Here is a 71,117-nt window from a genome sequence, read left to right on the forward strand (position 1 = left end):
GTTCAAAATGCACCATTCAAAGCCACATCATCATTTTTCAATCCTTTCTGACTTCATTTGTTATTTTTCATGCATTTACTAATTATTTTGAGCTATAAGACCCTAAAATTGAAAAGCATTTCAAATGAACTCTGAAAAGGTTGAAAGTTGGCATGATATCATCATTTCATCCACATAGCATGTGCAAGAAAGTTGAGAGGGTTACGGCAAAAACTGGATGCACTTCGTGTACAAAACGGACAATCTCTTTCAAAGTATCAGGATTTCATCCGGAAACTCGTCTGTTACAAAGGGATTTCATTTTTAAAAATTATTTGAACTCCTGGCTTTTTGTGTGTTCAAAATGCACCATTCAAAGCTACATCATCATTTTTCAATCCTTTCTGACTTCATTTGTTATTTTTCATGCATTTACTAATTATTTTGAGCTATAAGACCCTAAAATTGAAAAGCATTTCAAATGAACTCTAAAAAGGTTGAAAGTTGGCATGATATCATCATTTCATGCACATAGCATGTGCAAGAAAGTTGAGAGGGTTACGGCAAAAACTGGATGCACTTCGTGTACAAAACGGACAATCTCTTTCAAAGTATCAGGATTTCATCCGGAAACTCGTCTGTTACAAAGGGATTTCATTTTTTAAAACTTATTTGAACTCCTGACTTTTTGTGTGTTCAAAATGCACCATTCAAAGCCACATCATCATTTTTCAATCCTTCCTGACTTCATTTGTTATTTTTCATGCATTTACTAATTATTTTGAGCTATAAGACCCTAAAATTGAAAAGCATTTCAAATGAACTCTGAAAAGGTTGAAAGTTGGCATGATATCATCATTTCATCCACATAGCATGTGCAAGAAAGTTGAGAGGGTTACGGCAAAAACTGGATGCACTTCGTGTACAAAACGGACAATCTCTTTCAAAGTATCAGGATTTCATCCGGAAACTCGTCTGTTACAAAGGGATTTCATTTTTAAAAATTATTTGAACTCCTGGCTTTTTGTGTGTTCAAAATGCACCATTCAAAGCTACATCATCATTTTTCAATCCTTTCTGACTTCATTTGTTATTTTTCATGCATTTACTAATTATTTTGAGCTATAAGACCCTAAAATTGAAAAGCATTTCAAATGAACTCTGAAAAGGTTGAAAGTTGGCATGATATCATCATTTCATGCACATAGCATGTGCAAGAAAGTTGAGAGGGTTACGGCAAAAACTGGATGCACTTCGTGTACAAAACGGACAATCTCTTTCAAAGTATCAGGATTTCATCCGGAAACTCGTCTGTTACAAAGGGATTTCATTTTTTAAAACTTATTTGAACTCCTGACTTTTTGTGTGTTCAAAATGCACCATTCAAAGCCACATCATCATTTTTCAATCCTTCCTGACTTCATTTGTTATTTTTCATGCATTTACTAATTATTTTGAGCTATAAGACCCTAAAATTGAAAAGCATTTCAAATGAACTCTGAAAAGGTTGAAAGTTGGCATGATATCATCATTTCATCCACATAGCATGTGCAAGAAAGCTGAGAGGGTTACGGCAAAAACTGGATGCACTTCGTGTACAAAACGGACAATCTCTTTCAAAGTATCAGGATTTCATCCGGAAACTCGTCTGTTACAAAGGGATTTCATTTTTTAAAACTTATTTGAACTCCTGACTTTTTGTGTGTTCAAAATGCACCATTCAAAGCCACATCATCATTTTTCAATCCTTCCTGGCTTCATTTGTTATTTTTCATGCATTTACTAATTATTTTGAGCTATAAGACCCTAAAATTGAAAAGCATTTCAAATGAACTCTGAAAAGGTTGAAAGTTGGCATGATATCATCATTTCATCCACATAGCATGTGCAAGAAAGTTGAGAGGGTTACGACAAAAACTGGATGCACTTCGTGTACAAAACGGACAATCTCTTTCAAAGTATCAGGATTTCATCCGGAAACTCGTCTGTTACAAAGGGATTTCATTTTTTAAAACTTATTTGAACTCCTGACTTTTTGTGTGTTCAAAATGCACCATTCAAAGCCACATCATCATTTTTCAATCCTTCCTGACTTCATTTGTTATTTTTCATGCATTTACTAATTATTTTGAGCTATAAGACCCTAAAATTGAAAAGCATTTCAAATGAACTCTGAAAAGGTTGAAAGTTGGCATGATATCATCATTTCATCCACATAGCATGTGCAAGAAAGTTGAGAGGGTTACGGCAAAAACTGGATGCACTTCGTGTACAAAACGGACAATCTCTTTCAAAGTATCAGGATTTCATCCGGAAACTCGTCTGTTACAAAGGGATTTCAGTTTTAAAACTTATTTGAACTCCTGACTTTTTGTGTGTTCAAAATGCACCATTCAAAGCCACATCATCATTTTTCAATCCTTCCTGACTTCATTTGTTATTTTTCATGCATTTACTAATTATTTTGAGCTATAAGACCCTAAAATTGAAAAGCATTTCAAATGAACTCTGAAAAGGTTGAAAGTTGGCATGATATCATCATTTCATCCACATAGCATGTGCAAGAAAGTTGAGAGGGTTACGGCAAAAACTGGATGCACTTCGTGTACAAAACAGACAATCTCTTTCAAAGTATCAGGATTTCATCCGGAAACTCGTCTGTTACAAAGGGATTTCATTTTTTAAAACTTATTTGAACTCCTGACTTTTTGTGTGTTCAAAACGCACCATTCAAAGCCACATCATCATTTTTCAATCCTTTCTGACTTCATTTGTTATTTTTCATGCATTTACTAATTATTTTGAGCTATAAGACCCTAAAATTGAAAAGCATTTCAAATGAACTCTGAAAAGGTTGAAAGTTGGCATGATATCATCATTTCATCCACATAGCATGTGCAAGAAAGTTGAGAGGGTTATGGCAAAAATTGGATGCACTTCGTGTACAAAACGGACAATCTCTTTCAAAGTATCAGGATTTCATCCGGAAACTCGTCTGTTACAAAGGGATTTCATTTTTAAAACTTACTTGAACTCCTGACATTTTGTGTGTTCAAAATGCACCATTCAAAGCCACATCATCATTTTTCAATCCTTCCTGACTTCATTTGTTATTTTTCATGCATTTACTAATTATTTTGAGCTATAAGACCCTAAAATTGAAAAGCATTTCAAATGAACTCTGAAAAGGTTGAAAGTTGGCATGATATCATCATTTCATCCACATAGCATGTGCAAGAAAGTTGAGAGGGTTACGGCAAAAACTGGATGCACTTCGTGTACAAAACGGACAATCTCTTTCAAAGTATCAGGATTTCATCCGGAAACTCGTCTGTTACAAAGTGATTTCATTTTTTAAAACTTATTTGAACTCCTGACTTTTTGTGTGTTCAAAATGCACCATTCAAAGCCACATCATCATTTTTCAATCCTTTCTGACTTCATTTGTTATTTTTCATGCATTTACTAATTATTTTGAGCTATAAGACCCTAAAATTGAAAAGCATTTCAAATGAACTATGAAAAGGTTGAAAGTTGGCATGATATCATCATTTCATCCACATAGCATGTGCAAGAAAGTTGAGAGTGTTACGGCAAAAACTGGATGCACTTCGTGTACAAAACGGACAATCTCTTTCAAAGTATCAGGATTTCATCCGGAAACTCGTCTGTTACAAAGGGATTTCATTTTGTAAAACTTATTTGAACTCCTGACTTTTTGTGTGTTCAAAATGCACCATTCAAAGCCACATCATCATTTTTCAATCCTTTCTGACTTCATTTGTTATTTTTCATGCATTTACTAATTATTTTGAGCTATAAGACCCTAAAATTGAAAAGCATTTCAAATGAACTCTGAAAAGGTTGAAAGTTGGCATGATATCATCATTTCATCCACATAGCATGTGCAAGAAAGTTGAGAGGGTTACGGCAAAAACTGGATGCACTTCGTGTACAAAACGGACAATCTCTTTCAAAGTATCAGGATTTCATCCGGAAACTCGTCTGTTACAAAGGGATTTCATTTTTTAAAAATTATTTGAACTCCTGGCTTTTTGTGTGTTCAAAATGCACCATTCAAAGCCACATCATCATTTTTCAATCCTTTCTGACTTCATTTGTTATTTTTCATGCATTTACTAATTATTTTGAGCTATAAGACCCTAAAATTGAAAAGCATTTCAAATGAACTCTGAAAAGGTTGAAAGTTGGCATGATATCATCATTTCATGCACATAGCATGTGCAAGAAAGTTGAGAGGGTTACGGCAAAAACTGGATGCACTTCGTGTACAAAACGGACAATCTCTTTCAAAGTATCAGGATTTCATGCGGAAACTCGTCTGTTACAAAGGGATTTCATTTTTTAAAACTTATTTGAACTCCTGACTTTTTGTGTGTTCAAAATGCACCATTCAAAGCCACATCATCATTTTTCAATCCTTTCTGACTTCATTTGTTATTTTTCATGCATTTACTAATTATTTTGAGCTATAAGACCCTAAAATTGAAAAGCATTTCAAATGAACTCTGAAAAGGTTGAAAGTTGGCATGATATCATCATTTCATCCACATAGCATGTGCAAGAAAGTTGAGAGGGTTACGGCAAAAACTGGATGCACTTCGTGTACAAAACGGACAATCTCTTTCAAAGTATCACGATTTCATCCGGAAACTCGTCTGTTACAAAGGGATTTTATTTTTTAAAACTTATTTGAACTCCTGACTTTTTGTGTGTTCAAAATGCACCATTCAAAGCCACATCATCATTTTTCAATCCTTCCTAACTTCATTTGTTATTTTTCATGCATTTACTAATTATTTTGAGCTATAAGACCCTAAAATTGAAAAGCATTTCAAATGAACTCTGAAAAGGTTGAAAGTTGGCATGATATCATCATTTCATCCACATAGCATGTGCAAGAAAGTTGAGAGGGTTACGGCAAAAACTGGATGCACTTCGTGTACAAAACGGACAATCTCTTTCAAAGTATCAGGATTTCATCCGGAAACTCGTCTGTTACAAAGGGATTTCATTTTTTAAAACTTATTTGAACTCCTGACTTTTTGTGTGTTCAAAATGCACCATTCAAAGCCACATCATCATTTTTCAATCCTTCCTGACATCATTTGTTATTTTTCATGCATTTACTAATTATTTTGAGCTATAAGACCCTAAAATTGAAAAGCATTTCAAATGAACTCTGAAAAGGTTGAAAGTTGGCATGATATCATCATTTCATCCACATAGCATGTGCAAGAAAGTTGAGAGGGTTACGGCAAAAACTGGATGCACTTCGTGTACAAAACGGACAATCTCTTTCAAAGTATCAGGATTTCATCCGGAAACTCGTCTGTTACAAAGGGATTTCATTTTTTAAAACTTATTTGAACTCCTGACTTTTTGTGTGTTCAAAATGCACCATTCAAAGCCACATCATCATTTTTCAATCCTTCCTGACTTCATTTGTTATTTTTCATGCATTTACTAATTATTTTGAGCTATAAGACCCTAAAATTGAAAAGCATTTCAAATGAACTCTGAAAAGGTTGAAAGTTGGCATGATATCATCATTTCATCCACATAGCATGTGCAAGAAAGCTGAGAGGGTTACGGCAAAAACTGGATGCACTTCGTGTACAAAACGGACAATCTCTTTCAAAGTATCAGGATTTCATCCGGAAACTCGTCTGTTACAAAGGGATTTCATTTTTTAAAAATTATTTGAACTCCTGGCTTTTTGTGTGTTCAAAATGCACCATTCAAAGCCACATCATCATTTTTCAATCCTTTCTGACTTCATTTGTTATTTTTCATGCATTTACTAATTATTTTGAGCTATAAGACCCTAAAATTGAAAAGCATTTCAAATGAACTCTGAAAAGGTTGAAAGTTGGCATGATATCATCATTTCATGCACATAGCATGTGCAAGAAAGTTGAGAGGGTTACGGCAAAAACTGGATGCACTTCGTGTACAAAACGGACATTCTCTTTCTAAGTATCAGGATTTCATCCGGAAACTCGTCTGTTACAAAGGGATTTCATTTCTTAAAACTTATTTGAACTCCTGACTTTTTGTGTGTTCAAAATGCACCATTCAAAGCCACATCATCATTTTTCAATCCTTCCTGACTTCATTTGTTATTTTTCATGCATTTACTAATTATTTTGAGCTATAAGACCCTAAAATTGAAAAGCATTTCAAATAAACTCTGAAAAGGTTGAAAGTTGGCATGATATCATCATTTCATCCACATAGCATGTGCAAGAAAGTTGAGAGGGTTACGGCAAAAACTGGATGCACTTCGTGTACAAAACGGACAATCTCTTTCAAAGTATCAGGATTTCATCCGGAAACTCGTCTGTTACAAAGGGATTTCATTTTTTAAAACTTATTTGAACTCCTGGCTTTTTGTGTGTTCAAAATGCACCATTCAAAGCCACATCATCATTTTTCAATCCTTCCTGACTTCATTTGTTATTTTTCATGCATTTACTAATTATTTTGAGCTATAAGACCCTAAAATTGAAAAGCATTTCAAATGAACTCTGAAAAGGTTGAAAGTTGGCATGATATCATCATTTCATCCACATAGCATGTGCAAGAAAGTTGAGAGGGTTACGGCAAAAACTGGATGCACTTCGTGTACAAAACGGACAATCTCTTTCAAAGTATCAGGATTTCATCCGGAAACTCGTCTGTTACAAAGGGATTTCATTTTTTAAAACTTATTTGAACTCCTGACTTTTTGTGTGTTCAAAATGCACCATTCAAAGCCACATCATCATTTTTCAATCCTTTCTGACTTCATTTGTTATTTTTCATGCATTTACTAATTATTTTGAGCTATAAGACCCTAAAATTGAAAAGCATTTCAAATGAACTCTGAAAAGGTTGAAAGTTGGCATGATATCATCATTTCATCCACATAGCATGTGCAAGAAAGTTGAGAGGGTTACGGCAAAAACTGGATGCACTTCGTGTACAAAACGGACAATCTCTTTCAAAGTATCAGGATTTCATCCGGAAACTCGTCTGTTACAAAGGGATTTCATTTTGTAAAACTTATTTGAACTCCTGACTTTTTGTGTGTTCAAAATGCACCATTCAAAGCCACATCATCATTTTTCAATCCTTTCTGACTTCATTTGTTATTTTTCATGCATTTACTAATTATTTTGAGCTATAAGACCCTAAAATTGAAAAGCATTTCAAATGAACTCTGAAAAGGTTGAAAGTTGGCATGATATCATCATTTCATCCACATAGCATGTGCAAGAAAGTTGAGAGGGTTACGGCAAAAACTGGATGCACTTCGTGTACAAAACGGACAATCTCTTTCAAAGTATCAGGATTTCATCCGGAAACTCGTCTGTTACAAAGGGATTTCATTTTTTAAAAATTATTTGAACTCCTGGCTTTTTGTGTGTTCAAAATGCACCATTCAAAGCCACATCATCATTTTTCAATCCTTTCTGACTTCATTTGTTATTTTTCATGCATTTACTAATTATTTTGAGCTATAAGACCCTAAAATTGAAAAGCATTTCAAATGAACTCTGAAAAGGTTGAAAGTTGGCATGATATCATCATTTCATGCACATAGCATGTGCAAGAAAGTTGAGAGGGTTACGGCAAAAACTGGATGCACTTCGTGTACAAAACGGACAATCTCTTTCAAAGTATCAGGATTTCATGCGGAAACTCGTCTGTTACAAAGGGATTTCATTTTTTAAAACTTATTTGAACTCCTGACTTTTTGTGTGTTCAAAATGCACCATTCAAAGCCACATCATCATTTTTCAATCCTTTCTGACTTCATTTGTTATTTTTCATGCATTTACTAATTATTTTGAGCTATAAGACCCTAAAATTGAAAAGCATTTCAAATGAACTCTGAAAAGGTTGAAAGTTGGCATGATATCATCATTTCATCCACATAGCATGTGCAAGAAAGTTGAGAGGGTTACGGCAAAAACTGGATGCACTTCGTGTACAAAACGGACAATCTCTTTCAAAGTATCACGATTTCATCCGGAAACTCGTCTGTTACAAAGGGATTTTATTTTTTAAAACTTATTTGAACTCCTGACTTTTTGTGTGTTCAAAATGCACCATTCAAAGCCACATCATCATTTTTCAATCCTTCCTAACTTCATTTGTTATTTTTCATGCATTTACTAATTATTTTGAGCTATAAGACCCTAAAATTGAAAAGCATTTCAAATGAACTCTGAAAAGGTTGAAAGTTGGCATGATATCATCATTTCATCCACATAGCATGTGCAAGAAAGTTGAGAGGGTTACGGCAAAGACTGGATGCACTTCGTGTACAAAACGGACAATCTCTTTCAAAGTATCAGGATTTCATCCGGAAACTCGTCTGTTACAAAGGGATTTCATTTTTTAAAACTTATTTGAACTCCTGACTTTTTGTGTGTTCAAAATGCACCATTCAAAGCCACATCATCATTTTTCAATCCTTCCTGACATCATTTGTTATTTTTCATGCATTTACTAATTATTTTGAGCTATAAGACCCTAAAATTGAAAAGCATTTCAAATGAACTCTGAAAAGGTTGAAAGTTGGCATGATATCATCATTTCATCCACATAGCATGTGCAAGAAAGTTGAGAGGGTTACGGCAAAAACTGGATGCACTTCGTGTACAAAACGGACAATCTCTTTCAAAGTATCAGGATTTCATCCGGAAACTCGTCTGTTACAAAGGGATTTCATTTTTTAAAACTTATTTGAACTCCTGACTTTTTGTGTGTTCAAAATGCACCATTCAAAGCCACATCATCATTTTTCAATCCTTCCTGACTTCATTTGTTATTTTTCATGCATTTACTAATTATTTTGAGCTATAAGACCCTAAAATTGAAAAGCATTTCAAATGAACTCTGAAAAGGTTGAAAGTTGGCATGATATCATCATTTCATCCACATAGCATGTGCAAGAAAGCTGAGAGGGTTACGGCAAAAACTGGATGCACTTCGTGTACAAAACGGACAATCTCTTTCAAAGTATCAGGATTTCATCCGGAAACTCGTCTGTTACAAAGGGATTTCATTTTTTAAAAATTATTTGAACTCCTGGCTTTTTGTGTGTTCAAAATGCACCATTCAAAGCCACATCATCATTTTTCAATCCTTTCTGACTTCATTTGTTATTTTTCATGCATTTACTAATTATTTTGAGCTATAAGACCCTAAAATTGAAAAGCATTTCAAATGAACTCTGAAAAGGTTGAAAGTTGGCATGATATCATCATTTCATGCACATAGCATGTGCAAGAAAGTTGAGAGGGTTACGGCAAAAACTGGATGCACTTCGTGTACAAAACGGACATTCTCTTTCAAAGTATCAGGATTTCATCCGGAAACTCGTCTGTTACAAAGGGATTTCATTTCTTAAAACTTATTTGAACTCCTGACTTTTTGTGTGTTCAAAATGCACCATTCAAAGCCACATCATCATTTTTCAATCCTTCCTGACTTCATTTGTTATTTTTCATGCATTTACTAATTATTTTGAGCTATAAGACCCTAAAATTGAAAAGCATTTCAAATAAACTCTGAAAAGGTTGAAAGTTGGCATGATATCATCATTTCATCCACATAGCATGTGCAAGAAAGTTGAGAGGGTTACGGCAAAAACTGGATGCACTTCGTGTACAAAACGGACAATCTCTTTCAAAGTATCAGGATTTCATCCGGAAACTCGTCTGTTACAAAGGGATTTCATTTTTTAAAACTTATTTGAACTCCTGACTTTTTGTGTGTTCAAAATGCACCATTCAAAGCCACATCATCATTTTTCAATCCTTCCTGACATCATTTGTTATTTTTCATGCATTTACTAATTATTTTGAGCTATAAGACCCTAAAATTGAAAAGCATTTCAAATGAACTCTGAAAAGGTTGAAAGTTGGCATGATATCATCATTTCATCCACATAGCATCTGCAAGAAAGTTGAGAGGGTTACGGCAAAAACTGGATGCACTTCGTGTACAAAACGGACAATCTCTTTCAAAGTATCAGGATTTCATCCGGAAACTCGTCTGTTACAAAGGGATTTCATTTTTTAAAACTTATTTGAACTCCTGACTTTTTGTGTGTTCAAAATGCACCATTCAAAGCCACATCATCATTTTTCAATCCTTCCTGACTTCATTTGTTATTTTTCATGCATTTACTAATTATTTTGAGCTATAAGACCCTAAAATTGAAAAGCATTTCAAATGAACTCTGAAAAGGTTGAAAGTTGGCATGATATCATCATTTCATCCACATAGCATGTGCAAGAAAGTTGAGAGGGTTACGGCAAAAACTGGATGCACTTCGTGTACAAAACGGACAATCTCTTTCAAAGTATCAGGATTTCTTCCGGAAACTCGTCTGTTACAAAGGGATTTCATTTTTTAAAACTTATTTGAACTCCTGACTTTTTGTGTGTTCAAAATGCACCATTCAAAGCCACATCATCATTTTTCAATCCTTTCTGACTTCATTTGTTATTTTTCATGCATTTACTAATTATTTTGAGCTATAAGACCCTAAAATTGAAAAGCATTTCAAATGAACTCTGAAAAGGTTGAAAGTTGGCATGATATCATCATTTCATCCACATAGCATGTGCAAGAAAGTTGAGAGGGTTACGGCAAAAACTGGATGCACTTCGTGTACAAAACGGACAATCTCTTTCAAAGTATCAGGATTTCATCCGGAAACTCGTCTGTTACAAAGGGATTTCATTTTTTAAAACTTATTTGAACTCCTGACTTTTTGTGTGTTCAAAATGCACCATTCAAAGCCACATCATCATTTTTCAATCCTTTCTGACTTCATTTGTTATTTTTCATGCATTTACTAATTATTTTGAGCTATAAGACCCTAAAATTGAAAAGCATTTCAAATGAACTCTGAAAAGGTTGAAAGTTGGCATGATATCATCATTTCATCCACATAGCATGTGCAAGAAAGTTGAGAGGGTTACGAAAAAACTGGATGCACTTCGTGTACAAAACGGACAATCTCTTTCAAAGTATCAGGATTTCATCCGGAAACTCGTCTGTTACAAAGGGATTTCATTTTTTAAAACTTATTTGAACTCCTGACTTTTTGTGTGTTCAAAATGCACCATTCAAAGCCACATCATCATTTTTCAATCCTTCCTGACTTCATTTGTTATTTTTCATGCATTTACTAATTATTTTGAGCTATAAGACCCTAAAATTGAAAAGCATTTCAAATGAACTCTGAAAAGGTTGAAAGTTGGCATGATATCATCATTTCATCCACATAGCATGTGCAAGAAAGTTGAGAGGGTTACGAAAAAACTGGATGCACTTCGTGTACAAAACGGACAATCTCTTTCAAAGTATCAGGATTTCATCCGGAAACTCGTCTGTTACAAAGGGATTTCATTTTTTAAAACTTATTTGAAATCCTGACTTTTTGTGTGTTCAAAATGCACCATTCAAAGCCACATCATCATTTTTCAATCCTTTCTGACTTCATTTGTTATTTTTCATGCATTTACTAATTATTTTGAGCTATAAGACCCTAAAATTGAAAAGCATTTCAAATGAACTCTGAAAAGGTTGAAAGTTGGCATGATATCATCATTTCATCCACATAGCATGTGCAAGAAAGTTGAGAGGGTTACGGCAAAAACTGGATGCACTTCGTGTACAAAACGGACAATCTCTTTCAAAGTATCAGGATTTCATCCGGAAACTCGTCTGTTACAAAGGGATTTCATTTTTTAAAACTTATTTGAACTCCTGACTTTTTGTGTGTTCAAAATGCACCATTCAAAGCCACATCATCATTTTTCAATCCTTCCTGACTTCATTTGTTATTTTTCATGCATTTACTAATTATTTTGAGCTATAAGACCCTAAAATTGAAAAGCATTTCAAATGAACTCTGAAAAGGTTGAAAGTTGGCATGATATCATCATTTCATCCACATAGCATGTGCAAGAAAGTTGAGAGGGTTACGGCAAAAACTGGATGCACTTCGTGTACAAAACGGACAATCTCTTTCAAAGTATCACGATTTCATCCGGAAACTCGTCTGTTACAAAGGGATTTCATTTTTTAAAACTTATTTGAACTCCTGACTTTTTGTGTGTTCAAAATGCACCATTCAAAGCCACATCATCATTTTTCAATCCTTCCTGACTTCATTTGTTATTTTTCATGCATTTACTAATTATTTTGAGCTATAAGACCCTAAAATTGAAAAGCATTTCAAATGAACTCTGAAAAGGTTGAAAGTTGGCATGATATCATCATTTCATCCACATAGCATGTGCAAGAAAGTTGAGAGGGTTACGGCAAAAACTGGATGCACTTCGTGTACAAAACGGACAATCTCTTTCAAAGTATCAGGATTTCATCCGGAAACTCGTCTGTTACAAAGGGATTTCATTTTTTAAAACTTATTTGAACTCCTGACTTTTTGTGTGTTCAAAATGCACCATTCAAAGCCACATCATCATTTTTCAATCCTTTCTGACTTCATTTGTTATTTTTCATGCATTTACTAATTATTTTGAGCTATAAGACCCTAAAATTGAAAAGCATTTCAAATGAACTCTGAAAAGGTTGAAAGTTGGCATGATATCATCATTTCATCCACATAGCATGTGCAAGAAAGTTGAGAGGGTTACGGCAAAAATTGGATGCACTTCGTGTACAAAACGGACAATCTCTTTCAAAGTATCAGGATTTCATCCGGAAACTCGTCTGTTACAAAGGGATTTCATTTTTTAAAACTTATTTGAACTCCTGACTTTTTGTGTGTTCAAAATGCACCATTCAAAGCCACATCATCATTTTTCAATCCTTTCTGACTTCATTTGTTATTTTCATGCATTTACTAATTATTTTGAGCTATAAGACCCTAAAATTGAAAAGCATTTCAAATGAACTCTGAAAAGGTTTTGTTTCTACTTACAACTAAAAACTTATTTATTTTATTTCTAATTACTTATGTATTTTACTTTAATTATTTTATTTTTATTTATTTTACTGCTGGTATTTTTTTTATTTTACTGCTGCTATTTTTACTTAATTTATTAAGGTTTATTTATTGTAGTTACTATAGTTTATTTTATTTTATTTTATTAAGGTTTATTTATTTTATTAAGGTTTATTTATTTTATAAATATAAAAAAATGAACATAGATGCACTTATAGAGAAAATTCAACCTAAATTCATAATAAATTTCTATGAAATTTACTATGAATTTAGGTCAAATTTCCTGTATAAGGGCATCTATTTTCACTTTAAGAGAAGCTCAACAAGGCATAGAGGGACGGGCTTATAAACTGGTGTGAGCGCCCTTCGGTTGGCGAGGTGGGACTAAACACTGGCCGCAACTAGGACCAGCCCTTTAGTCCCGGTTTGTGGTATGAACCGGGACTAAAGGGTGGTGGGCCAGGAGCGTGGCCCATTGGTCCCGGTTTGTACCACCAACCGGGACCAAAGGGTCCATACGAACCGGAACCAATGCCCACGAGGCCCCGGCCGGCCCCCTGGGCTCACGAACCGGGACCAATGCTCACATTAGTCCCGGTTCGTGACTGAACCGGGGCTAATGTGAAAACTATCCTGTGACCTAAGCCCTGTTTTCTACTAGTGATCCAGAACTTGTTCTGCAAATGCTGAGGCTCAACTGTGCTTGAACTGACATGAAGCGTGAAACGCGAGGTGTATGTATATCGACCTGACCGTTTCATTGTTGGAACCTGGCCGTCGTGCCGTCCACTGCTGTTCTCATACTATGAGTCAACAACTTGATCAACCTAGCATACAATACCGTTGCCCCATTGGCATTTGGCAAGCTCAAGCACCTTGAACAAATGGCAAGACCTTCACAGCTATTCGCATGGCACGTAATAGTGGTGGCGGACTCTCAGAATACCGTAGCTGGGTGTAATTACCAAGCGCACGTAATTAATGATAAACCCAAGGGATAAATCAGTTGCAAACCGCACGTACGTACGGACACGGTATATGATTCCATTGCACGGTCGGAGTCGGACACGGAGACCGAATCCCGTACGTGTGGTGATCGATGGTGTCCGTCACCAATTCGTATCGACTGAGTAGAGTACTTCGCGCAGCTTTGCCTATATATTCATAACCTACCTACCTACCTAGCTGCAAAACAAGGCCAGACGTTCGCTGGAAGATCAGAAAGCTAGCTTGTGTTTTCTCCATCGTCCAGCCGAGAGGAGGCTATGAAGATCCGGCATGTGCTCACCCGATCCATCACCTTCCTCGGTAAGTACATATATATGCCTCTTTTTCTTTGTTCTTCAGCGTTGATAATGTGTCTATCTGTTCTTCTCTTTTTGGAGAATTCTTAACTAAATTTGGAATGCAGTTATGGTCCTTGTGTTGTTGGTGTTGGTGCCCGAGGGAATGATGCTAGTGACGGGTGTCAAGTCACCGGCGATGGCGGTTTTGTCGGAAAGTATGGAGCCTGCAATTAAAAAGGTACGTGATACAATTTATTTAGTTTAAATGTGTGCTTCAGTTTGTCGCCCCCTTTGATTTCGACCGATATATTGATAGATGCATGCATGGGATATGTGCTTATTTTGCAGGGCGATATGGTGTTTGTGCACAACATGAGCAATGAACCTTTCCGCGAAGGAGAGGTCGTTCTTTTCAAAGTTGATGGCTTTGAACATCCAATTGTCCATCGTGTGATCAAGGTAACGGCAAGCCCGGCCTCTAGTATCTCTTGCTACACACCAATCAAATCATTAAAAGTTCATATGTTATATTTTGTTTGCCTTGAAAATGATATTCTCAAATTATTCTAGGTTTACGAGCATCGAGACACTCGAGAAATCCGAATACTCACCAAAGGAGACAACAATTCAGTGGATGACCGATTTCTCTATGCGAGCGGGCAGCTTTGGCTTCAACCGCATGACATTATTGGACGGGTTGCAGGGTACGTGGCGGGTTGTTATCTCTTATCATGCGTCTACTATCGAATTTGGACGTGTATTAATATGGCTTTATATATACCTTTCTCTACCGTTTCAATTCATTAATGTCTTTGCATGGTTAATTTTTGTGTTTTGTCCAATGCTAACAGCTATCTGCCATATGCTGGATGGCCTAGTGTCTTCATCAGTGAAGCTTATAAGGTACGCAAGCACACATTATATTCTGGTTAATTTCTGTATATACATTGTTTATTTAATTAAATACCCACACAAGGTCTCTCTTTTTCTTCTTATGAAAGATGTTGCTGAATGGTGGAAGCACTACAACTCCAGAAGTACTATGGGTAACAATGTAACCACGGCAGATTTATGTGGGTTGCCTCCATAGTGTCTTGTTCGAGGTTAAAGTATGCATCAAGCGAATGAAGAGTATGTAAAAGACACATCATTATCATAGTCTCCGCAACAGAGTTAATCGAGCTCCATCCGTCTTGTTGAAGTCATTTCTATAGCACGGGCGACATGATTCCTTTTTTGAGAACATGCAAAAGTCTTACATTTATTTGCACGGTCGACATGACTCTAACACCTTCTTTGAAAGGTAGATTTTGGTGAAACATGTAGTTAGATGTATTCTTCTTCTTCTTCTTTGATAAAGAGTGGATTTATTGACTAAAAATGAAGTATCAGGTGGATACAAACACAATGAGCACACATTCGGCCTCTGCATTGGCAACGACGAGTTTGATTAGCCATTAAAGGGTCAGCACATGCTGGCAGAGAGCAGATGACAACTACGGGACGTTGGATCTAAGGTACGAGTTGGAGGCGCCAAGGTGAGGCACACACGTCCTCGCCTCCGCCGTCCGCCGTGGAGCTTAGCCCGGAAGCCTCCTTCGACGGCGCGAGGAAGGGAATAGCGGTGGTGAAGGCCTTTAGGGGCAGCGGCCTCTTCGCCTATGACTGTGAGCGATCCGGGAGGTAGTTGGAGTCGCGTATCATGTGGCAAGATGCCGATTCGGTATTCACATGTAGAGGAGAGAGAAGCAATTGTTTGCTATGTGCTATGGACTCGGTCTTATACGATTATTAGCTTAAGGCCCACTTCTTTTTAATGTATATAAAACTTGCCAAGGTTGATTTTAGAAGCCTTAAGACAAATCTTATGTCCACTTTAAAAATGTCTATATCAAATCAATATTGTGTACGAGAGGTAAGAATATATAATAGATCCGTGAGCTTGTGGATGCCAAGGTGAATTTAATGAAATAGGAGAATCTCACTATTGAACAACCATCGATAGAAAAACAACATTTGGATCCAAATAGAGCTACAGAAATAATGATAACTTTAGAAGAAGAAAAGAATCGAAAAGTAAATATTTAGTGAGAAGGTTGCCATGCTTAAAATCCGAACGTCGGATTTATCATTCCCATATTTATACGGTGAAACAAACTTATTTACTCATCAGACCAGGTGACATCCTGCAAACCGATGATCTGGTCGAGGCCTAGGGCGTCCCACACTGCCGGCGAGGCGTCCACGACGTTGTAGGCGCATGGCTCTTCGTAGTTGTGCTCGGCGTCGCAACCGTGGACGGAGTCGCACTCGTCCACCACCTTGGCGTGCATGGAGCTGCCGCCCTTCGCCGTGATCTTGATGCTGCGGCCGCAGCGGGACATGCCGCTGAACCAGCCGGTGGAGAGCGCGACGACCATCTCCGAGTCGTCGTGGTACGCGCCGTCGCACTCGGATGGGAGGCCGCCGTCCTTGCCCTTGCCGAAGCCGTTGACCGTGAGGACGGCCCAGGTGGCGGAGGAGACGGGCGGCGAGCAGAGGAACTGCAGGTACTGCTTGCCGTCGACGCAGCAGTCCGGGCTGTTGCTCGTCTCGCAGTGCCTGGACCTGCCCGGGAGGTACCCGCTGGGCTGGCAGCCGACGACGTCGTGCGGCCGAACCAGGCATGACGCGGTGTGGGAGGCCGAGAGCGTGGCGACGAGGACGATGGCCATGGCTATGGTGGGTCGAGCTCTCGCATTCGCCATCTTATTGGCACCTAACTAAAAGAACGCTTCAGCGGATCAGCATATATGAGAGGGCCCGAAGGCCGCAACGCCGGAAGAGTGCCTGGAGAGCTCCGCGGGCATAAGCAGTGACTCGATCACAACGGAGGCATAAATCGATACACCGAAGGAAGAAGAAGAGCATGGGGAGCTTAGAAACCTCCGCTGATCGTCGACCCCAATCCCGCCAACCAGGAGAAGGCACAAGTGACGTAGCGTTTCACAATCACAACAGCCCAAATGACACTTCACACAAGTCGTGTGATAATTTCCCCCCTCTAGTCTATGGTACCAGTACTCAAATATGTAAAATAGGGTCTAGCATATTGTACATGTACATGTATTAGTATACGTATGTAATTGTATTATGATCATCTATATAAAGAGACGTAAGACTGGATGTTAGTCACCCACGCAAAACCCTAAACCTACCTCTTCAACTTGGTATCAGCCAGGTCGGGCCGCCGCCGCACGTCCCTCGCGCCGCTGCCCGATCCCATCTTCCGCGTCCCCGCCGCTGCTTGCTAGCTAGCTTCCGCATAGCCGCCGCTGCTTGCTAGCTAGCTACGCACATCCATTTGCTTGCTAGCTAGTCACAGGGCCGCCGCGCGCACACTACACGCCGCCCGATCCATCCGCCGCCGCGAGTTTCTTCTCCGCTGCTGCGCGCTGTCCTCCTCCGCGCCGCCGCGATGTCGTCCGCCGCCCTTTCGCTCTCCAACAGCGTCGGCACCATCACCTCGCCCGCGGCTGCCACCGTTCCCGCCGCCCTCGCCGTTCCGACGATCTGCGTTTGCCTTGGCCGCCACAACTTCATGCTGTGGGGAGGCATCGCCGGCACCGTCTTAGCCGGCGCCAACCTCCATGGCTACCTAGACGGCACCACGGGGGCACCCGACAAGACCATCACCGTCGGGACTGGCGACGCCGCGACGACCGCCGCTAATCCGGCATACCATCATTGGTGGACTCAGGATCAGAAGGTCAAGGGCCTCCTTCTTACCTCCATGGAGGAGGACATCGCCTGTCAGCTCATCAGCTGCGAGACGGTGCAGGCAGTATGGACGGCCGTCGGTGCCATGTACGGCGCGCAGAGTCGCGCCAACGTCCGTCACATCCGGCGTCAACTCCAGACGCTGCGGAAGGAGGAGATGTTCGCGGCTGAGTACATGCACAAGATGAAGGCCCTCGCTGTTGGGGAACGTAGTAATTTCAAAAAAATTCCTACGCACACGCAAGATCATGGTGATGCATAGCAACGAGAGGGGAGAGTGTTGTCCACGTACCCTCGTAGACCGAAAGCGGAAGCGTTAACACAACGCGGTTGATGTAGTCGTACGTCTTCACGATCCGACCGATCAAGTACCAAACGCACGGCACCTCCGAGTTCAGCACACGTTCAGCTCGATGACGTCCCTCGAACTCCGATCCAGCCGAGTGTTGAGGGAGAGTTTCGTCAGCACGACGGTGTGGTGACGATGATGATGTTCTACCAACGCAGGGCTTCACCTAAGCTCCGCTACGATATTATCGAGGTGTAATATGGCGGAGGGGGGCACCGCACACGGCTAAAATATCGTATATCAATTGTGTGTCGAGAGGTGCCCCCCTGCCCCCGTATATAAAGGTGCAAGGGGGAGGCCGCCGGCCTAGGAGGTGTGGCGCGCCAGGAGGAGTCCTACTCCTACCGGGAGTAGGACTCCCCCCTTTCCATGTTGGACTAGGAGTGGAAGAGGGGAAGAGGTGGAGGGGAGGAAGGAAGGGGGGCGCCGCCCCCCTCTCCTTGTCCTATTCGGACTGGGGGGAAGGGGGGCGCGGCCCTGCCCTAGCCTCCTCTCCTCTCTTCCACCTAGGCCCACTAAGGCCCATTAAGTTACCGGGGGGGGGGGGGGGGGGTTTCCGGTAACCTCCTGGTACTCCGGAAAAACCCCGATTTCACCCGGAACACTTCCGATGTCCAAACATAGGCTTCCAATATATCAATCTTTACGTCTCGACCATTTCGAGACTCCTCGTCATGTTCGTGATCACATCCGGGACTCCGAACAACCTTCGGTACATCAAAACATATAAACTCATTATATAACTGTCCTCGTAACTTTAAGCGTGCGGACCCTACGGGTTCGAGAACTATGTGGACATGACCGAGACACCTCTCTGGTCAATAACCAATAGCGGAACCTGGATGCTCATATTGGTTCCCACATATTCTACGAAGATCTTTATCGGTTAGACCGCACAACAACATACGTTGTTCCCTTTGTCATCGGTATGTTACTTGCCCGAGATTCGATCGTCGGTATCTCGATACCTAGTTCAATCTCGTTACCGGCAAGTCTCTTTACTCGTTTCGTAATACATCATCCCGCAACTAACTCATTAGTTACAATGCTTGCAAGGCTTATAGTGATGTGCATTATCGAGTGGGCCCAGAGATACCTCTCCGACAATCGGAGTGACAAATCCTAATCTCGAAATACGCCAACCCAACAAGTACCTTTGGAGACACCTGTAGAGCACCTTTATAATCACCCAGTTACGTTGTGACGTTTGGTAGCACACAAAGTGTTCCTCCGGTAAACGGGAGTTGCATAATCTCATAGTCATAGGAACATGTATAAGTCATGAAGAAAGCAATAGCAACATACTAAACGATCGAGTGCTAAGCTAACGGAATGGGTCAAGTCAATCACGTCATTCTCCTAATGAGGAGATCCCGTTAATCAAATGACAACTCATGTCTATGGCTAGCAAACATAAGCATCTTTGATTAACGAGCTAGTCAAGTAGAGGCATACTAGTGACACTCTGTTTGTCTATGTATTCACACATGTATTGTGTTTCCGGTTAATACAATTCTAGCATGAATAATAAACATTTATCATGATATAAGGAAATAAATAATACTTTATTATTGCCTCTAGGGCATATTTCCTTCAGTCTCCCACTTGCACTAGTGTCAATAATCTAGATTACACAGTAATGATTCTTACACCCATGGAGTCTTGGTGCTGATCATGTTTTGCTCGTGGAAGAGGCTTAGTCAACGGGTCTGCTACATTCAGATCCGTATGTATCTTGCAAATTTCTATGTCTCCCACCTGGACTAAATCCCGGATGGAATTGAAGCGTCTTTTGATGTGCTTGGTTCTCTTGTGAAATCTGGATTCCTTTGCTAAGGCAATTGCACCAGTATTGTCACAAAAGATTTTCATTGGTCCCGATGCACTAGGTATGACACCTAGATCGGATATGAACTCCTTCATCCAGACTCCTTCATTTGCTGCTTCCGAAGCAGCTATGTACTCCGCTTCACACGTAGATCCCGCCACGACACTTTGCTTAGAACTGCACCAACTGACAGCTCCACCGTTCAATGTAAATACGTATCCAATTTGCGATTTAGAATCGTCCGGATCAGTGTCAAAGCTTGCATCAACGTAACCACTTACGATGAGCTCTTTGTCACCTCCATAAACGAGAAACATATCCTTAGTCCTTTTCAGGTATTTCAGGATGTTCTTGACCGCTGTCCAGTGATCCACTCCTGGATTACTTTGGTACCTCCCTGCTAAACTTATAGCAAGGCATACATCAGGTCTGGTACACAGCATTGCATACATGATAGAGCCTATGGCTGAAGCATAGGGAACATCTTTCATCTTCTCTCTATCTTCTGCAGTGGTCGGGCATTGAGTCTTACTCAATCTCACACCTTGTAGTACAGGCAAGACCCCTTTCTTTGCTTGATACATTTTGAACTTCTTCAAAACTTTGTCAAGGTATGTGCTTTGTGAAAGTCCAATTAAGCGTCTTGATCTATCTCTATAGATCTTAATGCCTAATATATATGCAGCTTCACCGAGGTCTTTCATTGAAAAACTCTTATTCAAGTATCCCTTTATGATATCCAGAAATTCTATATCATTTCCAATCAGCAATATGTGATCCACATATAATATCAGAAATGCTACTGAGCTCCCACTCACTTTCTTGTAAATACAGGCTTCTCCAAAAGTCTGTATAAAACCAAATGCTTTGATCACACTATCAAAGCGTTTATTCCAACTCCGAGAGGCTTGCACCAGTCCATAAATGGATCGCTGGATCTTGCACACTTTGTTAGCACCCTTTGGATCGACAAAACCTTCCGGTTGCATCATATACAACTCTTCTTCCAGAAATCCATTCAGGAATGCAGTTTTGACATCCATTTGCCAAATTTCATAATCATAAAATACGGCAATTGCTAACATGATTCGGACAGACTTAAGCATCGCTACGGGTGAGAAGGTCTCATCGTAGTCAATCCCTTGAACTTGTCGAAAACCTTTTGCAACAAGTCGAGCTTTATAGACAGTAACATTACCGTCAGCGTCAGTCTTCTTCTTAAAGATCCATTTATTTTCAGTGGCTTGCCGACCATCGGGCAAGTCAACCAAAGTCCATACTTGTTCTCATACATGGATCCCATCTCGGATTTCATGGCCTCAGCCATTTTGCGGAATCTGGGCTCACCATTGCTTCTTCATAGTTCGTAGGTTCGTCATGGTCTAGTAACATAACCTCCAGAACAGGATTACCGTACCACTCTGGTGCGGATCTTAATCTGGTTGACCTACGAGGTTCAGTAATAACTTCTGAAGTTTCATGATCATTATCATTAACTTCCCCACTATTTGGTGTAGGTGTCGCAGAAACTGGTTTATGTGATGATCTACTTTCCAATAAGGGAGCAGGTACAGTTACCTCATCAAGTTCTACTTTCCTCCCACTCACTTATTTTGAGAGAAACTCCTTCTCTAGAAAGGATCCATTCTTAGCAACGAATGTCTTGCCTTCGGATCTGTGATAGAAGGTGTACCCAACAGTCTCCTTTGGGTATCCTATGAAGACACATTTCTCTGATTTAGGTTCGAGCTTATCAGGTTGAAGTTTCTTCACATAAGCATCGCAACCCAAAACTTTAAGATATGACAACTTTGGTTTCTTGCCAAACCATAATTCATAAGGTGTCGTTTCAACGGATTTTGATGGTGCCCTATTTAGAGTGAATGCAACCGTCTCTAAAGCATAACCCCAAAACGATAGCGGTAAATCAGTAAGAGACATCATAGATTGCACCATATCTAGTAAAGTACGATTATGACGTTCGGACACACCATTACGCTGTGGTGTTCCGGGTGGCGTGAGTTGCGAAACTATTCCGCATTGTTTCAAATGAAGACCAAACTCATAACTCAAATATTCTCCTCCACGATTAGATCGTAGAAATTTTATTTTCTTGTTACGATGATTTTCAACTTCATTCTGAAATTCTTTGAACTTTTTAAACGTTTCAGACTTATGTTTCATTAAGTAGATATACCCATATATGCTCAAATCATCTGTAAAGGTGAGAAAATAACGATATCCGCCACGAGCCTCAATATTCATCGGACCACATACATCTGTATGTTTGACTTCCAATAAATCTGTTGCTCTCTCCATAGTTCCGGAGAACGGTGTTTTAGTCATCTTGCCCATGAGGCACGGTTCGCAAGTACCAAGTGATTCATAATCAAGTGATTCCAAAAGTCCATCAGTATGGAGTTTCTTCATGCGCTTTACACCGATATGACCTAAACGGCAGTGCCACAAATAAGTTGCACTGTCATTATCAACTCTGCATCTTTTGGCTTCGACATTATGAATATGTGTGTCACTACTATCGAGATTCATTAAAAATAGACCACTCTTCAAGGGTGCATGACCATAAAAGATATTATTCATATAAATATAACAACCATTATTCTCTGATTTAAATGAATAACCGTCTCGCATTAAACAAGATCCAGATATAATGTTCATGCTCAACGCTGGCACCAAATAACAATTATTCAGGTCTAAAACTAATCCCGAAGGTAGATGTAGAGGTAGCGTGCCGACCGCGATCACATCGACTTTGGAACCATTTCCACGCGCATCGTCACCTCGTCCTTAGCCAATCTTCGCTTAATCCGTAGCCCCTGTTTCGAATTGCAAATATTAGCAACAGAACCAGTATCAAATACCCAGGTGCTACTGCGAGCATTAGTAAGGTACACATCAATAACATGTATATCACATATACCTTTGTTAACCTTGCCATCCTTCTTATCCGCCCAATACTTGGGGCAGTTCCGCTTCCAGTGAACAGTCTGCTTGTAGTAGAAGCACTCAGTTTCAGGCTTAGGTCCAGACTTGGGTTTCTTCTCCTGAACAGCAACTTGCTTGCTGTTCTTCTTGAAGTTCCCCTTCTTCTTCCCTTTGCCCTTTTTCTTGAAACTAGTGGTCTTACTGACCATCAACACTTGATGCTCCTTTTTGATTTCTACCTCCGCTGCCTTTAGCATTGCGAAGAGCTCGGGAATTGTCTTATTCATCCCTTGCATGTTATAGTTCATCACGAATCTCTTGTAGCTTGGTGGCAGTGATTGAAGAATTTTGTCAATGACGCTATCATCCGGAAGATTAACTCCCAGTTGAATCAAGTGATTATTATACCCAGACATTTTGAGTATATGCTCACTGACAGAACTATTCTCTTCCATCTTGCAGCTGTAGAACTTATTGGAGACTTCATATCTCTCAATCCGGGCATTTGCTTGAAATATTAACTTCAACTCCTGGAACATCTCATATGCTCCATGACGTTCATAACGTCGTTGAAGACCCGGTTCTAAGCCGTAAAGCATGGCACACTGAACTATCGAGTAGTCATCAGCTTTGCTCTGCCAGACGTTCATAACTTCTGGTGTTGCTCTTGCAGGAGGCCTGGCACCTAGCGGTGCTTCCAGGACGTAATTCTTCTGTGCAGCAATGAGGATAATCCTCAAGTTATGGACCCAGTCCGTGTAATTGCTACCATCATCTTTCAACTTTGCTTTCTCAAGGAACGCATTAAAATTCAACGGAACAACAGCACGGGCCATTTATCTACAATTAACATAGACAAGCAAGATACTATCAGGTACTAAGTTCATGATAAATTTAAGTTCAATTAATCATATTACTTAAGAACTCCCACTTAGATAGACATCCCTCTAATCATCTAAGTGATTACGTGATCCAAATCAACTAAACCATGTCCGATCATCACGTGAGATGGAGTAGTTTCAATGGTGAACATCACTATGTTGATCATATCTACTATATGATTCACGCTCGACCTTTCGGTCTCCGTGTTCCGAGGCCATATCTGCATATGCTAGGCTCGTCAAGTTTAACCTGAGTATTCCGCGTGTGCAACTGTTTTGCACCCGTTGTATTTGAACGTAGAGCCTATCACACCCGATCATCACGTGGTGTCTCAGCACGAAGAACTTTCGCAACGGTGCATACTCAGGGAGAACACTTTTATCTCGAAATTTTAGTGAGAGATCATCTTATAATGCTACCGTCAATCAAAGCAAGATAAGATGCATAAAAGATTAACATCACATGCAATCAATATAAGTGATATGATATGGCCATCATCATCTTGTGCTTGTGATCTCCATCTCCGAAGCACCGTCATGATCACCATCGTCACCGGCGCGACACCTTGATCTCCATCGTAGTATCGTTGTCGTCTCGCCAACTTATTGCTTTTACGACTATCGCTACCGCTTAGTGATAAAGTAAAACAATTACATGACGATTGCATTGCATACAATAAAGCGACAACCATATGGCTCCTGCCAGTTGCCGATAACTCGGTTACAAAACATGATCATCTCATACAATAAAATATAGCATCATGTCTTGACCATATCACATCACAACATGCCCTGCAAAAACAAGTTAGACGTCCTCTACTTTGTTGTTGCAAGTTTTACGTGGCTGCTACGGGCTTAACAAGAACCGTTCTTACCTACGCATCAAAACCACAACGATAGTTTGTCAAGTTGGTGCTGTTTTAACCTTCGCAAGGACCGAGCATAGCCACACTCGGTTCAACTAAAGTGAGAGAGACAGACACCCACCAGTCACCTTTAAGCAACGAGTGCTCGCAACGGTGAAACCAGTCTCGCGTAAGCGTACGCGTAATGTCGGTCCGGGCCGCTTCATCTCACAATACCGCCGAACCACAATATGACATGCTGGTAAGCAGTATGACTTATATCGCCCACAACTCACTTGTGTTCTACTCGTGCATAGCATCAACGCATAAAACCAGGCTTGGATGCCACTGTTGGGGAACGTAGTAATTTCAACAAATTTCCTACGCACACGCAAGATCATGGTGATGCATAGCAACGAGAGGGGAGAGTGTTGTCCACGTACCTTCGTAGACCGAAAGCGGAAGCGTTAACACAACGCGGTTGATGTAGTCGTACGTGTTCACGATCCGACCGATCAAGTACCAAACACACAGCACCTCCGAGTTTAGCACACTACGCGCCGCCCGATCCATCCGCCGCCGCGAGTTTCTTCTCCGCCGCCGCGCGCTGTCCTCCTCCGCGCCGCCGCGATGTCGTCCGCCGCCCTTTCGCTCTCCAACAGCGTCGGCACCATCACCTCGCCTGCGGCTGCCACCGTTCCCGCCGCCCTCGCCGTTCCGGCGATCTGCGTTAGCCTTGGCCGCCACAACTTCATGCTGTGGGGAGGCATCGCTGGCACCGTCTTAGCCGTCGCCAACCTCCATGGCTACCTAGACGGCACCACGGGGGCACCCGACAAGACCATCACCGTCGGGACTGGCGACGCCGCGACGACCGCCGCTAATCCGGCATACCATCATTGGTGGACTCAGGATCAGAAGGTCAAGGGCCTCCTTCTTACCTCCATGGAGGAGGACATCGCCTGTCAGCTCATCAGCTGCGAGACGGTGCAGGCAGTATGGACGGCCGTCGGTGCCATGTACGGCACCCAGAGTCGCGCCAACGTCCGTCACATCCGGCGTCAACTCCAGACGCTGCGGAAGGAGGAGATGTTCGCGGCTGAGTACATGCACAAGATGAAGGCCCTCGCTGTTGGGGAACGTAGTAAGTTCAAAAAATTTCCTACGCACACGCAAGATCATGGTGATGCATAGCAACGAGAGGGGAGAGTGTTGTCCACGTACCCTCGTAGACCGAAAGCGGAAGCGTTAACACGACGCGGTTGATGTAGTCATACGTCTTCACGATCCGACCGATCAAGTACCGAACGCACGACACCTCCGAGTTCAGCACACGTTTAGCCGAGTGTTGAGGGAGAGTTTCATCAGCACGACGGCGTGGTGACGATGATGATGTTCTACCAACGCAGGGCTTCACCTAAGCTCCGCTACGATATTATCGAGGTGTAATATGGTGGAGGGGGGCACCGCACACGGCTAAAATATCGTATATCAATTGTGTGTCGAGAGGTGCCCCCCTGCCCCCGTATATAAAGGTGCAAGGGGGAGGCCGCGCCGCCTAGGAGGTGTGGCGCGCCAGGAGGAGTCCTACTCCTACCGGGAGTAGGACTCCCCCCTTTCCATGTTGGACTAGGAGTGGAAGAGGGGAAGATGTGGAGGGGAGGAAGGAAGGGGGGGCGACGTCCCCCTCTCCTTGTCCTATTCGGACTGGGGGGAAGGGGGGCGCGGCCCTGCCCTAGCCTCCTCTCCTCTCTTCCACCTAGGCCCACTAAGGCCCATTAAGTTACCGGGGGGGGGGGGGGTTCCGGTAACCTCCCGGTACTTCGGAAAAATCCCGATTTCACCCGGAACACTTCCGATGTCCAAACATAAGCTTCCAATATATCAATCTTTACGTCTCGACCATTTCGAGACTCCTCGTCATGTCCGTGATCACATCTGGGACACTGAACAACCTTCGGTACATCAAAACATATAAACTCATAATATAATTGTCATCGTAACTTTAAGCGTGCGGACCCTACGGGTTCGAGAACTATGTAGACATGACCGAGACACCTCTCCGGTCAATAATCAATAGCGGAACCTGGATGCTCATATTGGTTCCCACATATTCTACGAAGATCTTTATCGGTCAGACCGCACAACAACATACGTTGTTCCCTTTGTCATCGGTATGTTACTTGCCCGAGATTCGATCGTCGGTATCTCGATACCTAGTTCAATCTCGTTACTGGCAAGTCTCTTTACTCGTTTCGTAATACATCATCCCGCAACTAACTCATTAGTTACAATGCTTGCAAGGCTTATAGTGATGTGCATTACCGAGTGGGCCCAGAGATACCTCTCCGACAATCGGAGTGACAAATCCTAATCTCGAAATACGCCAACCCAACAAGTACCTTTGGAGACACCTGTAGAGCACCTTTATAATCACCCAGTTACGTTGTGACATTTGGTAGCACACAAAGTGTTCCTCCGGTAAACGGGAGTTGCATAATCTCATAGTCATAGAACATGTATAAGTCATGAAGAAAGCAATATCAACATACTAAACGATCGAGTGCTAAGCTAACGGAATGGGTCAAGTCAATCACATCTTAGCACTCGATCGTTTAGTATGTTGATATTGCTTTCTTCATGACTTATACATGTTCCTATGACTATGAGATTATGCAACTCCCGAATACCAGAGGAACACTTTGTATGCCCGACCACTGCAGGAGATAGAGAGAAAATGAAAGTTGTTCCATATGCTTCAGCCATAGGCTTTATCATGTATGCAATGCTGTGTACCAGACCTGATGTGTGCCTTGTTATTAGTTTAGCAGGGAGGTACCAAAGTAATCTAGGAGTGGATCACTGGACAGTGGTCAAGAACATCCTGAAATACCTGAAAAGGACTAAGGACATGTTTCTCGTTTATGGAGGTGACAAAGAGCTCGTCGTAAATGGTTACGTCGATGCAAGCTTTGACACTGATCCGGATGACTCTAAGTCACAAACCGGATACGTATTTATATTGAACGATGGAGCTGTCAGTTGGTGCAGTTCTAAGCAAAGCGTCGTGGCGGGATCTAAGTGTGAAGCGGAGTACATAGCTGCTTCGGAAGCAGCAAATGAAGGAGTCTGGATGAAGGAGTTCATATCCGATCTAGGTGTCATACCTAGTGCATCGGGTCCAATGAAAATCTTTTGTGACAATACTGGTGCAATTGCCTTGGCAAAGGAATCCAGATTTCGCAAGAGAACCAAGCACATCAAGAGATGCTTCAATTCCATCCATGATCAAGTCAAGGAGGGAGACATAGAGATTTGCAACATACGTACAGATCTGAATGTTGCAGACCCGTTGACTAAGCCTCTCTCACGAGCAAAACATGATCAGCACCAACACTACAAAAAAATACACTTCCGTGATGATACGTGTTTGTCATAGTAGGTCGCGTTTTTTGTCATGCATGTACATCCATGACAAATTTATGACAGAATCAAGATAGTCATACCTGTGCTGTCGTAGAAGTGTTTCATGACATTACCAAAATTATCATCACGGAAGTGTCCACTTCCATGACGATAAATCGCGCGTCACATAAGTGCTTTCATCAAGGGTGACCGACACATGGCATCCACCGTAACGGAAAGCCGTTAAGCTATCGGGTCCGGTTTTTGATCCGATAACCCGTTAACAACCACGACCAATGGGGATTTTCCACGTGTAAAATCATCATTGGCTGGAGGAAACACGTGTCGGCTCACCTTTGGGACAGATGTCATCCACTCATTGGACCCAAAGCGCCTATGATACGTCGACACGTGGCACGGCCCAACAGAGGCCCATTCCTGTGAAAAGGCCGGCCCGTTTGACTTGGTCAAAAGGTGGCGGGCCGGCCCACGACAAGCCTGTTAACGGCCTGTTCGCATATAGCCCATTTACAGCCCGCTAACCCAGGGCCCGTTTACGGCCTAACCGAATTAGGCCCAGTAGCGTCATCTGGGCCGTCCAATATAATTCCAGCCCGTTTTAACTTCCGGCCCATGTATGGCCCATGACGTCTTTCGGCCCATATGAGGCCCTTATTACTCTCGGCCCATTAACGGCCCGTGGTAAACTGGCCCGTAATGAACAGTGTATCACTTTATACCCATTAACGGCCCATGGTGAAACTGGCCCGTAATGAACAGTGTATCACTTTATACCCATTAACGGCCCATTATTCCGTTGGGCCGTTTCCAGCCCATGTTATCTTTTGGCCTTCTCAGGGCCCATTTATTCTTGGGCTCATTTCCAACATTCGGTTACTTACGGCCCATTACTGTCATTTTATGTTTGTCGGCCAAATTTAGCCCGTGCTTACAGTCGGCCCGTTTGTGGCCCGGGAGGGGACGGGAGGCGGCGGGGAGGCCCGGGCAGGAGGGGAGGGGAGGTGCTGGCCCGGGCAGGAGGGAGGCGGCGGTGGCCTCCGGGCAGGAGGGAAGGGGAGGCGGCGGGGGTGCGGGTTGGGCGCGGGTCGGGCAGGTGCCCGGGCAGGAGGGAGGCGGGGAGAGGAGGTGGCCCGGGTGCGGTGATGATTTAACACAATCACCAGCAATTGTTTTTTTATCATTGAAATTCAGCTTTGGTTACTCAATTTACAAAACTGGATTTTTTGTTATGTTTCAGCATTGAATACTGCCTCTCAAGAGCCACATGATGAGCATGGGCATCACTGTCACCATGATCATGACGACAAACATGGTTAGCATAGTATGATGAACAATGCATAAATGTGGTTACCATCAAATTATGAAGCATTGAAACTCATGTAAAATAGTTTCATGTCTCAATATAGAAGCACTTCTCTTTCTGTTATCACGTGGATACCCGGATGGTCATTGAAAAAGGAAAATATCTATCCATTCTCAAATACATTTTATTTTGTAACCTACTCTTCTTTGTGGCAGCATAAAGTTATACTTAATGACAACCTACTGTTTGTGAAAAATTGCTTATGCCCATGTAGATTATGTGTTACAATAATTACCTTGTACAAAGGGCGCCCATGGCATGATTTTGCCAAACACATGACTAAATCTTTCTGCATGGCTCTGGATTTATGAGTTCAGGGATCTCTATTGTTGATAGAGGGAGCCTGGAAACATAGGAAAAACTTCATAGTTACTTGGAATCAAAATCCTGAATTAAGAAATGTACTTTGCCAATCTGCTTGGAGCCTTGGATGCTGTTCAGAAAGGAGAGATGGGACAGTTTTGATGTTTCACTGAAATGCAGTACTTAATATGCTATATCTTAGTCATGGTAATGCTGTCATAATAAGAAGTGAACTCAATGTTTTTTCTTCTTGTAGACCATCATGAGCATGATCACACCCATGACCCTGGTGTTTCCTCTGTTAAGCATTGTTTGCGAAGGGGAGATGGATCTCTAAAAGTAAAAGGTCAGACTTAAAATTGTCTCACATGCATTTATATATTTTCTAAAGATAGCTAAGATGAATTTCTAGGTTTTTTTATGGCCCTGCATATGATGGGGTTGTGTACATCGGGGTAAACATCTCACAATTGATTCTCCTAATGAACGTAGTGCTGACACTGACATATGCCAGATGAAGGGACTGCTCCCTATCAATGGAATGCCTAAACGCTTTGCCTTTCAGGTTTGTGCTACTCTAACCTATAGTTTATACCGGTGAAAACAATGTCGTAATTTCTTTTAGTGACATGTTAAAAGGGATACAGTGGGTCCAAACAGTCATATAAATTTATTTGTTGGTAGGAAAGACATCTCTCGTCTATAAAGAAAGCAGCCTAGCTATCTTTCCTTTCATTTTCTTATTATTCGCCATTTCAATCTTGGGTCTCCATGCCCAAGCACAAGCTGTTACCTGAATAATCAATTTATTTTTACTTCTAATCTAGATCAAGGATTATGCTCTTGATTCTAGAGTGCCGCCGGACAATTGCTTGGCCTGTTTGAAGATTCGTTGTACATATAAGCTTATGCAAGTTTTTCTTTCAGATTTGCACAAATGGGAGAACAAAATTCTACGTGTTCTGCTGCCCTCTCGTTATGGACTGCTTCCATGTTATCCATCTACAAGGAGTGTGTATGACACTTTACATGGATCTCCCAACAGATCGAATGTGCCGGGCTTCCAGGATTGCCTACTGAAGGAATAAGCCAGAGACACCAAGTTCCTCCGTTTCCCCGTTTCTTCTTTTTGGCGGCCGGGGTGGATCTCCAGCTCCATGATTTTGAGCTTTGCTGCTGCATCCAGAACTTGTTCTGCAAATGCTGAGGCTCAACTGTACTTGAACTGACATGAAGCGTGAAACGCGAGGTGTATGTATATCGACCTGACCGTTTCATTGTTTGAACCTGGCCGTCGAGCCGTCCACTGCTGTTCTCATACTATGAGTCAACAACTTGATCAACCTGGCATACAATACCGTCGCCCCATTGGCATTTGGCAAGCTCAAGCACCTTGAACAAATGGCAAGACCTTCACAGCTATTCACATGGCACGTAATAGTGGTGGCGGACTCTCAGAATACCGTAGCTGGGTGTAATTACCAAGCGCACATAATTAATGATAAACCCAAGGGATAAATCAGTTGCAAACCGCACGTACGTACGGACACGGTATATGATTCCATTGCATGGTCGGAGTCGGACACGGAGACCGAATCCCGTACGTGTGGTGATCGATGGTGTCCGTCACCGATTCGTATCGACTGAGTAGAGTACTCCGCGCAGATAACCTACCTACCTACCTAGCTGCAAAACAAGGCCAGACGTTCGCTGGAAGATCAGAAAGCTAGCTTGTGTTTTCTCCATCGTCCAGCCAAGAGGAGGCTATGAAGATCCGGCATGTGCTCACCCGATCCATCACCTCCCTCGGTAAGTACATATATATATGCCTCTTTTTTCTGTGTTCTTCAGCATTGATAATGTGTCTATCTGTTCTTCTCTTTTTGGAGAATTCTTAACTAAATTTGGAATGCAGTTATGGTCCTTGTGTTGTTGGTGTTGGTGCCCGAGGGAATGATGCTAGTGACGGGTGTCAAGTCACCGGCGATGGCGGTTTTGTCGGAAAGTATGGAGCCTGCAATTAAAAAGGTACGGGATACAATTTATTTAGTTTAAATGTGTGCTTCAGTTTGTCGCCCCCTTTGATTTCGACCGATATATTAATAGATGCATGCATGGGATATGTGCTTATTTTGCAGGGCGATATGGTGTTTGTGCACAACATGAGCAATGAACCTTTCCGCGAAGGAGAGGTCGTTCTTTTCAAAGTTGATGGCTTTGAACATCCAATTGTCCATCGTGTGATCAAGGTAACGGCAAGCCCGGCCTCTAGTATCTCTTGCTACACACCAATCAAATCATTAAAAGTTCATATGTTATATTTTGTTTGCCTTGAAAATGATCTTCTCAAATTATTCTAGGTTTACGAGCATCGAGACACTGGAGAAATCCGAATACTCACCAAAGGAGACAACGATTCAGTGGATGACCGATTTCTCTATGCGAGCGGGCAGCTTTGGCTTCAACCGCATGACATTATTGGACGGGTTGCAGGGTACGTGGCGGGTTGTCATCTCTTATCATGCGTCTACTATCGAATTTGGACGTGTATTAATATGGCTTTATAAATACCTTGCTCTACCGTTTCAATTCATTAATGTCTTTGCATGGTTAATTTTTGTGTTTTGTCCAATACTAACAGCTATCTGCCATATGCTGGATGGCCTAGTGTCTTCATCAGTGAAGCTTATAAGGTACGCAAGCACACATTATATTCTGGTTAATTTCTGTATATACAATTTTTATTTAATTAAATACTCACACAAGGTCTCTCTTTTTCTTCTTATGAAAGATGTTGCTGAATGGTGGAAGCACTACAACTCCAGAAGTACTATGGGTAACAATGTAACCGCGGCAGATTTATGTGGGTTGCCTCCATAGTGTCTTGTTCGAGGTTAAAGTATGCATCAAGCGAATGAAGAGTATGTAAAAGACACACCATTATCATAGTCTCCGCAACAGAGTTAATCGAGCTCCATCCGTCTTGTTGAAGTCATTTCTATAGCACGGGCGACATGATTCCTTTTTTGAGAACACACAAAAGTCTTACATTTATTTGCACGGTCGACATGACTCTAACACCTTCTTTGAAAGGTAGATTTTGGTGAAACATGTAGTTAGATGTATTCTTCTTCTTCTTCTTTGATAAAGAGTGGATTTATTGACTAAAAATGAAGTATCAGGTGGATACAAACACAATGAGCACACATTCAGCCTCTGCATTGGCAACGACGAGTTTGATTAGCCATTAAAGGGTCAGCACACGCTGGCAGAGAGCAGATGACAACTGCGGGACGTTGGATCTAAGGTACGAGTTGGAGGCGCCAAGGTGAGGCACACACGTCCTCACCTCCGCCGTCCGCCGTGGAGCTTAGCCCGGCAGCCTCCTTCGACAGCGGGAGGGAGGGAATAGCGGTGGTGAAGGCCTTTAGGGGCGGCGGCCTCTTCGCCTGTGACTTTGAGTGATCCGGGAGGTAGTTGGAGTCGCGTATCATGTGGCAAGATGCCGATTCGGTGTTCACATGTAGAGGAGAGAGAAGCAATTGTTTGCTATGTGCTATGGACTCGGTCTTATACGATTTTTTAGCTTAAGGCCCACTTCTTTTTAATGTATATAAAACTTGCTAAGGTTGATTTTAGAAGCCTTAAGACAAATCTTATGTCCACTTTAAAAATGTCTATATCAAATCAATATTGTGTATGAGAGGTAAGAATATATAATAGATCCGTGAGCTTATGGATGCCAAGGTGAATTTAATGAAATAGGAAAATCTCACTATTGAACAACCATCGATGGAAAAACAACATTTGGATCCAAATAGAGCTACAGAAATAATGATAACTTTAGAAGAAGAAAAGAATCGAAAAGTAAATATTTAGTGAGAAGGTTGCCATGCTTAAAATCGGAACGTCGGATTTATCATTCCCGTATTTATATGGTGAAACAAACTTGTTTACTCATCAGACCAGGTGACATCCTGCAAACCGATGCTCTGGTCGAGGCCTAGGGCGTCCCACACCGCCGGCGAGGCGTCCACGACGTTGTAGGCGCATGGCTCCTCGTAGTTGTGCTCGGCGTCGCAACCGTGGACGGAGTCGCACTCGTCCACCACCTTGGCGTGCATGGAGCTGCCGCCCTTCGCCGTGATCTTGATGCTGCGGCCGCAGCGGGACATGCCGCTGAACCAGCCGGTGAAGAGCGCGACGGCCATCTCCGAGTCGTCGTGGTACGCGCCGTCGCACTCGGACGGGAGGCCACCGTCCTTGCCCTTGCCGAAGCCGTTGACCGTGAGGACGGCCCAGGTGGCGGAGGAGACGGGCGGCGAGCAGAGGAACTGCAAGTACTGCTTGCCGTCGACGCAGCAGTCCGGGCTGTTGCTCATCTCGTAGTGCCCGGACCTGCCCGGGAGGTACCCGCTGGGCTAGCAGCCGACGACGTCGTGCGACCGAACCAGGCATGACGCGGGGTGGGAGGCCGAGAGCGTGGCGAGGAGGACGATGGCTATGGCTATGGTGGGTCGAGCTCTCGCAGTCGCCATCTTATTGGCACCTAACTGAAAGAACGCTTGAGCAGATCAGCATATATGAGAGGGCCTGAAGGCCGCAACGCCGGAAGAGAGCCTGGAGAGCTCCGTGGGCATAAGCAGCGACTCGATCACAACGGAGGCATAAATCGATACACCGGAGGAAGAAGAAGAGCATGGGGAGCTTAGAAACCTCCGCTGACCGTCGACCCCAATCCCGCCAGCCAGGAGAAGGCACAAGTGACGTAGCGTTTCACAATCACAACAGCCCAAATGGCACTTCACACAAGGCGTGTGATAATTTCCCCCCTCTAGTCTATGGTACCAGTACTCAAATATGTAAAATAGGGTCTAGCATATTGTACATGTACATGTATTAGTATACGTATGTAATTGTATTATGATCATCTATATAAAGAGACGTAAGACTGGATGTTAGTCACCCACGCAAAACCCTAAACCTACCTCTTCAACTTGGTATCAGCCAGGTCGGGCCTCCGCCGCACGTCCCTCGCGCCGCTGCCCGGTCCCATCTTCCGCGTCCCCGCCGCTGCTTGCTAGCTAGCTTCCGCATAGCCGCCGCTGCTTGCTAGCTAGCTACGCACATCCAGCTGCTTGCTAGCTAGCCATAGGGCCGCCGCGCGCACACTACGCGCCGCCCGATCCATCCGCCGCCGCGAGTTTCTGCTCTGCCGCCGCGCGCTGTCCTCCTCCGCGCCGCCGCGATGTCGTCCGCCGCCCTTTCGCTCTCCAACAGCGTCGGCACCATCACCTCGCCCGCGGCTGCCACCGTTCCCGCCGCCCTCGCCGTTCCGGCGATCTGCGTTCGCCTTGGCCGCCACAACTTCATGTTGTGGGGAGGCATCGCCGGCACCGTCTTAGCCGGCGCCAACCTCCATGGCTACCTAGACGGCACCACGGGGGCACCCGACAAGACCATCACCGTCGGGACTGGCGACGCCGCGACGACCGCCGCTAATCCGGCATACCATCATTGGTGGACTCAGGATCAGAAGGTCAAGGGCCTCCTTCTTACCTCCATGGAGGAGGACATCGCCTGTCAGCTCATCAGCTGCGAGACGGTGCAGGCAGTATGGACAGCCGTCGGTGCCATGTACGGCGCGCAGAGTCGCGCCAACGTCCGTCACATCCGGCGTCAACTCCAGACGCTGCGGAAGGAGGAGATGTTCGCGGCTGAGTACATGCACAAGATGAAGGCCCTCGTCGACACCATGGCTGCCGCCGGCTCTCCGATTCGTGATGACGAGCTCATTGATCACATCCTCACCGGACTCGGCTCCGCCTACAACTCCATCGCCGCCTCCCTGGGTGTGAGTAACGCACCAATGCCCTACTCCAGCTTCTACTCACTCGTCTTGTCGTTCGAAGCATTGCAGGCTCAGCAGAGTGCGTCGGTGGGGTGGACTCCCTCCGCCAACGCCGTGGCTCGCTCGGGCCCCTACGGCCAGGGCGGGTGTGCTCCCTAGTCGGAGCCCTACCCCTCCCAGGGTGGGGGTCGCTCGGCCGATGGCAACGGCCAACCCGGGCACGGCCGCCAAGGCGGCAACGGCGGCCCCAACGGTGGCCGCGACCGCAACCCCTCCTACGCTGGCAATGGTCGGCAAAGTGGTGGGGTAACGGCGGCAACAACGGAGGTGGTGGCCGTCGCAACAATCGGTGGCGCCCTCGGTGTCAAATTTGCAAAAACTGGGGGCATGAGGCCGATGAGTGTCGCAAGCGCTATGACCAGGACCACAACACTCGCTCCGCCAACTCGGCCTCCACCAACACCGTCGACTATCCTTGGGTACTGGACACGGGGGCTACAGATCACCTGGCGAGTGATCTGGAACGCCTTCAGGTTCACGAGCGCTATGGTGGCAAGGACCAGGTTGAGGTGGCCAATGGTGCAGGTTTGTCTATTTCACATATTGGTCATTCCCGTTTACCCGGTTCATCTCTTAAACTGCGCAACATCCTTCATGTTCCACACATCAGAGAGCATCTCCTTTCTGTCTACCATCTTGTTTGTGATAATGACGTGTTTGTTGTGAAGGAAATACGCCCTAGAGGCAATAATAAAGTTGTTATTTATATTTCCTTATATCATGAAAAATGTTTATTATTCATGCTAGAATTGTATTAACCGAAAACTTAGTACATGTGTGAATACATAGACAAACGGAGTGTCACTAGTATGCCTCTACTTAACTAGCTCGTTAATCAAAGATGGTTAAGTTTCCTACCAATGGTCATGAGTTGTCATTTGATGAACGGGATCACATCATTAGAGAATGATGTGATTGACTTGACCCATTCCGTTAGCTTAGCACTTGATCGTTTAGTATGTTGCTATTGCTTTCTTCATGACTTATACATGTTCCTATGACTATGAGATTATGCAACTCCCGAAAAGCAGAGGAACACTTTGTATGCCCGACCACTGCAGAAGATAGAGAGAAAATGAAACTTGTTCCCTATGCTTCAGCCATAGGCTTTATCATGTATGCAATGCCGTGTACCAGACCTGATGTGTGCCTTGTTATTAGTTTAGCAGGGAGGTATCAAAGTAATCTAGAAGTGGATCACTGGACAGTGGTCAAGAACATCCTGAAATACCTGAAAAGGACTAAGGACATGTTTCTCGTTTATGGAGGTGACAAAGAGCTCATCGTAAATGGTTACGTCGATGCAAGCTTTGACACTGATCCGGATGACTCTAAGTTACAAATCGGATACGTATTTATATTGAACGATGGAGCTGTCAGTTGGTGCAGTTCTAAGCAAAGCGTCGTGGCGGGATCTACGTGTGAAGCGGAGTACATAGCTGCTTCGGAAGCAGCAAATGAAGGAGTCTGGATGAAGGAGTTCATATCCGATCTAGGTGTCATACCTAGTGCATCGGGTCCAATGAAAATCTTTTGTGACAATACTGGTGCAATTGCCTTGGCAAAGGAATCCAGATTTCGCAAGAGAACCAAGCACATCAAGAGACGCTTCAATTCCATCCGCGATCAAGTCAAGGAGGGAGACATAGAGATTTGCAAGATACGTACAGATCTGAATGTTGCAGACCCGTTGACTAAGCCTCTCTCACAAGCAAAACATGAACAGCACCAACACTACAAAAAAATACACTTCCGTGATGATACGTGTTTGTCATAGTAGGTCGCGTTTTTTTGTCATGCATGTACATCCATGACAAATTTATGACAGAATCAAGATAGTCATACCTGTGCTGTCGTAGAAGTGTTCCATGACATTACCAAAATTATCATCACGGAAGTGTCCACTTCCATGACGATAAATATCGCGTCACAGAAGTGCTTTCATCAAGGGTGACCGACACGTGGCATCCACCGTAACGGAACGCCGTTAAGCTATCGGGTCCGGTTTTGGATCCGATAACCCGTTAACAACCACGACCAATGGGGATTTTCCACGTGTAAAATCATCATTGGCTGGAGGAAACACGTGTCGGCTCACCTTTGGGACAGATGTCATCCATTCATTGGACCCAAAGCGCCTATGATACGTCGACACGTGGCACGGCCCAACAGAGGCCCATTCCTGTGAAAAGGCCGGCCCGTTTGACTTGGTCAAAAGGTGGCGGGCCGGCCCACGGCAAGCATGTTAACGGCCTGTTCGCATATAGCCCATTTACAGCCCGCTAACCCAGGGCCCGTTTACGGCCTAACCGAATTAGGCCCAGTAGCGTCATCTGGGCCGTCCAATATAATTCCAGCCCGTTTTAACTTCCGGCCCATGTATGGCCCATGACGTCTTCCGGCCCATATGAGGCCCTTATTACTCTCGGCCCATTAACGGCCCGTGGTAAAAATGGCCCGTAATGAACAGTGTATCACTTTATACCCATTAACGGCCCGTGGTGAAACTGGCCCGTAATGAACAGTGTATCACTTTATACCCATTAACGGCCCATTATTCCGTTGGGCCGTTTCCAGCCCATGTTATCTTTTGGCCTTCTCAGGGCCCATTTATTCTTGGGCTCATTTCCAGCATTCGGTTACTTACGACCCATTACTGTCATTTTCTGTTTGTCGGCCAACTTCAGCCCGTGCTTACAGTCGGCCCGTTTGTGGCTTGGGAGGGGAGGGGAGGCGGCGGGGAGGCCCGGGCAGGAGGGGAGGGGAGGCGCTGGCCCGGGCAGGAGGGAGGCGGCGGAGGCCTCCTGGCAGGAGGGGAGGGGAGGCGGCGGGGGCGCGGGTTGGGCGCGGGTCGGGCAGGTGCCCGGGCAGGAGGGAGGCGGCCCGGGTGCGGTGATGATTTAACACAATCACCAACAATTGTTTTTTAGCATTGAAATTCATCTTTGATTACTCAATTTACAAAAATGGATTTTTGTTATGTTTCAGCATTGAATACTGCCTCTCAAGAGCCACATGATGAGCATGGGCATCACTGTCACCATGATCATGACCACAAACATGGTTAGCATAGTATGATGAACAATGCATAAATGTGGTTACCATCAAATTATGAAGCATTGAAACTCATGTAAAATAGTTTCATGTCTCAATATAGAAGCACTTCTCTTTCTATTATCACATGGACACCCGGATGGTCATTGAAAAAGGAAACTATCTATCCATTCTCAAATACATTTTATTTTGTACCCTACTCTTCTTTATGGCAGCATAAAGTTATACTTAATGACAACCTACTGTTTGTGAAAAATTGCTTATGCTCATGTAGATTATGTGTTACAATAATTACCTTGTACAAAGGGCGCCGATGGCATGATTTTGCCAAACACATGACTAAATCTTTCTGCATGGCTCTGGATTCATGAGTTCAGGGATCTCTATTGTTGATAGAGGGAGCCTGGAAACATAGGAAAAACTTCATAGTTACTTGGAATCAAAATCCTGAATTAAGAAATGTACTTTGCAAATCTGCTTGGAGCCTTGGATGCTGTTCAGAAAGGAGAGATGGGACAGTTTTGATGTTTCACTGAAATGCAGTACTTAATATGCCATATCTTAGTCATGGTAATGTTGTCATAATAAGAAGTGAACTCAATGTTTTTTCTTCTTGTAGACCATCATGAGCATGATCACACCCATGACCCTGGTGTTTCCTCTGTTAAGCATTGTTTGCGAAGGGGAGATGGATCTCTAAAAGTAAAAGGTCAGACTTAAAATTGTCTCGCATGCATTTATATATTTTCTAAAGATAGCTAAGATGAATTTCTAGGTTTTTTTATGGCCCTGCATATGATGGGGTTGTGTACATCGGGGTAAACATCTCACAATTGATTCTCCTAATGAACGTAGTGCTGACACTGACATATGCCAGATGAAGGGACTGCTCTCTATCAGTGGAATGCCTAAACGCTTTGCCTTTCAGGTTTGTGCTACTCTAACCTATAATTTATACCGGTGAAAACAATGTCGTAATTTCTTTTAGTGACATGTTAAAAGGGATACAGTGGGTCCAAACAGTCATATAAATTTATTTGTTGGTAGGAAAGACATCTCTCGTCTATAAAGAAAGCAGCCTAGCTATCTTTCCTTTCATTTTCTTATTATTCGCCATTTCAATCTTGGGTCTCCATGCCCAAGCACAAGCTGTTACCTGAATAATCAATTTATTTTTACTTCTAATCTAGATCAAGGATTATGCTCTTGATTCTAGAGTGCCATCGGACAATTGCTTGGCCTGTTTGAAGATTCGTTGTACATATAAGCTTATGCAAGTTTTTCTTTCAGATTTGCACAAATGGGAGAACAAATTGCTACGTGTTCTGCTGCCCTCTCGTTATGGACTGCTTCCATGTTATCCATCTGCAAGGAGTGTGTATGACACTTTACATGGATCTCCCAACAGATCGAATGTGCCGGGCTTCCAGGATTGCCTACTGAAGGAATAGGCCAGAGACACCAAGTTTCTCCGTTTCTCCGTTTCTTCTTTTTGGCGGCCAGGGTGGATCTCCAGCTCCATGATCTTGAGCTTTGCGGCTGCATCCAGAACTTGTTCTGCAAATGCTGAGGCTCAACTGTGCTTGAACTGACATGAAGCGTGAAACGCAAGGTGTATGTATATCGACCTGACCGTTTCATTGTTGGAACCTGGCCGTCGTGCCGTCCACTGCTGTTCTCATACTATGAGTCAACAACTTGATCAACCTGGCATACAATACCGTCGCCCCATTGGCATTTGGCAAGCTCAAGCACCTTGAACAAATGGCAAGACCTTCACAGCTATTCGCATGGCACGTAATAGTGGTGGCGGACTCTCAGAATACCGTAGCTGGGTGTAATTACCAAGCGCACGTAATTAATGATAAACCCAAGGGATAAATCAGTTGCAAACCGCACGTACGTACGGACACGGTATATGATTCCATTGCACGGTCGGAGTCGGACACGGAGACCGAATCCCGTACGTGTGGTGATCGATGGTGTCCGTCACCGATTCGTATCGACTGAGTAGAGTACTCCGCGCAGCTTTGCCTATATATTCATAACCTACCTACCTACCTAGCTGCAAAACAAGGCCAGACGTTCGCTGGAAGATCAGAAAGCTAGCTTGTGTTTTCTCCATCGTCCAGCCGAGAGGAGGCTATGAAGATCCGGCATGTGCTCACCCAATCCATTACCTTCCTCGGTAAGTACATATATAGGCCTCTTTTTTCTGTGTTCTTCAGCGTTGATAATGTGTCTATCTGTTCTTCTCTTTTTGGAGAATTCTTAACTAAATTTGGATTGCAGTTATGGTCCTTGTGTTGTTGGTGTTGGTGCCCGAGGGAATGATGCTAGTGACGGGTGTCAAGTCACCGGCGATGGCAGTTTTGTCGGAAAGTATGGAGCCTGCAATTAAAAAGGTACGTGATACAATTTATTTAGTTTAAATGTGTGCTTCAGTTTGTCGCCCCCTTTGATTTCGACCGATATATTGATAGATGCATGCATGGGATATGTGCTTATTTTGCAGGGCGATATGGTGTTTGTGCACAACATGAGCAATGAACCTTTCCGCGAAGGAGAGGTCGTTCTTTTCAAAGTTGATGGCTTTGAACATCCAATTGTCCATCGTGTGATCAAGGTAACGGTAAGCCCGGCCTCTAGTATCTCTTGCTACACACCAATCAAATCATTAAAAGTTCATATGTTATATTTTGTTTGCCTTGAAAATGATCTTCTCAAATTATTCTAGGTTTACGAGCATCGAGATACTGGAGAAATCCGAATACTCACCAAAGGAGACAACAATTCAGTGGATGACCGATTTCTCTATGCGAGCGGGCAGCTTTGGCTTCAACCGCATGACATTATTGGACGGGTTGCAGGGTACGTGGCGGGTTGTTATCTCTTATCATGCGTCTACTATCGAATTTGGACGTGTATTAATATCGCTTTATATATACCTTGCTCTACCGTTTCAATTCATTAATGTCTTTGCATGGTTAATTTTTGTGTTTTGTCCAATGCTAACAGCTATCTACCATATGCTGGATGGCCTAGTGTCTTCATCAGTGAAGCTTATAAGGTACGCAAGCACACATTATATTCTGGTCAATTTCTGCATATACCATTGTTTATTTAATTAAATACTCACACAAGGTCTCTCTTTTTCTTCTTATGAAAGATGTTGCTGAATGGTGGAAGCACTACAACTCCAGAAGTGCTATGGGTGTAAAACGTAGGTTTTGAGGGAACTGGCTCAATCCTCAAAGGGGTGGCTTATCACATATATATAAGGATGACATACAAGTCCAATACCAATAAGGTATGGTGTACACAGTAGGGCTACAATACGAAGTCTAACACCCTCCCTCAATCTAAACTCACTCCTGAAGTATCTAGGAGGTTGAGATTGCGCCTATAGACCTCAAACATGAGGCTTGGTGAAGATGTCCGCAAGTTGATCTTTTGAAGAGATAAACCTGTCTTGTAGTAGCTTCTGTGCAACACGTTCCCTCACAAAATGATAGTCAATCTCAATGTGTTTAGTCCGTGCATGGAACACCGGGTTTGACGGCAGAAACGTAGCACCGATGTTGTCACACCAAAGGACCGAAGGATGTGGCTGAGCAACTCCTAGCTCTCGAAGTAGGGACTCAATCCATATAAGTTCAGCAGTTGCATTGGCAACCGACTTGTACTCAGCTTCTGTGCTGCTGCGGGAAACAGTGGCTTGCTTGCGTGCACTCCAGGCGATCAGATTAGGACCCAAGAACACAGCATGTCCCCCCATGGATCGCCTGTCATCTGGACACCCAGCCCAATCAGCATCAGAGAATGCAGAAAGAACTCCAGAGGAACTGGGGCGCAGGTGAAGACCAAAGGAGACAGTGAGACGCACATAACGTAGTATGCGCTTCACAGCAGACTAGTGTACATCAGTGGGAGCATGAAGATACTGGCACACCCTGTTAACCGCAAAGGAGAGATCAGGATGCGTGATCGTCAGATACTGCAGGCCACCAACAATACTCCTGTACTCAGTAGCATCCTTAGGAGAGAGAAGAGCACCATCAGCAGCAGAAAGGGTATCAATGGAGGACATGGGCGTAGGCGATGGCTTGCACTTGAGCATATCAGCACGACACAAGAGATCAAGAGAGTACTTCTTCTGGGTGAGAGCCAAACTGCCACGAGACTGATGAGCGACCTCAATACCCAGGAAGAAATGAAGCTGTCCCAAATCCTTAACTGTAAAATCACGACCAAGTGCAGTCACAAGAGCATCAGCAGCCGTCGGGGATGAGCTCACCAGAACAATATCATCCACATACACAAGGAGGTACATGGTCACACTCGGTCGCTGAAACAAGAACAGTGAAGTATCAGCCGTCGAAGGAATGAACCCATGAGTGCGTAGAGCTGAAGCCAGGCGAGCATGCCAGGCACGGGGAGCCTACTTCAGTCCATATATGGCCTTCGTCAGATGACAGAGATGATGAGGCTGAGTGTGATCAACAAATCCAGGTGGCTGCCGCATGTAAACCTCTTCTTCAAGCAATCCATGAAGAAAAGCGTTCTGCACATCAAGCTGGCGGAGAGACCATCCACGAGAAACTGCCAGAGACAGAAGAAGTCGAATAGTGGTAGGCTTGACAACTGGGCTGAATGCATCCTGATAGTCCAGGCCCTGACGCTGTTTAAAGCCCTTAGCCACGAGGCGTGCTTTGTAGCGCTCAATGGAACCATATGCATGTTTCTTCACCTTGAACACCCACTTTGAATCAATGATGTTGACGCGAGACGGAGGGGGAACAAGTGTCCAGGTCTTATTCTTTATAAGAGCATGATATTCTTGTTCCATAGCAGCCCTCCAGTGTGGAATACTCATAGCGGCTTGATAACTGCGTGGTTCGGCGGTTGGATCATCCACAGCATGAGCCAGGCAAGCAGCAAGATAGGTGACCGTGCCATCGGTGCGCTCCTTGGGACGAACAATGCCACTGCGGCTGCGAGTGCGCGGACGCCGCGGGGGAGCAAACACCGGGGCCGGCGGGATGTCCGGAGCAGGTGAGGCTGGTCTAGGGGACTCCGGCGAAGAAGAACCGGGTGACGTCGAGCCGGGCGATGGCGGACCAGGCGACAGCAGGCCAGGCGACGTAGGCCCCGACGGCGTGTGAGCTGCTGCAGACCCGGGCGAAGTAGGCACCAAGGACGCCCGCGCGGATGCGAGGGCGACGATGGAGGGGAGTCCGGGCGAGGAGGCGGCGACGGAGACTGCTCAGAGGAGGCCGTCGCAGGCTCTGGCCCGGTCACAGTAGCCAGCATGGGCTCCGGCCCAGGCGCTGTTGGAGACGGGGTGCCCGGTGCGGGGTCGAGGGCGGGAGGCGGTGCATGCACCGGTCGATCGACGTGCACCACAGGCGACGTAGCGGGTCCGTCAGGGAGGAGTTCCAGGCGAGCTCCACGTCCAATTCCTGCACCATGATTAGGTAACAACATAGGCGAATATGCATCATCTTCAAATTGGCCAGGTATAAGAGGAGATGAATGCATAAAAGGTGTTGTGGTGGATGACTGAGGCATGGCAGAAAAGGGGAAGACGGTCTCATCAAAAACAACATCCCGAGATATGTAGACTCGATTGGTTGGGACATGGAGACACTTGTAGCCTTTATGGAGAGAACTATACCCTAAGAACACACACTTTTTGGAGCGAAACTCAAGTTTGCGATCATTATAAGGACGAAGATGAGGCCAGCAGGCACACCCGAACACCTTAAAAAAGGTATAGTCAGGAGTTTCACCTAAGAGAAGCTCAATCGGAGCTTTCATATTAAGAACACGCGTAGGTAATCTGTTAATGAGAAAACACGCGGTAGCAAAAGCATCACTCCAAAAACGAAAGGGTACAGAAGCATGAGCAAGAAGTGTGAGGCCCGTCTCAACTATATGGCGATGTTTGCGCTCAACAGCGCCATTCTGCTGATGTGTATGCGGGCATGATAAACGATGACAGATCCCAAGCTTATTAAAGAAGGTGTTGAGGTTGCGATATTCGCCCCCCAATCTGATTGAACATGGATAATTTTATGCTTGAGTAGACGTTCAACATGCAATTGAAACTGTATGAATATATCGAACACATCAGATTTGTGCTTAAGAAGATAAAGCCAAGTGAAGCGACTGTAGGCATCAACAAAACTGACATAATAGTTGTGACCACTAACAGATGTTTGTGCCGGACCCCACACATCAGAAAACACAATTTCAAGAGGGTTCTTTACTTCTCTAGTAGATGAAAGAAAAGGTAGCTGATGACTCTTGCCTTGCTGACAGGCATCACACACGGACATCTTTTTATTGCTAGAAACTAATGGCAGCTCATGACGGTGGATTATGTGGCGAACGATGGGTGTGGCGGGGTGACCAAAGCGAGAGTGCCACTGGGAAGGCGACACACGAACACCGCTGAAGACGCACGGGGCGGATGGATCCTCCAAACGGTACAAGCCTTGGCTCGACCGGCCACTAAGCAGAATGTCCCGGGTTGCTCGATCCTTAACAAATAGATTAAAAGGGTGAAATTCACATAGGACATGATTATCAAGGGTGAGCTTAGGGACAGATAAAAGATTACGAGTTACCGAGGGTACCCGTAAAACATTACGAAGATGGAGCTGCCTAGAGGGATGACTAGTTAAAAGAGATGCTTGGCCAATATGAGAGATGGGCATACCTACATCATTGGCGGTGTGAACCTGATCGTGCCCGTAGTAGGGCTGGTAGGTGGAGAGTTTGTTGAGCTCGTTCGTCATGTGATCCGTGGCGCCGGTGTCCATGTACCAGGCTAGATCAGCAGGGTAGGATGGTGTGTATCCCTGCTCGACGCGCGGGTCCTTGCCCTTGGCGGCGATGTGGGCAGACGGGGCGGCAGCGGGAGGACCAAAGTCTGCCATGGCAAACTGGCGCTCGTTGCCCTTGCCGTCGTTGCCGATGCCAAGGAAGCTCCTCTGAAAGCGGCGGTGACACTTGGAGGTGACATGGCGTTCACGACCACATAGCTGGCACACCACCCTAGTGTTAGGGCCCCCACCCAGGGTCGATGCAGGGGGCGGGGCTGCCTTGCCAGGTGACGGGGCAGGTGGGCGCTGGCCACGAGAGGCGTGAGTAGAGCTCGTGAGGAGGCATCGCTGGCTTGGCGTTCTGGACGGCCTCGGCGAGATTGTCGTAGTCGGCATCGAGGCCTTTGATGACGAAGCCGGCGAACTCCTTGTCGCTAAGCGGCCGACCAATAGAGGTGAGTGTGTCCGCCAGCACCTTCATCTTGTTGAAGTAGGTCATAGCGGAGGAGTCCAGCTTCTTGATGTCGGCGAGTTCGCTGCGAAGGGCCATCGAGCGGCAGGTAGAGACCTGGGCAAAGGCGTGTGCTCCAGGGTCGTCCATGCGTCCATGGAGGTGGCGGCGAAGAGACAAAGGCCAGCGACCCCGTCGCCGAGGGAACCCTGGATGGCAGAGAGGATCGCCTGGTCCTGCTGCACCCACATACGGTGTTCCAGGTTGATGGCCGGGCCGTGGACGGTAGGGATGACCTACGGAGGACACGGTAGCGAACCATCAACAAACCTGAGGAGAGACCGGCTGCGTAGCAGCGGTAGGACCTTGGTGCGCCAGAACAAGTAGTTGTCCGGCGTGAGTCGGATGGCGATCAAGTTGTCGAAGTGGAACGGCCCGGTGGGCGTGATTGCGCCAGCAGCAGGGACGATTGGCGGCGGAGCCGCGACAGGATCCACGGCCGCGGGTGGTGCCGTGAGCGAGGCCGCGGGTGGCTCCGCGGGCAGCGTCTCCCACGAGGTCGCCGGGATGATGGCGAGTGTCGAGGAGGATCCAGAGGAGGCCATCGCGGGCGGCGGCGGCGCGACTGGTGCTGAGGCCGTCGCGGGCGGTGACGGTGGGATCGGCGCTGAAAACAGGGAGCCGACGGCGGTGGTGCCAAAGAACTGAGGCACTGACGGAGCCAGGGGCGAGGTGGGAGGTTGAGGAAGGCGGCAAGCGTCGCGGGGATAGACCCGGAGCTGGCGGCGCCCGAAGCGGAAGCGGTCATGGCGCCGGCGGCGGCAGCCCTAGGGTTTAGGGTTTTGGTGCGGCGGCGGCGGCGGGTGGGGTGGAGGTGGAGGACCTAGGTTAGACTCGATACCATGTAAAACGTAGGTTTTGGGGGAACTGGCTCAACCCTCAAAGGGGTGGCTTATCACATATATATAATGATGACATACAAGTCCAATACCAATAAGGCATGGTTTACACAGTAGGGCTACAATACAAAGTCTAACAATGGGTAGCAATATAGTCGCGGCAGATTTATGTGGGTTTCCTCCATAGTGTCTTGTTCGTGGTTAAAGTATGCATCAAGCGAACGAAGAGTATGTAAAAGACACATCATTATCATAGTCTCCGCAACAGAGTTAATCGAGCTCCATTTGTCGTGTTGAAGTTATTTCTATAGCATGGTCGACAGGATTCCTTTTTTCGAGAACACGCATAAGTCTTACGTTTATTTGCACGGTCGACATGACTCTAACACCTTCTTCGAAAGGTAGATTTGGGTGAAACATGTAGTTAGATGTATTCTTCTTCTTCTTCTTTGATAAAGAGTGGATTTATTTACTAAAAATGAAGTATCAAGTGGATACAAACACAATGAGCACACATTCGGCCTCAGCATTGACAACGACGAGTTTGAGTAGCCATTAAAGGGCCAGCACACGCTGGCGGAGAGCAGATGACAACTGCGGGACGTTGGATCTAAGGTACGAGTTGGAGGCGCCAAGGTGAGGCACACACGTCCTCGCCTCTGCCGTCCGCCGTGGAGCTTAGCCCGGCAGCCTCCTTCGACGGCGGGAGGGAGGGAATAGCGGTGGTGAAGGCCTTTAGGGGCGGCGGCCTCTTCGCCTGTGACTGTGAGCGATCCGGGAGGCAGTTGGAGTCGCGTATCATGTGGCAAGATGCCAATTCGGTATTCACATGTAGAGGAGAGAGAAGCAATTGTTTGCTATGTGCTATGGACTTGGTCTTATACGATTTTTTAGCTTAAGGCCCACTTCTTTTAAATGTATATAAAACTTGCTAAGGTTGATTTTAGAAGCCTTAAGACAAATCTTATGTCCACTTTAAAAATGTCTATATCAAATCAATATTGTGTACGAGAGGTAAGCATATATAATAAATCCGTGAGCTTGTGAATGCCAAGGTGAATTTAATGAAATAGGAGAATCTCACTATTGAATAACCATCGATAGAAAAACAACATTTGGATCCAAATAGAGCTACAGAAATAATGATAACTTTAGAAGAAGAAAAGAATCGAAAAGTAAATATTTAGTGAGAAGGTTGCCATGCTTAAAATCCGAACGTCGGATTTATCATTTCCGTATTTATACGGTGAAACAAACTTGTTTACTCATCAGACCAGGTGACATCCTGCAAACCGATGCTCTGGTCGAGGCCTAGGGCGTCCCACACCGCCGGCGAGGCGTCCACGACGTTGTAGGCGCACGGCTCCTCGTAGTTGTGCTCGGCGTCGCAACCGTGGACGGAGTCACACTCGTCCACCACCTTGGCGTACACCGAGCTGCCACCCTTCGCAGTGATCTTGATGCTGCGGCCGCAGCGGGACATGCCGCTGAACCTGCCGGTGGAGAGCGCGACGACCATCTCCGAGTCGTCGTGGTACACGCCGTCGCACTCGGACGGGAGGCCGCCGTCCTTGCCCTTGCCGAAGCCGTTGACTGTGAGGACGGCCCAGGTGTCGGCGGAGACGGGCGGCGAGCAGAGGAACTGCAGGTACTGCTTGCCGTCGACGCAACAGTCCGGGCTGTTGCTCGTCTCGCAGTCCCCGGACCTGCCCGGGAGGTAGCCGCTGGGCTGGCAGCCGGCGACGTCGTGCGGCCGAAGCAGGCATGACGCGGTGTGGGAGGCCGAGAGCGTGGCGAGGAGGACGATGGCCATGGCCATGGTGGGTCGAGCTCTCACAATCGCCATCTTATTGGCACCTAAAAGAACGCTTATGCGGAGAGCATATATGAGGGCCGCCGGAAAGCCATCACGCCGGAAGAGAGCCTAGAGAGGTCCGCGCGCATAAGCAGCAACTCGTTCACAACGGAGGCAGAAATCGATACGCCGGAGGAAGAAGAAGAACATGGGGAGCTTAGAAACCTCCGCTGACCGTCGACCCCAATCCCGCCAGCTAGGCAAGGGAAAGGGAAGTGCCGACCGTACGCGAAAGTCGTGTGATAGTAGCGTTTCACAACAGCCCAAATGGCACTTCACACCAAGTCGTGTGGTAATTTCGCCCCTCTATTGTACTGTACTCAGTAGCAGTAAAACAATTAGGCTCCAAATGGCACTCATTATCAGCCAAGTTGGTTCAACGGAATTAGAGTAGAGGAAAAGTTGGTATGCTGTCCCAGACCCGATGCATTGCACCTCCATTACAAAACCTTAATTCTACTTTTGATCTAGAGCTAGCTTGGTATACTTGTCCTTCATACGGTTCAGACCTACTAATGCATATTTTGCTGAGCACAAGACACAAATTCGTGATCGGATGAGGATTTTATTAATTAACTTAGGTAATGCCCCTGTTATGATTGGGAGTTTGTGTTGTGAGATTCAGAGCATGGAAATTATAGTAGAGAGAGCATATTGGCAGTTGATTGCGGAAGTGTGTTCGGAAGCACTGAGGTTTTCATGACTGCCACCTGAAGGTATTATTTGCATCACACTCACAATTTCTCTGCTGAAGAAATCAATCGGCATATCTGGAAAATTCTATTGGGAGGGTAAAAAATCTTTTGCCGTGGTGTTTGCACCGAGTTTGCAAGTGTACGAGCATAAGAACAAACAGACGCAGTTTACTAGAACATAATATATCAGTGGTGTTCCTTACTGGTCATGGCACCTACTGGATATGGCTAAAGATTTAAATTCAATGGGTATTGAATTATTTGGAATAATTATGCACTGGACGAATAATGTGGTTGAAGTACTGATGGACGGCTGGGCACAAAAGCATAATGTCATACTCCCTACATCCCAAAATAAATGTCTCAAGCTTAGTGGGACGGAGGAAGTATAAGTTTAGTTATATAAGTGTGCAATCCAAGTTGTGCCATATAATATACTACCTCCGCTCCATAATGTAGTGTCTATAGATTTTTGCAAAAATCAAACATTACAAACTTTGACCATATTTATAGAGAAAAATAGTTACATCTAGAATACCAAATGCACATCATTGGATACATCGTGAGTTATATTTTTAGAACATACATGTTTGATATTGTAGACGTAGACAATTTTCTCTATACATTTGGTCAAAGTTTGACTTTCGCAAAAATCTATAGACACTACATTGTGGAATGGAGGGAGTATCATATAATAGACTTTTTTTTTCTTTTTGAAAATTTTAATTATCTAAATTAGGTATCAGGATAAAATCATACAGTGTGTAATTATTCAGTTCTACTTTTCACTCATGCTCCTCTTTCTCACACGAAGGGGAGGATGATAACTCGGTAAGTGCACGATGTTTTTTTAGGGAGTAAATGCAGGATGCTGGTGACGAGTTCGACATTGATTTTGGCTTTTGTTGATCTTATCTTTGTTCGGAGTAAATTTCTCAATGATTTTCCTTTTGCAACTCACTACTAGAAAAAAGTCTAGCAGTAGCGCGGGTTAAATGCTTAGCAGTAGCGTGGGTGGATGCGCTACTGATACGGCGCTACAGCTAATGCTTTTCAATAACGCAGTTTGACCCGCGCTACTGCTATCTAGGGATAGCAGCAGCACTCGCCTCCAACACGCGCCGCTGATAATAGCTGTAGCGCCCTTGTACAAAGATCGCTACTGCTAAGACCTCGCTGCTGCTAAAGCCATACCCCACGCTACTGTTATTAGTTTCTGATTTTTTTTCCTGCTCCATATTTTGTGCTGCTGAATTTTGTTTAGGGCTTTATACAACAATCTCTAGCATATCATACACATACAAATGTAGTCATAACATATATACAAATAGTCTCATCAAATCATGTCATCATCATAATTATCGTCCAACACAAAGTGGTCTCTCGTCATCATCTCGAAAATAGCGATACAAGTCTCGAATACTTGCAACTACATCGTCATCCATCTAAACAATGATATACGCGAGAAGAGCTATCACTATGAGTGACAGCGGAACTATGCAGTACATGAGGCAGCGGTTATGAGTCCTCTCTCGTGCTAGCGTGAACCTCAAGTAACTAGCTTCTGCTTCTTGTCTGCTTTTGAAGCCTTTATGGCTGGCGCCCGAGACCCCCTCCACTTGCGCCTGACACTCAGGCCACTCGTCGTACACTCCCGGAACCTTCCCTTTGTACACGACATAGCACTGCTTCTTCGCCATCAAAAATCTAGGTACCTGTTAGAGATGCATCTTTATCAAGAGAATGTACAATCATATATGCAACAAAATATACTTGAGCAACACGAAAATGAAAGGGTTAGAAACTAGATGAAACATATAGTAAACATACAAATAATGAACACAGTTTCATCGTATGCAAACTAATTAACTAGAGGTACGCAGATCATCGTACCCAAACTAACAAAGTAGCGTTACGCAAGTTCGGCAGGGACCGTGGACATCACAAAGTTTCATCGCTACAGAAAGTATACAAGTTCAAGTGACACATATCATCATCATCGGCATCGTAAATCACTAGAAGTTCCATCCTTCCGTATCATCGAGGATGGACCCTAGCTTCTTGAACGGCGTGAGGTCCTGACATTGCATGCCTATGCGAGTTCGGACGTCAGCTCGCGATATAGGGCCATGGTGGAACATCCCCTTCTCATCGACGACTTCTTTCATGATGATCGTCGCAATGTCCCTCTGGATGCGAAAGAAGTCATCTCTAAGTTTATAATCCGCTTCTCCATGAGATTCTACCCACTTGCGGATATGATCATCATTTCTACTTGTCATGCGAAGCTTTTGGTGATCCGTTGTGAACTCCATCATGAGATGAAGGAGGTAGAATCCATCGTTCTTGCTTGGTTTTGGGACATGGATGCAGCAGAAGTTAGTTTTATGCGAGAAACCCAACTTCTTGTTCTTTTGTTTCCTGATCTGCAGGTGGCCACCCCTAATGTTGAAGCCTTGGAGAGCATCATCTAGAATATTCATTACGTGGGTGTAGTCCTTCTTCTCGTAGTTTCTGGTAGGGTCGAAATACACGGCGTGGGAGACTCGCGGGTAAAGAACGATAAGGACGGCGCGCCCGTTGCTGCGAAAAAAAACACCTCAAATTATTCTCCATATGAGCGAGAAGGAATGATTGAAATGTACGAAAGGATTGTCCGGCACTGACTTACTTTGGATGATAAGGCAGGAGGACAATATCCTGGTCGTTATTCTGTACCATGAAGTTTTGGAGGTACTCCCTAGTAGTTTGACGCTCAAAGTCGCTGAGACTCAAGAAGGACTTGTGCATGTAGTATGGATCCACCACACAGATTTGCGAGACTTCTTCTCTCTTCATGATGGAGCTCATATGTAGTGCAAAAAGGCGGACGATTGTAAAATTGAGCCGCCTTGGAAGAAATATCTCGAAGATATGGTCAAACCGCAGGAAGAACACAAGCTAGCACTTCCCCTTAGGCACACGAGTTGCGTATGTCGGATATCCTGGATCCTTCGAGGCTAGTAGGCTTTTCTCAATTGACAGAACATGGTCGTGCAGTCTCCTGAGATCCCCTGATAGTGCCTCCAGCAGTTTCGGCGGTAGCATCGGCTCGCTCGTGACATGGAAAATGGCCGCACCTTTGACGGGTACATGCTCTTCAAAATCCGCCGTGTGGCTGCTATGTGCTCTGGCTTGTTTGTAGGCAGCTGAGCCTATCTTCCCCGGTCTCTTCCTCTCCTTTTTCTTGGGCTGACCTTCCAGACCCTTCCTTAACCCCTGCCCCAGTGTTGTCGGGCTAAGCACTGTACGATCCCCGGCTAGTTGAGCCTGTGTTGAGGCGGCATCTTCAGGCGTGTCCTGCGAGGATTGCATGAAGAGAGACTTCTTGCAATCCCTGCTAGGACATTCCTGCCCGGGCAGATCATCCATATCCTCATCAGCATGCTAATAGCCCGAGTCATCATATGGCTGACTCATCATATCTAAGTCACCATCATAGGCGCCTGTATTGAGGAAACTCATTCGGTCCTCCTCCATCTCATCATCCATTCTTTGTTCTACGGGGGTGATTACATCAGCCACTATTGGACCCCCTTCATCACGTCGTCCGCCGCTCTCACCCAGCAGTACAGGTGCTGGTAATTGCATAGGCGGGGTGGTGGTGTCCATACCTTCTTGTTGATGTGTGGTTATTAGTGTGCTCTCGGTCGGCTCCAGACGAAGAAGATTCTTCGGCCATAGAAGTACCCAACCCTTGCAGCTTCCAATCCGCGGCGGGGTGTCGTCGTCCTCTCCCCCTAGCCGTACTGAAGGAGGCAAATCCTCGTGCCCCGATTGCACACTCGACAAGGTAACCCTAAAGTGCCCACAGGGCATCGGCTGGCCGTGGAACATGAGTTCCAAGGGCTTCGTTATCACCCCCTTTCCCACGTTCACCTTCTGGCCTTTGATCAAGTAGAGTACGGTGCACGGGGTTTCGTCGGCCTGCAAACACATGTCTGCGGCATAAAACATCCGAAAGGCAACGAAAATGGAATATTCTAGATATATGTTGGTGCGACATGTAATTACCGTGAGGGCGTCGAGCTCAGCCAAAGACGAAGGCCCGCCTAGCACGCCAGAGACTGAGGACGGGCTGCTATGAGCGGGTGCGGGTGCGGGTGCGGGAGCAGGCCTGGTTGCATGAGCAGGTGATGGTGCGGTGGTGTTGTTCACCGAGTTTTTCTCGACGAAACCGGGCATGGGGAAATCATCTACTGTCTTGTCTAGATTTTCCTTCGTCCAGTTGATGATAGCCGGGATCAAGTTAGTAGCGAAATCATTTCTGCAGGCATGTATAGCTGCATAGTTCCCGAGCATACCAATGCAACATATGAATTTGATCCCATAATAGTTTCCCTTTTTGAGTCAAGCGATAATCCCTAAAGTATTCACGTTGATCCAACGTGTCTCCCATTATATAGTTGAATGGGGTTTTCTCAGGATTATCAAAGTAGTACATAATATTTTTCACATAATGAGCATCGAGGGTTTTAGGAGGTTCCCCATCTCCATGAGCAGCAAGTACACCTAATTTTTTTGGTATTTCGTGTTCCATATCCATAACTAAAGATAGAGAACAACTTAGAACAGAAAATAAAAACTACTAAGTGATAAAGCAAACAAGCACACACGAGAATATTCACCCCACGCTATAACTTCCCGGCAATGGCGCTAGAAAAAGGTCTTGATAATCCACAAGTATAGGGGATCAATTGTAGCCTCTTTCGATAAGTAAGAGTGTCGAACCCAACGAGGAGCTAAAGGTAGAACAAATATTCCCTCAAGTTCTATCGACCACCGATACAACTCTACGCATGCTTGACATTCGCTTTACCTAGAACAAATATGAAACTAGAAGTACTTTGTAGGTGTTGTTGGATAGGTTTGCAAGATAATAAAGAGCACGTAAATATAAACTAGGGGCTGTTTAGGTAAAGAAGCAATAATGTTAGTATAGCGAGTGTGGAAAAGTGGTGGTAGGAGTTGTGAAATTGTCCCTAAGCAATTGACTACGTTACTAGACCGATAGCAAGTTTTATGTGGGAGAGGCCACTGCTAGCATGTCATCCCTGACTTGGAATTCTATGCACTTATGATTGGAACTATTAGCAAGCATCTGCAACTACTAACGTTCATTAAGGTAAAACCCAACCATAGCATTAAGATATATTGGTCCCCCTTCAATCCCGTATGCATCAATTTCTATGCTAGGTTGAAGCTTCTGTCACTCTTTCCCTCCAATACATAGTCCTATCAACATATAACTAACCCTATGGTGTGATCCACGCGTGCGCTCATATGATGGGAACCAAAGGACAACAACATTACCACAAGCAAATTAAACCAATCATAGCAATTCACCCATTACCGATAGGACAACGAAAATCTACTCAGACATCATAGGATGGCAACACATCATTGGATAATAATATGAAGCATAAAGCACCATGTTCAAGTAGAGGGTACATCGGGTTGTGGGAGAGTGGAATGCTGTAGATAGATGGGGGAAGGTGATGAAGATGTTGGTGAAGATGATGGCGGTGTTGGTGAAGATTGCGGTGACGATGATGGCCCCGGCGGCGTTCCGGCGCCACCGGAAGCGAGGGGGGAGAGCCCCCCTCCTTCTCCTTCTTCCTTGGCCTTCTCCCTCTGGTCCTTGGTCTCCATGGCGTGGGAGGGGCGAGAGCCCCTCCGAGATTGGATCTGTCTCTCTGTCTCTCTCTGTTTCTGCGTTCCCAGATTCTGGCCTTTCACCGTTTCTTATATTCCCGGAGATGCGTAACTCCGATTGGACTGAAATTTGGACACGATCTCTATCCGGATATTAGCTTTCTTGCGGCGAAAGAAGGGCACCAACCGCCTTACAGGGTGGCCACTAGGGTCAGGGGCACCCCCTGCCTCGTGGCCCCCTCGGGCATCGTCTCGCGTTGATTCTTCTTCCCAAAAATCATAAATATTCCAAAAAAAATCTCCGCCAGTTTTTATCCCGTTTGGACTCCGTTTGATATGGGTTTTCTGCGAAACAAAAAACATGCAACAAACAGGAACTGGCACTGGGCGCCGGATCAATATGTTAGTCCCAAAAATAGTATAAAAAGTTGCCAAAAGTATGTAAAAGTTGTAGAATATTGGCATGGAACAATCAAAAATTATAGATACGACGGAGACGTATCATGGTACGGCGCCAGAAACGGTGCGTGGACGGGAGAAAGTTGTAATAGATTGAAATAATAGATCGCAAATAAAATAAAGTGCAGCAAAGTCTTTTTGTATTTTTGGTTTCATAGATCTGAATAAAAGTGCAAATAAAATAGATCGCAAAGCAAATATATGAGAAAGAAGACCCCGGGGCCGTAGGTTTCACTAGTGGCTTCTCCCAAGAAAAATACCAAATGGTGGGTAAACAAATTACTGTTGGGCAATTGATAGAACCTCAAATAATTATGACGATATCCAGGCAATGATCATTACATAGGCATTACGTACAAGATTAGTAGACCGAATCCTGCCTGCATCTACTACTATTACTCCACACATCGACCGCTATCTAGCATGCATCTAGTGTATTAAGTTCGTGGAAAAACGGAGTAATGCAATAAGAATGATGACATGATGTAGAGAAGATCCGTTTATCTATGGCGGTAGATATAGATCTCGTCTTTTTATCCTTAGTAGCAATGATACATACGTGTCGATTCCCTTTCTGTCATCGGGATCAAGCACCATAAGATCGAACCCACTACCGGGCACCTCTTCCCATTTCAAGATAAATAGATCAAGTTGGCCAAACAAAACCCAAATATCAGAGAAGAAATACGAGGCTATAAGAGATCATGCATATAAGAGATCAAAGAAACTCAAATAACTTTCATGGATATAAAAAGATATGACTGATCATAAACTCAAAGTTCATCAGATCCCAACAAACACACTGCAAAAAGAGTTACATCATATGGATTTCTAAGAGACCACTGTATTGAGAATTCAGTGAGAGAGAGAAAGCCATCTAGCTACTAACAATGGACCCGAAGGTCTACAAAGAACTACTCACGCATCATCGGAGAGGCACCAATGGAGGTGGTGAACCCCATCCGAGATGGTGTCTAGATTGGATCTGGTGGTTCTGGACTCTGCGGCGGCTGGATGAATATTTCGTCGACACTTTTAGGGTTCTGGTATTTTGGGGTATTTATAGAGCAAAGAGGCGGTCCGGGGGGCACCCGAGGTGGGCACAACCCACCAGGGCGCGCCTGGGCCTCCTGGCACGCCCTGGTGGGTTGTGCCCCCCTCGAGGCACCCCCCAGGTGCAACCAGGGCCCATTGCCTTCCTTCTGGCCCATAAAAAATCATCGTAGAGTTTCGTGGCATTTGGACTTCGTCTGATATTGATTTCCCGCGATATAAAAAACATGAAAAAACAGCAACTGGCACTTGGCACTATGTCAATAGGTTAGTACCAAAAAATGACATAAAATGACTATAAAATGATTATAAAACATCCAAGATTGATATTAAAACAGCATGGAACAATAAAAAATTATAGATACGTTGGAGACGTATCAGAAACCACCTCAAAGCTATTCTTTCCGTTTGATCTATTCAAGAGTTCATACTAAAATAACACAAAGCTATTCTTTCCATTTGATCTATCCTAGTGTTCGTACTAAAATAACACCAAAGCAAATTCATATTCATAATACTCAATCCAACTCAAAGAACTTCAAAGAGTGCCCCAAGGTTTCTATTGGAGAAACAAAGATAAGAATGTGCATCAATCCCTATGCATAGATTACCCCAATGTCACCTCGGGAATCTGCGAGTTGAGTGCCAAAACATATATCAAGTGAATCAATACGATGCCCCATTGTCACCACGAGTAGTCAATTGTAAGACATATATCAAGTGTTCTCAAATCCATAAAAGTATTCAATCCGATAACAACGAAATCTCAAAGGGAAAAACTAATTCATCACAACAAGATAGAGAGGGGAAAACACCATATGATCCGATTAAATTAACAAAGCCCGCGATACATATTGAGACATCTCAAGAACACGAGAGAGAGTGAGATTAAACACATAACTACTGGTACAAACCCTCAGCCCCGAGGGTGGACTACTCCCTCCTCATCGTGGCGGCCACCGGGATGATGAAGATGACTACCGGTGATGATTCCCCCTCCGGCACGATGCTGAAACGGGGTCTAGATTGGTTTCCGGTGGCTACAGAGGCCTGTGGCGGCGGGACTTCTGATCTAGGTTAACCTCGAGGGTTTTCGGAATATTTGTGAATTTATAGGGTAAAGAGGGGGTACGGGAGGCCACCTAGGTGGGCACAACACACCTGGGAGCGCCTGTGTCACAGCCCTAGCTCAGCTCCTGTTGTCTTTGCTTGATCTTCATGTCATCATGTTTAAATTCAAATGAAATTTGAATTGAGGAATTTTCAAAGCCTCGGAAACCTTTTAAAAATGATCAACATTAAAATCTTCTCAAAGAAGCCCAAGAAAATGTTCCTGTTAAACCTTGAAAAATATTGGCAAGAATAAAATTCAAACCAATATTTTTGGAGGCTTTAAAATATTTATTTAGGGCCTATGAATTAAATGAATAACATATTTGAGTTGGACTTATTTCTGTTATATAAAAGATAAAGTTCAAATAATTTTGGTAAGTTTGCATGTGGCCTTGGACAAGTTTCCTGAGCTCACATAAAAATTTACAGAAAGTTCTAAATGATTTGATGCTTCAAATCAAATCTAACAAATTACAGAAAATAGAAAACATAGAAGAAATGATATAGAGAGAGGAACCTCACCTGGGCTAACCTGGCGACCCAGCAGAGGCCCAGCCCATTGGCCTGTGCCAGTCACCACCTACCTCCCGCCAGGAGGACAGCGGGCGCGTGGCCGCCGCGGGCGAGCACGCGCCCCGCCACCTCCTGCTTCCCGCCGCTGCCCCGACGCGTCTGGACGACGCCACGCATCACCCCGGACCCCTCTGGCCTGTCCACTCCTCCTCTCCCCTCCTCTGTCTCTCCCGCACGCAACCACCCGAGCACCACCGTCGCCGTCGCTCTCGTAGCCATGACTATCGCCTCTCCCTCGCCCCCTGGAGCTGCCCAAGAGCTCCGCCTCGACCACCTCTTCCTCCTCGCCGAGCAACGCACCACGGGAGCCCCTGCAACGCCGCCATCGCCGTCGTCTTCAACCTCCAGTGCCCGAGATTGCCGGCAACGCCACGTCACCATCCGAACTTCCCCGAGCCCGCTGAGACGCGTGCTGCAACTGCCGTGAGCTCCTCCCCCGAACCCCCCTCTTCTCTGTCTCGTTTGCATGCCGTAGCACCATTCCCCACCATCACTGAAGCTCGCCGCCGTTGTGCGTTGTCGCCATCGTGGCTAGAGCGGACGTAGCTTGAAGCCGAGCACACCATCGTGCTCAGCGCGTCCTCACGTGCCCGTAGCAACCACCGCCCGTCCTGTCGCTCGCCACAACGTCGTGCCCGTGCGTGCTCGAACTCCGGACGCCGCTGTCGAGCTCGCCGGTGTCGTCTCCAGCGTCCCCGTGTCCAACCACTTGCACCACTGGATGCGGCAGCTCCCCAGCTACGCGTAGCACATCTCCGCCGTCGATTTGGTCACCGGAGGACCAAATCCGAGGGCCTCCACCGCGTCTGGCCTCGCCGGCGTCGAGTTGCCGGCGGGTTTGACCCCACTGATCAGGGGTTTGACCTCCCCTGGGTCCGGACAAGTGGGCCCTGGCCCCTGCTAATTTTGATTAAGTGTTAGTTAAACTTAATTAGCCCTGCTGATACTCACATGTGGGCCCAGGGCCTTAACTAATCTAGATTAGGTTTAGATTAGTGCTAATTAACTTAGGTTCGTTAGTTAGACATTGACATATGGGTCCCACTGGTCAGGTTTGACCTGGACCGACCCGCTGACGTCAATCCGACGTCATGCTGACGTTGTAAATGTTTTCTAGGATTTTAAATAAATCAGAAATGATTTATTTATTTCAGAAAATGTCCTAAACTTCTAAAAATCATAGAAATTCAACCGTAGCTCAGAATGAATTAAATTATATATGAAAAATGATTAGAAAAATGACTGAGGTCTGTGCTTGTGATCCATGAACTGAGTTTTGTGTTTGTGATCCATGAACAACTACATGGTGGGTTGTCTCATTGAAACCGTCCTCAGGAACTGAGTTCTGTGTTTGTGATCCATGAACAACTACTACCACACATTGGGATCCTTAATTGACTCTCTCGACTTATTAACCGCCCATGTCCTCTGTCCAGGAGTTGCAAGTAGTTTATGGTGTTTGTAGTATGCTAGAGGCCGCGCGCAGCGCTGACCCGAGGGGTGGTCTGTGATGCGGTAGGCACGTGGCACGGTGTACCGAGTCACCCGTTTGGTGACCCGAGAACCCTGCACACATCGTTTGGGGCCGTAGTGGAAACCTCGGCCGGACTCCCTGCGGATGGAACCTGAATAGGAGATAAACCTGGACTAGGGACTTGTGTGGTTAGTCAGGTCGTGGCCGACACCCTCGCCAGGCTTCTGCTTGAAGGTTGCCGAGATACATGACGTGTACATGACGGTAAGTGGCGAGAGCATGTGTGAAGAAGTACACCCCTGCAGGGTTATAAATGATCTATTAGAATAGCTGCGTCCGCGGTAAAGGACCTCTGGTTGCCTATACAGTTCATAGACAAGTGAAAGTGGATAGTCTAAAATGCGCAAGATAAGCATGAGTGCTATGGATGGCCTTCTCGTAGGGAGACGGGAGCGGATCCATAGTGGTGTATTGATTTGGTGAATATGTGGACTCATGTGCGCCACCTCAAAAGAGTTACTTGCAGTCGTAGTTCAGGATAGCCACCGAGTCAAAGATGGCTTGCTGCAGTTAAACCCTACTACCCCTTTGTTGATACTGATGCATATGTAGCTAGTTCTGATGTAAGTCTTGCTGGGTACATTTGTACTCACGTTTGCTTATTTTATGTTTTTGCAGAGAGACTTCAGTCTCACTAGTAGTTCCGCGTGGACTTCGACGTTTATCTTGTGACCTCAGCTACGATCTTGTGCCCTCAGCAGGGTCATGTAGATAGTCAGGCTTCTCAGCCTTTTCATTTGTAGTTGTCTGTACTCAGACAAGTTAAGCTTCCGCATGTGCTTATTGCTTGTATGACTTGAATGCTGGGTCATCAGACCCATGTTTGTAATATCTGGCTCCTCGGAGCCTAATGAATAAATACTTTGAGTCGTAGAGTTTTGTTGTGATGCCATGTTGTATTTACACATATCGAGCATATTGTGTGTATGTTATTGAAATGCTTGGTATGTGTGGGATCCGACAACCTAGTTGTTTATTCTTGGTAGCCTCTCTTACCGGGAAATGTCTCCTAGTGCCTCCACTGAGCCATGGTAGCTTGCTACTGCTCCGGAATACTTAGGCTGTCGGCATGTGTCCTTCTTCGTTCATGTGTCTGTCCCTTTGGGGAAATGTCACGCGTTGTTCCTTTAAGTCCTTGTAGCTTGCTACGACTTGGGTTCATACCTTGATGACCGACACGTTCGTTGCTGGGTCATGAATGCCTGTCCCTGTAAGTTAGTGCCACTTTCGATTCACGACTAGTCATGTCGGCTCGGGTTCTTTGTCATGTGGATGCTAGCGACACTATCATATACGTGAGCGAAAAGGCGCAAACGGTCCCGAGCCAGGTAAGGTGGCACCCGTGGGAATACCGTGCGTGAGGCCGCAAAGTGATATGATGTGTTACATGCTAGATCGGTGTGACTTAGGATCGGGGTCCTGACAGCTTTGGTATCAGAGCCTGACTGCCTGTAGGATTAACAAGCCAAACTGGTCGAAGTTGAGTCTAGAAATGCTTTAGTTCTATAAGGGAATTGATTGTGGATGGGAGCGTAAGGCTCTTTTTACTCCTTTACCTTATGCCCTTCTGATCCGAGTCATCTTATCTTTCCTACAGGGTTAAGGAACTAGGCTTTCTATTCTTTGTATCAGGATCATGTGTTACTAATCCATAGACTTATAGGATTGATGGATTCAAGTCTCAGTTTAATTTCTACTACTTCCGTATGTTCATAGCTGGCCTCTGAACCTTGATATTGTGATGTTGAGTGGTCATGCCACTATTTTGCAGGATGTCTCAAATCTTTTTGAGCATTTACAGCCGTTATGCTGTCCGAGTCATCCCAGGTTTCTAAATAGTCTGATGCATTTGCAACTCCCTTCTTTCCGTTCCCGATGTTCTTTTGGGCCAGATTATGCACACTAACCGGTGAGTTGAGGTACTCTATTGCCTCAACATACATGTTGGAGCTATTCTTATGACCCTAGGTGTCTTAGGGAGTCACCTAGTAATCTAGACATGTTTTGTGTTCCCAGTGTGATGATTCTGGCCGTCATTTTCGAAAGCATCTCGTAATGCCATTTAATTAGTAGGCATTCCTTTCCTGGGTTCTTGAACCCGAGATTCACTCTAAGCCTCATGTTGATAGTGTTTGCTAGTTCCTTTAGGATAGTAGTAACCTTTACGATAGTCCTCGAGGTCTGTCGTATTTCCTTCTTCCAATACCATGAACCAGCCAAGGCAGACGTTCTCTGAACGGAAGGATCACAATAAGAGTGTCGATGAGTTCTCCATTCTACATTGTGACTCTGCCAGTCCTACTTTTCTGCATGGGTTATCCGGAAGAAATGTTGAACGTTGCTCGACATACTAATCCATGCATCCATAACTCAGAAAGTTATATGTTCCTTTGAGTTGTCCTTCTTCAGCCGTAGTCTGACCATCATCTATCAATTAATAGTCAAGACTATGTGAGCATTCGTGTTCATCGATGACTTTTACTCTTGTGGTCCGTCAAGCCATTCTATTCCGGAATGACTAGGAGAAACAAACTCTAGTACCTCATCCATTTCTAGGATTGGGTCAAAGTAGTTGTGCTCTGCAGATCAAATTGCCAATCCAGCCTTTGATCTGTTCTACCTTGGGATATTACCATCTTTATGTCAAGAATGTCATGGGAATTGCATCATCTCCTATGAACTCTTGATACAGTGATACCTCTCGCCATCATCGTTCATTCCTTGGTCTCCGTGTTATTGTAACCGGAATAACGACAAGTGAATTGTGATGTGTGAAATCAGTACTCCTAGCAACCTCGTTGCTTGGTAGTTAATGGACAATAATTTCATTCTTAGTGTGTTGATTATTGAATCACCACTCTAAGATTGATCGTGCAACCTAGTCCTTATTTCTGGTGCACTCTTCGATCAATGAGTTAGGATTTTGCCAAACCCTCGCTCTTTTGATCATGTCATCTTGCCTTGAAAGGCAAGATTGTTCTCGAGCTTAGTAACATATCGGTGGTTCGCGATTTTCCGGATATCTTCACGGAACTATCACCAGGTTGTTCCCTGGCCGTTATGTTGAGCTCATGATCAAGTCGGTTTTCCTCTAAACCACCCCTTCTCCAAGAATCTGTGTTGGGTACTGTCGGTTCAATATCCGGTGTATCTCATAGTAGGGGTCCTAAGCTAGGCGTCTGGGAGTGATGGTAACATGGACACGGGGTCTTACCCAGCTTCGGGCTCTCTTGATGAGATAATACTCTACATGCTGCTTTTGATTGTATTCATATGGGTGTAGTACAGAGTATATGTATCTACCACGAGATTGTAGTAATGAATATCAGATATCTATTGACTAGCCTGGCCTCGGTTTATATAAGACACCGGAGGCCTATGGTTTTAGGAGAGTCCTTGTCTTGGGCGCCAAGTCTTGTGGAGTCTTCCTTGTATGCGTCATGGGCTGTCCGAACTGGCCCATGAATGAGCCGCCATGGGGGTCCTCGGTCCGATCCAGCTGGTCGGGAGACGACGTGGTGAGTACCCCCTAGTCCAGGACACCATCAGTAGCCCCCTGAACCGGTCTTCAAGTTGGGGATGCTCCTCGATTCTTCCGAACTGTTCTTCATCTTCGGTCGTCGGTCTTGAAAACTGGTTCAACAAATCTTCTCATCTTCGATCTTGAGGATCACCGAAATGCATCCGAAGAGTTTACACGTCAGGTATCCGAGGAGTCCCTTTAAGTTTCCGGCCTTTATCAATGCCCTGTTATTTTTACGCCACACCACAGGTTTGAAGTTGTTCCTGGGCGGCAGTGTCCTCTTGCATCCGAGCTCCAACGCCGGACTACATTCAAGTTATCTTTTGCAGCCGAGCACCAACGCCGGACCGCTTCTGAGCTCCAACGCTGGAATGTATCCGAGCTCCAATGTCGGACTGTATCCGAAGAGTATTGTTATAGTCGAGCTCCAACGCCGAACTACATTCGAGCTCCAGCGCCGGGCTGTATCTGAGCTCCAACACCGGACTATGTCCGAGGTGTCATAGATCACCTTGGTTCAAAAAAGTGTAAGCCGAGCTTAATGCCGGAAATGCCCTCTAAGGAGCCAGCCACTTGCATCCGAGCTACATGCCGAACTGCTTCCGAGGTGGCTCAGCACCTCGGTCATGGGCTGATTGTTTGCGGATTTTATTTCCGATGCGTATAAATTTATTTGCTGACGAGATGTATTGCCAGTAGCCCTCAAGGTGTCTATCGGCCTAAAATCCGAGATGCACCTGAAGGAAAACATAAAACTGCTGATCCTGGTAGCCCCTGAGACCCAGGTCGTGAAATCGGCCTGAGGATCAACTCCTAGCTCGGCAGCATACATAGGAATAGAAACGCAGTGTAATATATTAGAGGTAATAGTGATTGGCGGACGGGCCCCTGAGAGAGGGTTGTGAGAAGTCGCCGTGATATATCAGCTTGATGCCGGATAAGTCCCATATGGTACTTATTGTCGTCTGAAGACGCGCTTGTCCATAGTTCGGTTATGCCGAACACTAAGCACTTTGAATTTTCTGCATTGAATAGGCAATGCAGTAGCCCCCGAGATACTGGTCGGGTGGCAACACCAGATTAAGGGATCGATGTGCCCCTTTAATATTTATAAATAATGAGCGCAAAGCCCAGTAGCCCCCGAGCCTTAATGTGGGCACGGGTGGCCGAAATAAGGATCGATATCCGTTTGACAGAAAATTTTGTTGTGTTTAACACAAACTTCTCGGAAAGAGAATAAAGATCTCTTAAAAGAGTTTAGAGCTGGTCAAAATCTGAGCTCGCCAAGGTAGGCCCCAAGGAGTTGAAAAGATGGATTGCAGTAAATGGATTTTACTCGCAATTTTTATGTGTAATGATTCTATGTATCCAAGTACTTTTCATCATTAATGCTCAAATCCGCATTGTACAAAACTTTGTTGACTGACCATCGGCATCAACCTCCTCGGCCAGTAGCTGGGGAGTGTTTGTCCTACTTTATAAAGCCGTTATAAGGGCAAAGTTTTACGGCAAACAAGGCAATCCGGTCATATGGTTTTATAAACAAAGGTACACGGAGAGATATGTTATATTACGTTTTAATGTAAGAAACATCTTCCAAAGAAAATAGTCCCGCTATCGGTTCCTTTCTTTGGGTCGTCATGCTTATCATGATCATGAAAACTCACCTCCGATCAATGTGGGAGGAAAATATTGAGGATTTAGTTCGGCGAAAGTTCCCGAACTCTATGGTATTAATGAACCAACATTTTTACTTCCGTCGTTGCCGACCAATGTGATCCTTTATGATTGCTAGCTTTCGGCTTCACCCAGTATGAGGTACTAAATCGGATGACCTGGTGGTAACAATCACAGAGGTGCTCCCTTTACCGCCTAGCCGAACAATCGGGAATGTAGGGGTAAGCACAGGAGCCAGGCAACCCAACTTGGCCAAAATCGCAAGTCAAATTGATGCATATGTATGGCTTAATAATGATGATTACGGAAGGCAACCGTTGTATATTAAATACAAACGCCGATGATATGTTTATTTTGACTCAGTTGCGGCCGTTTATCAGTTGAAAGTGGCCCATCGTCGGCTTCCGCCCCATTGTACATGCTACGCAGGGTGTTTTCGCAATAACAAAACAACCCTTAGCCGACGTCTCGGTGCCCGAAGGCGGTTGAGTTAGCGGAAACGAGGCAATCAGATATGCGGGCTTTATAACTTTCACTTAGTCATAGGAGCTTTAAACTGGGGAAGCTAGCTACGAGCCCTTGATTAGTGTTCGGCGACAGCCGAGGTCAAGCCGTAAACACTTCGGCCAATGTTATGAATGGCCTGTCATTTAACATAGTCATCGGATCGCTGACCAGTTTACGCTTATTGTGACAGTCAGTTTTCGGCTTTCTCCACTGAGGTGCTTAACCATGCGAGCTGGAAGCATGATCGCAATGGTTCTCCCTTTGCACACTGATGTCTACTACGCAACCTTCTTCTTGTAGACGTTGTTGGGCCTCCAAGTGCAGAGGTTTGTAGGACAGTAGCAAATTTCCCTCAAGTGGATGACCTAAGGTTTATCAATCCGTGGGAGGCGTAGGATGAAGATGGTCTCTCTCAAACAACCCTGCAACCAAATAACAAAGAGTCTCTTGTGTCCCCAACACACCCAATACAATAGTAAATTGTATAGGTGCACTAGTTTGGCGAAGAGATGGTGATACAAGTGCAATATGATGGTAGATATAGGTTTTTGTAATCTGAAAATATAAAAACAGCAAGGTAGCAAGCGATAAAAGTGAGTGTAAACGGTATTGCAATGCTAGGAAACAAGGCCTAGGGTTCATACTTTCACTAGTGCAAGTTCTCTCAACAATAATAACATAATTGGATCATATAACTATCCCTCAACATGCAACAAAGAGTCACTCCAAAGACACTAATAGCGGAGAACATTCAAAGAGATTATGGTAGGGTACGAAACCACCTCAAAGTTATTCTTTCTGCTCGATCTATTCAAGAGTCCGTAGTAAAATAACACGAAGCTATTCTTTCCGTTCGATCTATCATAGAGTTCGTACTAGAATAACACCTTAAGACACAAATCAACCAAAATACTAATGTCACCTAGATACTCCAATGTCACCTCAAGTATCCGTGGGTATGATTATACAATATGCATCACACAATCTCAGATTCATCTATTCAACCAACACAAAGTACTTCAAAGAGTGCCCCAAAGTTTCTACCGGAGAGTCAAGACGAAAACGTGTGCCAACCCCTATGCATAGGTTCATGGGCGGAACCCGCAAGTTGATCACCAAAACATACATCAAGTGGATCACGTGATATCTCATTGTCACCACAGATAAGCACGACAAGACATACATCAAGTGTTCTCAAATCCTTAAAGACTCAATCCGATAAGATAACTTCAAAGGGAAAACTCAATCCATTACAAGAGAGCAGAGGGGGAGAAACATCATAAGATCCAACTATAATAGCAAAGCTCGCGATACATCAAGATCGTGCCAAATCAAGAACACGAGAGAGAGAGATCAAACACATAGCTACTGGTACATACCCTCAGCCCCGAGGGTGAACTACTCCCTCCTCGTCATGGAGAGCGCCGGGATGATGAAGATGGCCACCGGTGAGGATCCCCCCTCCGGCAGGGTGCCGGAACAGGGTCCCGATTGGTTTTTGGTGGCTATAGAGGCTTGCGGCGGCGGAACTCCCGATCTATTCGGTTTTCTGGAGGTTTCAGTATTTATAGGATTTTTTGGCATAGGTCTCACGTCAGGGGGGTCTCTGAGTTGTCCATGAGGCAGGGGCCCATGCCCAGGGGGGGTGGGCGCGCCCCCACCCTCGTGGGCAGCCCGGGACTCTCCTGGCCCAACACTTTTACTCCGGGGGCTTCTTTTGGTCCAGAAAAAATCATCAAAAATTGGCACGTCAATTGGACTTCGTTTGGTATTCCTTTTCTGTAAAACTCAAAAACAAGGAAAAAACAGAAACTGGCACTGGCCTCTAGGTTAATAGGTTAGTCCCAAAAATCATATAAAATAGCATATAAATGCATATAAAACATCCTAGAAGGATAATATAATAGCATGAATACTTCATTAATTATAGATACGTTGGAGATGTATCACAAACCTAGCCGAACAAAGCGGAACATAGGAGGCAAGCAAAGGAGCTGGGCAACCCAACTATTGACCAAAGACACAATTCGAAACCGATGCATATATAGCAATATCCGAGAATGTTTTCGCCGAATCTCTAAAGGTGTCCGACGTTGCACTGCGAGACTTATGCGGTAAACACACAAATAGTTTTAAAAGTGCCATAGGCTTGGAAAACCCAACAATTTAGTAAACTTGACATCCGAATTAGATCAAGTGTTTGGTGCCAATCCAAAATTGGTCAAAAAAGGGGTGCTTCTGTCGTGCATTAATACGACACATCCGATCTCAAGACCTCAAGAGGGTCAGACCTCCTATACCGAAGGCGGAGTACTGCTCGTTAGGCCAGTTTAGCGAACTAAACTCGAACGACTTTGAGAGAGAGACTAGGCTCCCCGGCTATTGACCACACACTTGCGTCGAAAAAAGGAGTGATAGAAAAAGATTTTGCAATGACCAAGAAGAAAACATTTATTATAAAACGGCTCATACTAATTTAAGAGCCCTCGAGTGACTTGGGCAAAAGAATTTTATGTATAATGATTGTATGTACGGAAGTACTTATATCATATCTGTGTTCACCTGAACTTTAAACGCGTCTTAACCGACCATCGGCTTCTCCCTCTTCGGTCAAGGACCGAAAAGTGTTATGTACTCCACCTGTTGATAATATCGACGGTGTTTCCGATAACCAGGCAATCAGGCCATAAGGCTGTAACAGACAAAGCGCGCTCAGGGAACTTATGCTATATTACTGACGAAGTGTAAGAAGCATCTTCGAAGAAAATAGTACCTCCACCGGTACCTTTCTTCGGTTGCTCATTGTTTTTGACTATATACTGCAAGGCAATAGCCTCACAGTTCTTTATTAAAACAACAAACCAGAGAGTTTACAAAGTTACAAATTAAAGTCAAGGAAAGAGAGGAGAGATTACTTACAAAGAGAGGTTAAGGTAAGGCAGCTATCCAAGAAGTTAGGCTATTCCTATGTTTACATTTGATTCTATGAGCTAAAAGAGAAATGTCATGAATAAAATTTCTCCTCCAAGATCTGAAAGAAGGCAACTCATTCCTGAAAATCTTCCCATTTCTTTGGATCCAAATATTCCAAGTAGCAGTGAAGACTACCTATGAAAAAAATGGGAAACCAAAATCCTTCCAAGCAGTTGAAGCCATCTCATAAGTAGTCTGGTTAGGTTGAATAATCCATGAAATGCACAGATAATTCCAGACCCGTTGACTGAAGTTGCAAGCGAAGAAAAGGTGTGCTCGGTCCTCATGAGAGGCAGAGTGACACAGCACACAAGTGTCAACCAGAATAATCCAATGCCGCCGCTGCATCATGTCCCTAGTGTTGAGACGATCCATCAAGAGGAGCCAGCCAAACACCTTAAAGTTGAGGGTGCAAGAACATTTCCAGATCCACTTGAAAATGGGATCAACCACGATGTCTGAAAAGCAAGACATGTAATAAATCTTTGACTGGTAATCTCCAGACTTGGATGGCCATTTCCAAACATCCTTTTCCCCCTCCTATAGATTAACCAAAGGCAGCAAAGCCTGAAGCTGATTAAATTCCTCGAAGGCCTCAGCAGACAGCGGCAAGTGAAAATTGTCGGTTGGGTCCGAAAGTTCCATCATATCCTTAATGGTGAGTGTGTCATCAATCACAAAAGGGTGAAGCCTCGGAAACCGGTGCTGCATGAGAACAACATTATTACCAAGCTGCCATCGATCCAGCCAGAAAACCACCGTATCCCCCGCACGCACGTGTGGGACCGCCAACTTGCAAAACCTATCATACAGCTTCAACACACCCCTCCACCAGAACGAACCGCGGCTTTGAGTGACTTGAGGTGGCGCTGTGGCATAATATGTGTCCCAAATGAGAGAGACCCAGGGCACATCCATCTTGTTAAAGAACTTGAAAAGATGCTTGATCAACAAGGCATCATTCTGTAAACTTAGGTCAAGAACACCAAGGCCTCCCAAGTTCTTAGGCCGACAGACTAGGTCCCAAGCCGCCAAAGATTGCCATGGTGTATCCGTGTTCCCTCTCCACAAGCACTGTCGCATGATTCGTTCAATCTGCTTCAAAATGCCCTGTGGCAGCGAAAGAGTGCACAAGAAATATATTGGCATAGAACTAAGAACATATTGCAAGAGTTGTAGACGGCTCCCTTGATTCAACAGGCAAGAAGACGCAGATAGTCGTTGATGAGGACATAGACCTGGGGTAGGGTAATAGGCCTGACCTATACGTCCTACCTAAGGTCCTTGTCCTAGAAGCAAAGAGGTTCAAGAGTAAAAAGAGGGGACCCAACAAAGGTGTCGAGTGCAATCCACTCGACCTACCATTCACTCGGAGACCCCCCCTTTATTAGGTCACTCAACCACTAAACCACTCGACGTGTAGAAGACCTAAAGCCACTCCGCGCAGCAACGGTCGGGCATTTACTCTTAGACTTAATATTCATTTATAGCACTTTACTACGGACGTTACCTGTAACGCTCCTTCTTTATGAACATTGAACCCTGTGTAACGGAGGGGAGCTGGGGTCCTGGCGCACTCTATATAAGCCAGCCCCCTCCTCTAGGACAAGGGTTCGCACCCCCTGTAACACACACGCATATAATCGAGTCGACCGCCTCCGGGCTCCGAGATGTAGGGCTGCTACTTCTTCCGAGAAGGGCCTGAACTCGTAAAACTCGTGCGTACAGCTTCTCCATAGCTAGGATCTTGCCTCTACATCCCTACCCCCCATTCTACTGTCAGACGGCGCCCACCGTGGGGCCGGTGTCTTAGCGACATGTTGGAGAAGTTGCCATTTTTCCGATCCCCATCAGCATGGTTTCCGGTGGAGGATCGGCCGAGGGCCGCGAGATCCGTCTCGGCACGCTCGTGTTCGTCGGCGACGACTCCGCTTGGCTCCAAGAGGCTCCACTCAACGTCGAGGCGCTCCCCGTCCGCGGGGCAATGCACTTCCGTGCGTGCGTCCTCCTGCGGCAGCCGTCGACTCAGTATCGGTCGGCTCCTGTGGCGTCTTCACTCCCTGCTGCCCGCCGACGCAAGCGTTCCGGTCGGTCAAGGCTCCAGCGGTGGGTGAGGCACGCGGTGGCTCGCCAGTCGGCCACCCCCCAAGTTGCGGCAATCGAGCCCGACGAAACTCTCTACGGCCTGTTCGACTGGCTCCGTTGAGACTGCATCCGAGTGCGACAGCAGTGACCCCACGGCGGAAGTCCTGATGGTCAACGGACCGCGCAGTCCTCCTGGCTCCCCCCTCGACGACGGTGGCGATGGCGGAGGCGATCCGTCGCGTGTCCACGAGGAGTACCGCCCCGAG

General features: G+C 45.0%; 7 protein-coding genes and 1 long non-coding RNA gene across 8 annotated transcripts; 5 read left to right on the forward strand and 3 right to left on the reverse strand.

The window, feature by feature from the left end:
* Positions 1-14,164: 14,164 nt before the first annotated feature.
* LOC109787208 (uncharacterized) lies at positions 14,165-15,484 on the forward strand. Its single transcript, XM_073500694.1, has 6 exons — positions 14,165-14,287; positions 14,391-14,503; positions 14,614-14,724; positions 14,836-14,969; positions 15,117-15,168; positions 15,242-15,484. The coding sequence occupies exons 1-6, from the start codon at positions 14,245-14,247 to the stop codon at positions 15,353-15,355; spliced, it is 567 nt and encodes a 188-aa protein (XP_073356795.1). The 5' UTR covers positions 14,165-14,244; the 3' UTR covers positions 15,356-15,484.
* Positions 15,485-16,427: 943 nt separating this feature from the next.
* LOC109787209 (putative ripening-related protein 5) lies at positions 16,428-16,979 on the reverse strand. Its single transcript, XM_020345763.1, has one exon. It carries the CDS (start codon positions 16,977-16,979, stop codon positions 16,428-16,430), a length of 552 nt encoding a protein of 183 aa, XP_020201352.1.
* An 8,524-nt stretch (positions 16,980-25,503) lies between these two features.
* On the forward strand, positions 25,504-29,616 carry LOC141026162 (uncharacterized). Its single transcript, XM_073502145.1, has 2 exons — positions 25,504-26,017; positions 29,537-29,616. The coding sequence occupies exons 1-2, from the start codon at positions 25,504-25,506 to the stop codon at positions 29,614-29,616; spliced, it is 594 nt and encodes a 197-aa protein (XP_073358246.1).
* A 1,275-nt stretch (positions 29,617-30,891) lies between these two features.
* On the forward strand, positions 30,892-32,983 carry LOC141025420 (uncharacterized). The gene is made up of 6 exons (XM_073500695.1): positions 30,892-31,774; positions 31,881-31,993; positions 32,104-32,214; positions 32,326-32,459; positions 32,607-32,658; positions 32,732-32,983. Exons 1-6 carry the CDS (start codon positions 31,732-31,734, stop codon positions 32,843-32,845), a joined length of 567 nt encoding a protein of 188 aa, XP_073356796.1. The 5' UTR covers positions 30,892-31,731; the 3' UTR covers positions 32,846-32,983.
* A 935-nt stretch (positions 32,984-33,918) lies between these two features.
* On the reverse strand, positions 33,919-34,347 carry LOC109750091 (putative ripening-related protein 5). Its single transcript, XM_020309047.1, has one exon. The coding sequence runs from the start codon at positions 34,345-34,347 to the stop codon at positions 33,919-33,921; it is 429 nt and encodes a 142-aa protein (XP_020164636.1).
* A 4,468-nt stretch (positions 34,348-38,815) lies between these two features.
* On the forward strand, positions 38,816-40,406 carry LOC120966602 (uncharacterized). The gene is made up of 4 exons (XR_005760674.3): positions 38,816-38,939; positions 39,550-39,639; positions 39,786-39,858; positions 40,221-40,406. It is a non-coding gene; the product is annotated as an uncharacterized lncRNA (long non-coding RNA).
* Positions 40,407-41,075: 669 nt separating this feature from the next.
* On the forward strand, positions 41,076-42,164 carry LOC109750093 (uncharacterized). The gene is made up of 6 exons (XM_040393754.1): positions 41,076-41,118; positions 41,223-41,335; positions 41,446-41,556; positions 41,668-41,801; positions 41,949-42,000; positions 42,075-42,164. The coding sequence occupies exons 1-6, from the start codon at positions 41,076-41,078 to the stop codon at positions 42,162-42,164; spliced, it is 543 nt and encodes a 180-aa protein (XP_040249688.1).
* Positions 42,165-48,371: 6,207 nt separating this feature from the next.
* LOC109750095 (putative ripening-related protein 5) lies at positions 48,372-48,929 on the reverse strand. Its single transcript, XM_020309052.1, has one exon. The coding sequence runs from the start codon at positions 48,927-48,929 to the stop codon at positions 48,372-48,374; it is 558 nt and encodes a 185-aa protein (XP_020164641.1).
* Positions 48,930-71,117: the final 22,188 nt, after the last annotated feature.

Source organism: Aegilops tauschii, chromosome 6, assembly GCF_002575655.3.
Source record: "Aegilops tauschii subsp. strangulata cultivar AL8/78 chromosome 6, Aet v6.0, whole genome shotgun sequence".
Lineage (NCBI taxonomy): Eukaryota > Viridiplantae > Streptophyta > Magnoliopsida > Poales > Poaceae > Aegilops > Aegilops tauschii.

Bases quoted from the DNA above. Each gene is read 5' to 3' on its own strand.
- LOC109787209 (XM_020345763.1), bottom strand. From the start codon at position 16,979: ATGGCCATCGTCCTCGTCGCCACGCTCTCGGCCTCCCACACCGCGTCA.
- LOC109787208 (XM_073500694.1), top strand. From the start codon at position 14,245: ATGAAGATCCGGCATGTGCTCACCCGATCCATCACCTTCCTCG. The intron at 14,725-14,835 runs GTAACGGCAAGC...AAATTATTCTAG, and splicing joins TTGTCCATCGTGTGATCAAG to GTTTACGAGCATCGAGACAC. The intron at 15,169-15,241 runs GTACGCAAGCAC...TACCCACACAAG, and splicing joins TCATCAGTGAAGCTTATAAG to GTCTCTCTTTTTCTTCTTAT.
- LOC141026162 (XM_073502145.1), top strand. From the start codon at position 25,504: ATGTCGTCCGCCGCCCTTTCGCTCTCCAACAGCGTCGGCACCATCACC. The intron at 26,018-29,536 runs GTAAGTTCAAAA...GTTATGTTTCAG, and splicing joins CCTCGCTGTTGGGGAACGTA to CATTGAATACTGCCTCTCAA.
- LOC109750093 (XM_040393754.1), top strand. From the start codon at position 41,076: ATGAAGATCCGGCATGTGCTCACCCAATCCATTACCTTCCTCG. The intron at 41,557-41,667 runs GTAACGGTAAGC...AAATTATTCTAG, and splicing joins TTGTCCATCGTGTGATCAAG to GTTTACGAGCATCGAGATAC. The intron at 42,001-42,074 runs GTACGCAAGCAC...TACTCACACAAG, and splicing joins TCATCAGTGAAGCTTATAAG to GTCTCTCTTTTTCTTCTTAT.
- LOC109750091 (XM_020309047.1), bottom strand. From the start codon at position 34,347: ATGAGCAACAGCCCGGACTGCTGCGTCGACGGCAAGCAGTACTTGCAG.
- LOC109750095 (XM_020309052.1), bottom strand. From the start codon at position 48,929: ATGGCCATGGCCATCGTCCTCCTCGCCACGCTCTCGGCCTCCCACACC.
- LOC141025420 (XM_073500695.1), top strand. From the start codon at position 31,732: ATGAAGATCCGGCATGTGCTCACCCGATCCATCACCTCCCTCG. The intron at 31,994-32,103 runs GTACGGGATACA...CTTATTTTGCAG, and splicing joins TGGAGCCTGCAATTAAAAAG to GGCGATATGGTGTTTGTGCA. The intron at 32,460-32,606 runs GTACGTGGCGGG...CAATACTAACAG, and splicing joins ATTATTGGACGGGTTGCAGG to CTATCTGCCATATGCTGGAT.